Below are 72,089 nucleotides of genomic sequence, written 5' to 3' on the forward strand. Positions count from 1 at the left end.
CATACAATTAGTATCAAACAGGAAAATAAGGCTCAAATACACAAGACAACACACATTCTAGAGTAAGGTAAGAGTCTTGCCTAGCTTTGGTTTGAGGAAATGTTTCCAAGTTTGATATTGTATGGTACATGTGGGGATGATATATATATATATATATATATATATATATATATATATATATATATATATATATGCAAGGTGAGAATCGTATATGCATGTGAAAAGGTTATTCATGCTCGGAGTAGATTATATGCTTTCTTTGTACCTAGTCAGACTTTGTGATCTTCTTGACTTATATTTCATTTGACTCTATGACTTTATGAGTACAATTATCCATGATAGAAATCATGTTAAAATATATGATATCTTAAATGAGTATGACGGTCTATTCTTGAAGTTCTTGACATAAATGATTTGATTGTAATCAAGCTTTATATTACGAATGCATATCCATACATGTCATTCTTGTGCTACCCGAGCCTTCTTATTTATGTTAAAGATCATGTATAGACTTTGTTGTGATATGTGGACTAGGTAGCTCTTGAGATGTTGGCTTGCCTATTTCCACGATAACTATGATTGTTTCTCACTGATCGTATTATGCTTACTCATCCCTCTAGATTGTATTTATGCATCCTACTTTGCTTGGTATAGATTAACATATGCTCGATGAAGATGAGTGAATTTGTACTAAGGGTGTTTTCGTGCAGTGAGGATGAGTGACTTATGCACGAATATTGTTTCGATTTGATTTGATATGATATTGTCACGAAGAGAGTTTCTATGCACGTAAGGACGAGCGTTCATGGTATGACATGTGTTTCTCTGCAAGTGAGGATGAGAGTTCATGACACAAAGGGTGTTTTCGTGCATGTGAGGACGAGAGACATGCATTTTATTGTGTTATCCTTCCCTCACACACACATTTATGCCTTTTACTTGTTTGTTATTATTTCATATGTGCCTTCTATATTGTTTGATATTGTTACATATATACCTTCTATGTTGTTTGTTATTGTTAAATCTGTCACGACCTAAAATCCGACTAAGTCGTGATGGCACCTAACCCAACCCATTAAGTAAGCCAAATAATATATAACATAACTCGAATGAAAGATCGTCAATAATCAATAAATAAGAGGGCTAAATTCCATACAATATCTCTAGGATTGGTAGTACAAGTCATAAGCGACTAAGATTAAGAATACAACTATGGTACAAAGCATAAATACAATATATGTTCGAAGTTAATTTAAATAGAATTACAAGTTATAAAATACCATAAACAAGTGGTAACTTGAATCTAGATTGCTGGTACAACTACAATGCTAGCTTTCATCATCCACAGCAGCTCAGCTCCAAGATCTTCACGCAAGGTGCAGCAGTGTAGTATGAGTACAAGCGGCCCTATATACTCGGTAAGTATCAAGACTAACTTTGGTGAAGTAGTGACGAGGTTTTCAAGTCTTAAGATACTTAATTTACTTAACAAGTATAACTCAATAACATATACATGTACACACCAACAATATAGAAATCTAAGCCTAAAGTATAGATAAGGCCATCGCTATACATAGAGAAGATATGCACAAGCATTGTAACCAAATTAACACTTCAGCATATATAGATGATATGCACGGGTTGCGCACCAGTTTAACACCTCAGCATACAGAAAAGATATGCGCCTAACATCAATAAATCATCAATAGATGCATATAGAGAAGATATGCATAAAAGGCATGTATGCTTTTCGTAGCTAGCTTATAGAGAAGATATGCAGTAAATATTATGCATACATTCAAAGAGTTTGCATAGAGAGAAAATATGCAAAGTATAACCACTGATTAGTTTTCCATATTCCATGTGTACTCTATCAAGAGAGAAGCATAAGAGGGTGACCCTAGGGGGATGGATTCTTATCCACATATTGCACGGACAACTCACATTCCATAACAACTCAACCCGCACGGACCACTCACGAACAGTCAATCCAGTCCGTCACACAGAAGATATATACAAGAATACATGTATATAATCAGCAAATATCAAATCACATGCTCATGGACTGAGGAAAATATAATGCTAAAGTGTATGCATGTGCAAAGTGTACGACTACAGCTCAGACTAGGCGAGTACGTCATACGTCAACGATAGGAAATCAAGACTTACACATGATCTCTAGCATGATCCAAGAATTATACATAGTCATACAAACATATAAAGCATGATAGCACGAAGCACAATATCCAAAATAAGTCATAATACATCCTGAAGACTACTCCAATCCCGAATCATACATAGCAACCATATATACACTAGTCTCCTCACATATGTCACTTTTCACACATTCTAATTAGACAAATAAGGTCATATCCTAAGGTTTATTCCCTCACAAAAAGATGAGGCAAGATACCTACCTCATCTGGGATAGCCTTCAACCTCAAATCGCGTAAAACTTTGCTCTAGCCCTCCAATCACACAATTCCAAGCCAGTCATCAACCAAGGAAGTCAAACAATACTATAGAAGGCGATCCCAATCCCTGAAGATTCGATCTTTAATGACTTCGCAAAAGTTAGCAAAATTCAACCTGAACCCCATGTTCAAAACCTAAGTCTAAGAACAAATTCTAATGATCCATAACCTCATGAATCCAAATATATAATTAGCTTCTATATCCGAAGTTGAAGACAAAAAACCCAAATTTTCTTGTTCAAATCCATATTTTGATGTTAAATATCGTAATAAATTCACGTGTAAACAAAATATTTAGGTTAGAATCACTTACCTCAAGGTTGTAGGTGAAACCCTAGCCTCAAATCTCTCAAAATGAGCTCCAAAAGTTAGGAAATGAAATAAAAATCACAAAACTCGGCCTTAAATAGCTCCCGAAAGTAGCTGTCAAAAATGTGCTCAGGGGTCCGCACAATAGCTTTGTGGGCCGCACAATTGATTCTTTGGCTGCACAATCCATCGCAAAACCAAACAGTCAAGAAATCTGCATTGATACCCTTCTAGTAAAATGGCCATAACTCCATGTACAAAAGTCGGAATGACGAATGGTTTGAACCAATGGAAATTAAACTTAAAGGGATAACATCGCATCAAAACCCCAACCAAAAACTCGTTATAGATTGGGAGAAATTCTGTTTTAAAATCAGGTCATCTGCAGAAAAGCCCTATTTTAGCATCTCAATTCTTTTGGAACTTGTTCCAAATGCGCGAAACTCACCCGAGCCCCTCGGGACCCTATCAAACCATTCCTACAAGTCCAAATACCCCATATGAACTTGTCTAAATTCTCAAATCTCCCACGGGAACATCATGAGAACGAATCAAGTCTCAAACCTAATAGGATTTCTCTTAAGTTCTTAAATTTTCATTCTTTCAAAAGAGTCTCTGAATCACACTTAGACACTCCGGATCACAACAAAACTTTGCACACAAGTTTATTTTAACTATATAGAATTATCCCAAGTTTCGTAACACCAATCAAATTCCATAATATCAAAGTCAATTCTAGGTCAAACTTATAAACTCTTAAGTTCTTCAAATTTCCAACTTTCGAATGGTGTTGAATTCTTCTACGGACCTCCAACACCAAATATGATCGTACGTACAAGTACAAATCATCATACAAACCTAACGGAACCATCAAACCCCGATTTTGATTCGGTTTATCCAAAATTCAAATATCAGTTAACTCTCCAAACTTAAAGCTTTCATTTAGGAACTAAGTATTCGAAAATCACTTCCAAACCTCTTGCGACCAAATCACTCATACCCTCAAGTCATAAAACATCAAAAGGACCAACAAGAAGGCTCAAATTACTGAACGAGATGCTAGAACTCAAAACGACCGATCAGGTTGTTATATTCTCCCTCACTTAAATATATGTTTGTCCTCGAACATACCAATAGTTGTTCCAAAGTCATCAAATCACTGCGTAAATGCATCATACACATACCCATGGGTCATCTCACATTACCTCAATCCATATAAGCCCATTAACACAACTTATGATTGAAGATTCTTCTTTCAACCTTGGCCCATAAGCCCTTGAACCAACATTCACTATCCAGAACTCTCTCCAAGATCGGATTCTTGTAAATATGCATTGTATCCATATCAACAATATGTATCCAACCATAATTATACCTACAAGATGTAACCACACGACATACCCTATAACTCATACACTCACAACAATATCTTCATACTACAATAGTTACTACTGATACAGGTAATATACATCATATCAAATAAAACCTTGTTCCAAACCTTTGAAATACTGCCAATGATAAATGAAATGTGTAGAAACTCATCACCACCTATCAAATCAACTAGTCATGGAGTTCTCACCCAACCATAATCTTTACCAAGTTCTGAGCTGACTAATGATATTCTTCTTTCAAACATACCTTATCCATATCCAATTGCACTAATTCCAGGTCCAATAATCTCATCTCACCTAGAACCAGCTACTCGACTAACATGCCACATCATATGCCACCTAGAACTACGCACAATGCAATTTGTGCACCAAACAAGAAACAACTTGAATGTGACCAATAATGGAAAGACAACCAAATAGGACAACTATCCGACAAGGTTAATAAATAAAACCTCATAAGAATTGTGCTATGAATCCATCCCATGAGGTAGAAACAAGACATATGAATAAGCAAAAGGAATCGTATCGAAATGTAACTTCGTTGCGGCATGCAACCCAATCCAATATCATACCAATCCATATAGGAATACTCACTGACCCAAAATCCTCTTACTTACTAAACATATGTAAATCAAGAACAAGCATGCAAAGTATATAAACATAACCTTGAGGAGGCGGATAGCATGTTGCGCTACGAATAAAGCAAGCACAACTATGGTGCAATAAGCAAATCAACATCCCAAGAGCTATCTCGCTCATATATCGCCACAAGACCTAAACAGGACCACAACATGCGTATGAATAATCAAGTAGCCTCATAACCCATCATAGCATAAGAGAGTAACACATAAAATAGATCTGGACACAAATAATATCCATTCTTCCCGATGACACACCCACAGTAAATGCTACACAAGAGTAAGCAAATCCAGTCCACTGTAAAATACATATTCACATAGGTCTACCAATAGGTCTCCAAACCATTTCAAACCATTCTAAAATAGGTGAATAACTTCTCAAAGGTCCATAGTGACCCTATTTATGATACATACAATTAGCTGTCTAGTCCTCAATACACTTTCACAGTCCGCAACCAAAGGAATGTATGCCTCTAATAAACCCTAATCTCTAAACCTCAAGAGTACAAGAGTCTCCATACCTAATCTCAAAATATCCCACTTAAATGACTGACACATCATACATACACTATCACCTCATGAGAAATACTTACATAAATCCCCTGCGTCAAGTAGTAAACCAGAACATCAACGGTTACCGACCATGCAATCTCTATAGTACGAGTCAAGCATCTGCAAATCAATGCACAGTGAATCTTCTACAACACACACCCTTCTCATGCGATACAAGATAGTGCTAGCATTCTTGTAGATATATGAAATCACTCATAGTATCAAAATCGCATGACCTTCCTTTCGAAACTGAACTGCAACTTTGTCCATTCAATCCTAGTCTCACATAGATCACAGTATCTATCATGCTATAATATGAAATACAAGAACCCCCTTATCAACTCTGAATCACAAGTAGAATGGTCCTCCTCAAAAACACTCCATCGACCAAAAGCCTTCCGCTTAACTCAATTTTGGGGAGAATCACAACACGTAACGAACTTTCCTTGCCCGTAGAAGACATCAGCCTCAACTCATGGTCAATACCATCGTGAACTCTTCGAAACCCCTTTCCGCATAATAGAGCCATCAGAACAGAATCCCTCTAAATCAACCAAACCTCGTAAGTAGGTAAACCCAACAGTACTTCCAACTGAATGCTCGCCCTAAGAGACCTTCGATTAATCTGAAGTTTTTCCTTTCATCTCTCTAATATTACAATGTAGAATAAATAATGATATAGAAATACTGCAGGTCTCGGCACCGTCCAATGCAAATTCAAATCTTTAGCCATACAACAAAATCTGACAAATCCTTAAGTACCACCTCCTAGAACTTAAACCCACTTGAATTATTCTTGAGAATCATCCAATCTGCTCTAATCCAGAATAGATATCTAAACATGCCGAATGAGTAGTGCCTCAACATCACCTGAATACTCCAAAAAGAAACAACCGAGCTAATCATTTCTCTTGCGCACCATACCGATGAAGAATATCACACCTGAGCCATTCCTTAGTCTCCATATATAAAGTATAGTAAAACATGCACCCAGCAAATTACTTGCTCAAATCATCTTCGATGTCACCCTTCTCAAACCATATCCAATTCAACAAGTATATCCAAGTCTAGAAACTACAACAATACTTGCCCGTATGACCTGATCATCGATGGTAGACTCCCTCACTTGGATTAAAGCCACAAAACACATCATCTGATAATCTAGAATATTCTTATTTGCCTTGTTGTGGCACTGTTATCCAACTGAATCTCCTCATATGCTCATGTAGCACTACTTTTCACACCTTCCAAATCATCTGTTGTGTGCATACTCATCCTCATGACAGTCGTGCGAAATTCCTCAAGAAATTTGAACTCTAATTGTAGTACATACATTCCATTGGATAGAATAAAAGCACTTCATAGAGACATCATAAGAATCAGACAACCACAAACCTTCTCGCAGGAGATAACCCACCTACTAGCCTCCAATTGACATCTTTCTATGACCCTACCATAGTTACAACCCATATGTAATCAATTCATCTTCACGAGTTTACTCTCTCAACAATATACAAGCACCCACTACATTCCATAGATGAACAACTGAAAGGTCCATCAACACCCTCACAACTCAAGACTGTATTGTACAATAAAATGATAATCAACATCCATATTCTCTTATGCATCTCAAGCAAATCCTTCTTGTCACATCCAAACCATTTAATCATATTCCTCAGTCACACAATACTCATCACATAGCTATCTAGCTACTCACTGAGCTATCAATTCCACTCATAGGGACATTATATGACATGAGAGCCCGAAATCACCTACTCATACAACTTAATCTGCCGAACTAAGCTGCGGTCAAAACTTTGCCTCATGTCCTCCAAACTAGCCTACCTCGTAACACAAGAAAACATCTCACATTCCATCCATGATGTCACAAGTTGTCGGTCCACAATTGGTGCTGAGCTCAATATCACATACGAATCGAGGAGAAAGAAACTGAAGATTTAGACTTCAAGCTGAAACAAATTTGCACGATAGGGATGAGAAAGAAAGAGAAGTTTTACTAGATTCCCTATATCCTCTCAAAGATAAGTATGGACGTCATCATATCGATTCACAAGACTATACTAGACACTTGTTCATGACTCGTAGAACCTATAAACCTAGGTCTCTGATAACAACTGTCACGAACCAAAATACCACAAAGTCGTGATGGCACCTAACCCAAACTGTTAGTTAAGCCAAATACAAAATAACACAACTTGAATGAAAGATCATCAATAATCAATAAATAAGATGGCTGAATTCCATATGATATCCCAAGGATTAGTAGTACAAGTCATGAGCGACTAAGATTTAGTATACAACTTCGACAATATCAGTTTAAAGTTTACATAAACAAAATTACAAGTACTAAACTATAATAAATAAGTGGCAGCATCAATCTAGATCTCTAGTATAACTTCAATGCTAGCCTTCGCCATTCACAGCTGCTCAGCTCCAAGATCTGCACTGAAGGTACAGAAGTGTAGTATAAGTATAACCGATTCTATGTACTTAGTAAGTATCACGACTAACCACGGTAAAGTAGTGACAAGGTTTTCAAGTCTTAAGATACTCACTTAACTTAGCATATACATCTCAATAACATATACATGCACATAACAACAGTATAAAAATATAAGCATAAAGTACATATAAGTCCATCGATGCACATATAGAAGATATGCATAACCATTGTAACCAAACTAACAATTCAACACATATAAAAGATATGCACATGTTTCGTACCAGTTTAGCAGCTCAACATATAGAAAATATATGTGCCTTACATCATTAAATCATCAACAATTGCATATAGAGAAGATACACACAAATAAGCAAGCCAAGTTACCGAGGTTGATATACAAAGAAGATATGTACCGTGAATCAATTCTTCAAGTAAAGCAGCACATAGAGAAGATATACATAAAAGGTATGTATACATTCCGTTGCTAGCATATAGAGAAGATATGCGCTAAAAATCATGTATACATCCAACGAGTTTGCATATAAAGAAGATACTCAAACTCCAACCACTGATCGGTTTTCCATAATCCCCGTGTATTCTATCAAGAAAGAAACATGAGAGGGTGACTCTAGGGGGATGGATCCTTATCCACATGCTGCATGGACAACTCACGTGCCATAATCATAATCATTGCACGGACAAATCATGTGCCATACTCATAATCACTGCACGAAAAACTCATGTGCCATAATCATAACACCACATGGACAATTCACATGCCATAGTCATAACAGCGCACAGACAACTCATGTGCCATAACTAGTCAACTCGCACGGACCACTCACGTGCAGTCAATCCAATCTATCACACTGAAAGCATATATAAGAATACATGTATACAATCAAAGAATATCAAATCACATACATATGGAATTAAAAAATAGCATGCTAAGGTGTATGCAAGTACAAGTGTACGACTACATCTCAGATTAGAAGAGTACGTCATACATCAACGAGTATCATGTTCAAACAGGAAATCAAGACTTACACATGATCTCTAGCATGATTCAAGAAGTTTTCGTAGTCATACAAATATATAAATCATGATAGCAGGAAGCACAGTATAAAATATAAGGCATAATACACCCTAAAGAATAATCCAGTTATGAATCATACATAGCACCCGCATATACATCGCTTTTCACATTCTGATTAGACAAATAAGGTCATATTCTAAGGGTTATTCCCTCACAATAAGATAAGACAAGCTACTTGCATCATCTGGGCTAGACTTCAACCTCAAATCGCGTAGAAACCTCGCCATAGCCCTCCAATACACAAATCTAAGCCAATCATCAACCAAAAAAGTCAAACAATGCTATAGGAAGCTATCCCAATCCATAAAGCTTATATCTTTAAGGAATTTCCAAAAAGTAAATAAAAGTAAACATGAGCTCACATGGTCAAAATCCGAGTCCAAGACCAAATCCTAATGACACATAACCACACGAGTCCAAATATATAAATAGTTTCTAAATCTAAGTCCAATATGGTATTCAAAACCCCAAAAATACACTCTTTTAAGTTGTAGACAAAAATCCCAAATTTTTCTTGTTGAAATACATATTTTGATGTTGAATATAGTGATAAATTTATGTATAAACCATAGATTTAGGTTAGAATTAGTTATCACAAGCTTGTAGGTGAAACCAGGCCTCCAAAATATCAATATCATCTCCAAAAGTTGAAAAATAAAACAAAAATCACAAAACGCAGCCTTAAATAGCTCCTGAAAGTAGCTGTTAAAAAGTGCCCAGGGATCCGCACAATAGCTTCGTGGTCGCATAAATGATTTGCTGGCTGCACGATCTATCGCAAAACTGAACAGTCTAGAGATCTATGATGATACCCTTTTAGTAAAATGATCATAACTCCCTGTACCCACATCGGATTTATAAACAATTTGAACCTCCAGAAACTAGACTCAAAAGAATACAATCTCATCGAAACCGCATCCTAAAATTCTTTATATATTGGGAGAAATGTTCTTTTGAAGTTAGGTCATCAGCAGAAAAGTCCTGTTTCAACAGCTCAATTCTTCCGAAACTTGTTTCCAGTAATGACCCGACCGGTAGTTTGATCATTTATAGTTCTGTTTGATGGTTTGATCACGTCCAATTCACACCCAAATTAAGGGAATATAAAATGGTCGTTACAATAATAAACCCAACGTAAGTCGGGGTCGAATCCATAAGGAGTTTAAATTGGGTGTTAAGGTAAATACACAATTGAGAAACCCGAAATAACTAGATTTGACTTCCAAACAAATTTGTGTACCAATTTTGCTAAATTAAACTACTATTGTTTTTTAATAGGCTAGTAAACAAGTAATAATTGAAATATTTTTGATGTTTTGTCAAATAAAGAAAATCCTATGGTTGTAACCTTAACCTAGGTATAAACCTAATGGGTAGAGTAAATCTATGCTTACTTGGTAGATCGAGGTTTGTTATGACTCTCAATAAACAAATACTCACTTAATACCCTCGGTTAAAGAGTGATTATGCCCAAATTGATGCTCTCAAGTCCAAATGGGTAGCAATCAAAGCAATTGAATATGAGTCCGAGTTAGATTATCCCTATCTCTAGTTCAAACCATTTAATTAAACTAATTTATACTTCACCTAGTTTAATTTTGTTGTTAGCCAAGTTTTCTAAGACTAAATTCCTTCTTCTCAAGTGAGAACAAAGTGAATCAAGGTTTGCAACCATTAATTCTAACTTTAAAGCATAAACAAGGCTAAATTATATTAACTCAATCAATAGCAAGCATTAATATTAAACACCCATAAGTTTTACACACTAAGGTTGGATCAAAGCCCTAGATAAAATCTAGCTGCTCATAGCAATAGACATGGATAAATGAAAATAAGAAGAAATTAAAGACATAAAGCTAAATTAAAATGAAAATGTAATTGATCCTCTCTAATTGTAGCTCAATGTTTCCCAAAATAGCTAAGAATAACTACCAGCTATAAACCAAAAAGATGCCCTAAAAAGGTGTTTCACGCTTATTTATAGTACTCTGAAAATTCTGGAAAAAATACCCTTCAGAGGGTTCTGCGGCCGCACTTTAACATCTATGGTCCGCACTTTGTTGCGTTACTGTTGTGGGTGCTTTCGGTTAGAGGAGTTCTGCGGCCGTACTTTAGCCTATGCGGCCGCATTTCAGCTTCTGTAACCGCACTTGTATTGTTGTGGGACGCACTTTGAGGAGGCTTCAGACTAGTTCGATTGCAATTTCTCTGATCTTTCAGGCTTTGTCAGTGCGAACTTGTTTTGCAGATCAAGTGCGACCGCACTTTTTATATGCGGAACGCACCTCTTCCAAAATTCCCTGAAGCTCCAGTTCTTCTTGTGCGGACGCATCTCATCTTCTGTGGACCGGACTTACCTTTGCGGTCGATGATGGAATTCTGCGGACCGCACTGTTCTACGCTTTTTTCCTCTTGTTGATCTTGGCTGGAACATATCCTCTTTGAGTTATATTTTTTCATTGAGCTCACATTTATTTGGCGTACAGCAATTCAACCATCATTATTAGATTTTGAAACAAAAGTCATCACTTTTCGACTAAAACTATAACAAGAAGGTACTTATAACTGGTAAAAATACACACTTATCAACTCCCCCAAACATAAGTCTTTGCTTGTCCTCAAGCAACTAGATTATCTCCCTCCTTCCCTCATTGTATGATCATTTCAAGGAGTCACCTACAAGTTATTTATACTCGGTTGAGACCAAAAATTACCCATAATACTCATGCATTCTAAATAAGATGTCAAATGTTTCAAAAAGGTGCCACTTACTTATCTCATGTAATATTTGTGTAACATTTGAGACTGAAGAGTTGACTCCATTCATCAAGGATTCTTGTTCTTTCATTAAAATCATGGTGGACTCCAAACTCTTCCTCTTCTTCCTTCAATTTGCAATGCTCACTTTCAAATTTTAACACTCAATTCCTAGAGCAATAAAGGTTTCACTCTTCTCTCACAAACGAATCTCACAAGTTAAGTTTCAAGTACCATAGGCTTAACCCTCATGTAAATCTCCACTAATGTAATAATAGTCGGTTCACAATCAAATATGACTTCTTTCGGGTTGTAATGAAGTCTTTTGGTCTGGGGTAGGATACTATATGGGATATTTTTAATACCTTGGTACCTCTTTTAGATTTCTCAAACCCCCCCCCCCCCCCCCCAAAATAAAAAACTCAGGCTTAGAGCCACTTACTACATATTAGTGCTTAGGAGAGTTAGGGTGCCAAGAGGAGATCATGTTCAAAACGGGTAAAGGTTGTAGCATGGTTATCAAAAATAAAAGGCTAATGGATCAAATAGGATTGACTAGGGATAATGATCGTGGCAGTTGAAAGCTCAAACAGTCTAAGGAAAGCCTACAATCATCTTTCAAACCAAGCAAACTTAAAATTTCCCCTTGAAGCATATTCGGGGAAAGTTCTAGACTATTCACTCAATCACTTGGACTAGCAACAAAATTTCATCTCACCTCATGCAAATAGACCGTATAAGAGGATAAAGTCTAAAACCCACAACAACCACAATCAAGTTAAAGATCTCTGTGGTCTACTCAACCACTTAATGCTTATCGAAGACAACTCAAGAGCCTCAAAGTCACTTTTACTAGAGTTACTTCTTTCAAAAATGATTCACAACAACCTTGTCTCAAACCATAAGCATGCAGTTAAGTATGTTGGTACCACATGTCGCATAAATAACTCGTTTTCATTTACTAACTTTATTTGGTCTTTTATTCATTACTACTTACTACTACTATTACCTAAACATAAAATAGACTCATTCCCTTAGAAATTTGTCACACTACCCATCCTCGGGAAGAGTTACCCGATTCACACAAGAACTACATTTGGAAAGAACTGTGGTATCAAGAAAACCAAAGGCTTATTATTAATACAAGAAGAAAAAGCATAATATTTACACTACCAAAACAAGCAAAATTATAGATTACTACTAAATGTATTAAACTACTAAAAATAAACAAAAACAAGTCATCCAATTATTACATCCCAGTGTCATCAAATGTATCAATCCATCAAATTTTCCACCACCCCCCAACCCACCCACCCCCCCACAAATAAAAGTAAGCATTGTCCCAAATGCTTCACAAAACAAGCTTAAAGACTAGATAAGGGTGAAGAAACTCCTTAAGGATCCTCAATCATCATTGTATCACCAGTGGGGTTAGTCCGATCCGGATCAACTATATAGATGGTATCATCATCATCCGTGGGAGATTCCTGAGATGTGAACATGTCACGTACAACAGCAACAGTACTAGATGCCAGGCAGGGCTCCTCAGGCGGAGCAGCAGGAGTGTCCTGAGAAGTCTGAGCTGGGTGAGGTCAATCAGCATGTCTAACGGCAAGTTGTCAGCCTTAGCTTTCCTCGTCACCTCAGCTCGAAGTGAGTCAACTGACTTATTGCTGACATGTGTCTTTTTCTTCTTCTTCACCTTCTTGGTCAACCGCTCCATCACTGCACCATGTTGTACAAATGTGTCCATAATCACCTTCTGGTTGTCCAAAACCTTGGTGAGCTTCATGTCAATGATAGAAGGGTCCAACTGTGTAGAAGGTTGCCTCGCAATTGTAATAAATATCTTGGATAGCTTTTATATAGTTGTATGCATCCAGTTGTTGAGACTCACAGTGTCTGAGAAATCCTTAAAGCAGGCTGTTGGCCAATAGGCAAAGTCACCGACCATAAAGCTGGTGTAGGATCTGAGAGGGACAGTATCTCTATCACTGGTAAAAGGATCATCTGAAGTGTAAGGGATCTGAGAGGGACCAGGAGCTACTACTATAGGCTCATCGGACTGGCTAGTAGAAGTGGAAGTTTGACTACTCTTCTTCGGGTTCTTGTGATCTTGCAACTTGTACAGATCAAAGGGGACACTTGGCTTAATCTTCGTATCAGATGTCCTGGACTCCACCTTGGAATCTATAAAGTACTCTGTGATGGTACTGGGGTGGGGGTAGGAGGTGTTACCATGTTGTGCTACCAAAGTGATATTGGCCGACATCAGAGCACCCATATTGATTGGGTACCCGACCATGATAGAATCTACTAGCACTGCTCTCGCTAGAGGCAAGTTATTCTCATTTAAGAACGGATCAAGTATTATACACACAAAAGGCTTCCACCCCTTTGCCTCGAAACTCAGAGTCTGGCAGAGGATCGGCACTCCGGCACCTATCATCGGGGAAGTAGGCCCAGGTGCAAGAATCTCTGCGAGCCATGGTCGGACCTTCTCTTTCTCAGCCAATTTAGCCAAATACTCCTTCTGCTCCACATCCTCAAGTCTGAGGTAGGCATTCAAAGTACGTTGATCAAATTTCACTTTTATATTGCGCACTTTGGTAATCTTTGTCCTTTCAATAAGATGCGTTGTGTAAGTATAGAATTACTACACAAGGTGTTCCTTGACATCCATTATCTCATCAGTGAATTTCATCCACCTTTTTCTCTTTGTAAACTGCTCCAAGATTGCCAGATTGTACTTGTCTAAGTCCTTGGTGAGGAATTGTCTATCGTAAGTGAGGGAAATTTCCTTCCACCACCTTCGGAAGTCTAAATAAGAATTGAGGCTCAAAAACCGGTCTTCCCAGACCACCTTCTTCTTTGTTCTTACTATTTCATTTCTTGAAACTGTTCCCCCTTTTTCGTCATCATGGGCATCATCAAAATTAGAGTCTTGAGCAGCTGCATTTGGCTCATGACTAGTGCTAGTTGTGCCCTGGGAGGTGCTCTGAGATTTGGAAGGCACAGATTGGGGCTCGAACTGCCCCTGTGGTTGAGACTGTTCCTTGTTGTGCTCTTCATATAAAGACACTGAATTGCCTTCGGAGGCTTCCCTAGACGGGACATAAGAATCTGACTCTAAGAGGTCTTCTACCTCTCCCCTGACCAGCAGTTATTTTCTTGGTGATTACCTTTTTTGCACTCTGGTGCATAGCACCTCTGCCTCTCCCTTTACCTTTGGCACCCCTTCCTTTGGATGTCTCTCTTTTTCCTCTTGATTGCACCATTATCTGTGTATGCACAAAGAGAGTTATCAGTTGATATGCAGGTTGCAAAGAAGTTAAGAGTCATATTAGCAGTAGAGGGCAACTTAGAAGCAATGGATTGTTCAGTGTGTTGTATGCATAAGAAAGAGTTCAAGTACATTACGCACAATTCCAAGTGACGTCCGCAAAGAGGAAGTGTGGTCCACAAAAATCCAAGTGTTGTCCGTAAAGAAGAAGTGCGGTCTACAAAAATCCAAGTGCATTCGCACTCCTGCATAGATGTTTCAAGGAAGAACAAGGAAGAAGGGAACTCTGAGGCCTGCGGACGCGGGCAGGTGTACCTTGAAGTCTCCAAAAGCAAACAACTCGGCGCGCTAATACCAAGGGTGATAGGATGTACCTAGATATGCACAAAACATGTGCAAAAGCGTAGTATGAGTTCACCACAATGGTACCCAGAAGTGCCAAGCCTAAACTCAGTAGAGTAGTGACGAGGTCAGGTCAGGGGCCTACTGAAGATAATAAGAAACAAGACAAAAGATATAATTATATAATGATAATTACAAGGAAATGAAACAACAAAGAATTTACGGAAAGATAACAACACGAAATCAAGGCAACAAATACAACCCAAAAGGAAAACGAGGATTTCACATTTTAAGGAAAACAATAACCAAACAAAATATAGCAAATATAGAAAGATCAACAGGGGCACTCCCGAGTTACCGCCTCGTAGTCCCAATTCATAAAAGTAAATCACAGTCTTTCCTTATATCACAGCGGGGGCCTTTACATTTAGTTCTGAAAATCATTTTCTCGAAATAGCACCAAATAATCCTATACATCACTATCTATAAAAAATGTAAAGAAACAAGGAAGAACATGGCAGAAGGAAACTCTGAGGCCTGCGGATGCGGGCAGGTGTACCTTGAAGTCTTCAAAAGCAAGCAACTCCGGGCGCTAATACCAGGGCTGATAGGATGTACCTGGATCTGCACAAAACATGTGCAAATGCGTAGTATGAGTACATCACAATGGTACCCAGTAAGTGCCAAACCTAACCTCAGTAGAGTAGTGACGAGGTCAGGTCAAGGCCCTACTGGAGATAATAAGAAACAAGACAAAAGATATAATTATATAATTATAATTACAAGGAAATGAAACAACAAAGAATTTATGGGAAGATAACAACACGGAATCAAGGCAGCTAATACAACCCGAAAGGAAAACAAGGATTTCACATTTTAAGGAAAACAACAACTAAACAAAATATAGCAAATAGAGAAAGATCAACAGGGGCACTCCCGAGGTACCGCTTCGTAGTCCCAAATCATAAAAGTAAATCATAGTCTTTCCTTATATCACAAAGGGGGCCTTTACATTTAGTTTTGAAAATTATTTTTCCGAAATAGCACCCCACATTCTAGCCCACTTTATCACACCACATGGCTTCTAGTAGTTCCCCTACTAGCCACGCGTATCAAGCCCACCTTATCTCACCGCATGTGTTTCAACACATATACCTTATACCACCGCATGCGTATCAATAATCACAATGGCATGACTGAAACCTCGTGCAAATAGTAACAACAGCGTGGCAGAAACCTCGTGCAAACAACCACACAATCCTCTCAACAATAACAAAAATGCCAAGACATAACAACTCAATAAGATGATATTTCACAACTTACACTTTGTCTCAATAGAAACCACGGCCTTTGCAATTCAACACCAAACTCAACAGGAAGGTATTTCAAGGATAGCAAATTTCAAGTAAAGAATCCCACAGTTTAAATAATAAATACGGAATTTAAGAAAGCAAGTAATTCAACTAAACATGTAGTACAATTTGCACATAAGCGATAAGAAAACTAGAACCGATGCGAGAGGGAGAAGTGGGGATTGATAGCTTTCAAGAACCAGTGGAAAGGAAAGACTTCTTCCCTGCATTCCTTCCTTACATGTGAATTTAGACTAGGTACGATGACTACAACATGTTAAAGCAACTCAATAAAAACAGGAAAGGAAAAAAATAGGAAAAGAAACTACCTAGCTAAAAATTGGAAATTTCACATTTTGCCCGTGTACGCACTTGTCACCTTGCGTACACGGCTTTCAAATATCATAATTATCACAATAATACCAAATCCTAAGAGGAATTTCCCCCACACAAGGTTCGACAAGTCACTTACCTCAAACCGCGCTAAATCAATCAACTAGAAGGCCTTTTCCTCAATTTTCCAACTCCGAACGACTCAAATCTAACCAAAATGATTTCATACTATAAATATTACTATAGGAAACTAATTTAAATAATGAAATTATGATTTTAGCAAAGAATTGAAAAATTGCTCCACAAAGTCACCCCGGGCCCACGTCTCGAAACTCCATTAACATTACAAAAAACCGAACACCTATTCGATATCAAGTCCAACCATACAAAAATTATTCAAATCCAACCTCATTTATACTTTCAAAACTCAAAACTTTAGTCTAAGAACTTCCACACTTTTCCTTATTTTTCCAAACCAAATCTCTAATTACATGATAAATTCAGTGATAGATTTGTGAAATTTAATCAAAATCGAGTTAAGAACTCTTACCCCAACAATCCGTCTAAAAATCCCTCAAAAGTTTGCCTTAAACCGAGCTCTCTAAGTCCAAATTGTGAAATATGAAATAAACCCTTGATTTTGAACTTAAGTCTGCTGCCCAGCGATTCCTTCTTCACGAATGCGGAAGTTGCCTCGCGTTCGCGAAGCAAAAATGTTACTACCCAATATTTCCTCTTACGCGAATGCGGGGACCAAGGTCCTCCAGCTTCGTGATCGCGATTCCCTTCTCGCGAACACGTAAGGTCCCCCCAACCTACCTCTCTTCTTCGTGAACGTGTGGCCTTCTTCGCGAATGCGAAGAACACAAATTACATGCCTCCCAGGTACCCTTCACGAACACGAGACTTCTCTCGTGAACCCGATGAAGGAAAGCAAACATTAGCAAATTGAGCAGCTTCATCAATTCTTCAAAGTTCCGAAATGCCCCGAACATGGTCCGAATCACACCCGAGGCCCCTGGGACCTCAACCATGCTTACAAACAAGTCCTAAAACATCATACAAACACGCTCGAAGCATCAAATCACATCAAATAACACTAGAATCATGAATCGCACATCGATTCAAGCCTAAGAACTTATGAACTTTCGAATTCCAAAACCAACGCTGATTCATACCAAAACAACTCTGATTAACCCCAAATTTTGCACACAAGTCATAATTGACATTACAGACCTATTCCAACTTTCTGAATTGAAATCCAACCATGATATCAAAAGTCCACTCTAGGTCAAACTTTTCAAAAATCTTCCAATTTTCCAACTTTCACCAATTTATGCCGAAATGAGCTACGGATCTCCAAATCAACATTCGAACATGCTCCTAAGACCAAACTCACTCTACAGAGCTATTGGAACCATCAAAATTCCATTTCGGTGTTGTCTTCATACAAGTCAACCTACGGTCAACTTCTACGACTTAAACTTCCAACTTAGGGACTATGTGTCCCATATCAATCCGAAACTCTCCCAAAACCAAAACCAAAACCAAACACACCGGCGAGTCATGTAACAATATAGCATAGAGGAGGCAATAAATAGGGGATCGGGGCTAATACACTCAAAACGACCTGCCGGGTCGTTATATCCTCCCCCTCTTAAAATAAACATTCGTCCTCGAACGAGTATAGAGACATACCTGAAGTGGTAAAAAGATGAGGATAACGGCTACACATATCATGCTCAGTCTCCCAAGTCTCCTCCTCGACTGGATGACCCCTCTACTGAACCTTCACTGAAGCAATATTCTTCAACCTTATCTTTCGAACCCGCCTGTCCAAAATGGCCACCGGCTCTTCAACATAAGAGAAATTCTTATCCAACTGGACTGAGCTGAAGTCTAACACATGAGACAGATCGACGTGATACTTTCAGAGCATAGAAACATTGAACACTGGATAAACTGTAGCTAGACTAGATGGTAGTGCAAGTTTGTACTCCTCCTCTCCAACTGTCTCAAGAATCTCAATAGGTCCGATATACCTAGAGCTTAGCTTGCCCTTCTTCCCGAACCTCATAACACCCTTCATGGGCGAAACACAGAGCAAGACCCACTCCCCAACCATGAATACAACGTCGCGAACCTTCCGATTCCCATAACTCTTTTGTCTGGATTGGGCTGTACGAAGTCAATCCTGAATCAATTTAACCTTTTCCAAAGCATCCTGAACCAAGTCTGTACCCAATAGCCTAGCCTCACCCGGCTCAAACCAACCCACCGGGGACCGGCACCAACTACCATACAAATCCTCATACGGGTCCATCTGAATGCTCGATTGATAATTGTTGTTGTAGGCAAACTCTGCAAGCGGCAAGAACTGATCCCAAGAACCCCCAAACTCTATCACACACGCACAAAGCATATCCTCCAATATCTAAATAGTGCTCTCGGACTGCCCATCCGTCTGAGGGTGAAATGTTGTACTCAACTCCACCCGCATGCCCAACTCATGTTGTACGGCACTACAGAACCGTGATGTAAACTATGTACCTCGGTCAGAGATTATATTTACCGGTACGCCATGAAGCCTGACAATCTCGCGAATATAAACCTGATCCAGCTAGAATGAAATAAGTTGACTTGTTGAATCTATCCACAATCACCCAAACTGCATCGAACTTCCTCTGAGTCCATTGGAGCCCAACAACAAATGATCCGCTCCCATTTTTTTTACATTTTTTTATAAATAGTTCGAGCCATCCGGAGGTTGATTCACGCGAGAAGGGATTATTAATGGATTGATTTAGCTTATTTGAGGTAAGTATATTGCCTAACTTTGTGTGGGGGAACTTCGTCGTAGAATTTGGTCTAATTGCACTATTTGTACTATGGGAACGACATGTACATAAGGTGACAAGTGTGTACAATAGCGTATGTGTTGGTTATGACCGAATTTGACCCGAGGTTGATTTTATCGCTTTGTCTTGATTGAAAATTCTTTGTTTTATGTGATTTCACTTAGGTTGTTTACTTGAGTTTATATTCCATGCTAGAGATCATGTTTTAGGATTTTAATTCCTTATTTGGCCAAGTTGGGCATTTGTGAGATTCTTGATAATTTGAATTAGCTTTCATGCTTATATGTTGAATACCTATCCGCATTTCCTTATTAAATTTTCCTTGTGCACTGCGTTGGTAGATTATGAGTTTATGTCTTGATGACAATTGTTGGCATGTTGTATTGTTATGATTTTAGCACATGTGGACTTGTTTGGCGGATTGTTCGGGTGTTTGCACAAGATTTTTGTCGTGCAATTATTATTGTTGATATTTCACATGCGGCAAGACAAGGCGTCTTATATATATCTAGTCTGCACATGTGGCAAGACAAGGTGGGGTGATTGCTAATACACGTGTGGCAAGACAAGGCTGGCATTTACTTTATTGTTGCTCAGGCAGTGAGATAAGGATGACTATGTGGGTATGATAAGTGATGGCCTGGGGGATTGTTATTGATAATGTTTGTGTGAGGGTTAAAAGGGGTATTCTTTTTGTGCTTATGACTTCCTTATGTGAGTCATGCATTTAATGTGATTTGTGGCATTGTACCCAATGTTCTAATCGGTGTCTGTATTATAACTTGATAATTTTGTTTCCATGACGGATTTACCTACGTGGAGTTGTTATCTCATATTCTGTTGAGTTTTTAGTAAAATAACGGATTGAAGTAGAAAGAAAGTTGTTATCATTTATTACTTTATTTTATTCTTGATAAATTCCTCTTGAACATGTTATTGGCTTGACACGGGTACAATATATGTGGTTGCACGAGGTCTTTCCCATGCTGTTATGGTATATGTTGAGGAACAAGGTCTTTCTCGTGTGAGTGTGACTTATATTATGGCACGAGGCATTGCCGTGCGAGTTTTACTTATATCGTAGCACGAGGTCTTTGTTGTAGCACGAGGTCTTTGTTGTGCAAGTGTGACTTGTATTGTGGCACGGGGACTTTGTCTTGCGAAGGTGATTGATAATGTGGGCATGGGGTGTCATATGTGTACAATTCTATTTGATGACTTGTTGTTGAAACAAAATCTTTACTTCTATTAAATTATTATCATTTGATCTGATGAAATTTCAGCTAGTGCCTCATGTTATTCTTTCAGTTGCTGGTCTTTGATATTATTGCAAATGTTATTTGACTAGTAAGTGTCTTGACTTGAACCTCATCACTACTCCACTGAAGTTAGTCTTGATACTTATTAGATACCGACTGTGGTGTACTCGTACTACACTTCTATACATTTTTGTGCAGACCCGAGTGTTGGAGATAGCAGATCCAGGCAGTGAGAGCTTCTTGATCGAGAGGATTTAAGGTATAGTTGTTTTGAACATCGCAGCCCTTCGGAGTTCTTTCCTTACATTTGTACTGTCAATTATCTATCCGAACAGTATTGTATTTTGAGATATTCCTATGTATTCAGTTACAGTTCGTGACTCTATACTACCTACTCTTGGGGAATTGTTTTGCTTATCACTAGGTTGGCTTGTATCACCTTTATTTCCGCATTTATGTTTAACTCTTTTCAGTATATCATGTCTTTATTGTTTTAAAAATTAATAAGTAATCGTCTTACCTAGTTTTAGAGACTAGTTGTCATCACGATACTCAAGGTGGGATTTTGGGTCGTGGCATTCCCAATGCGCCGAAACTCACACAAGCCCATCGGGATCCTATCCAACAATTCCTAAAGTCTAAAGACCCCATATGAACTTTTCCAAGGGCTCAAACTACTCACAAAAATATCATAACAAAGAATCTTGTTCAAACCAAATAGAAGTTTTCTTAGGTTCTTAAATCTTCATTCTTTCAAAAGAGTGTCTGAATCACACTTAGACACTCTAGATCACAACCAAGCTTTTCACACAAGTTTAATTCAACATGTCACGACCCAAAATCCAACTAGTCATGATGGCAACTAACCCAACCTGCTAGGTAAGCCAATTAGCAACAAACCAACTCAAATGAGATTTACTAAGAGAAATAATGATAATATCTTAACTTTTATACAAAGAATCACCAAGGACTGGTAGTACAAACCATGAGCTTCTAAGATTTAGAGTTTACAAAGCTAGTCTGAAATAAATACATCATCTGTTCGAAATGTACATAAACAGATTATTATAAATCTAAAGCTACCATGAACAAGAGGTAGCTACAACCGGAATGCAGGTTCATCTTCAACGCCAGCTCCTGCAATACACAAAAACATCAGCTCCAAAATTTGCACGCAAGGTGCAGAAGTGTAGTATGAGTACAACCGACCCCATATAATCAATAAGTAACAAACCTAACCTTAGGTTGAAAACAGTGACGAGCTTGGAGAAACAGTCAGACTCCAACACCAATAACCAAGAACAACTCGTAATAATATAACAAAAGCAGTACAAGTAATAACTCAAAGATATGATGCTCAGCTCGTTCATAGTTACGGAAAATAGGCATGCTTCTCAGATATAACAATAAAATGTTTCATTATCAGATAGCATGAGAAAAGTACATCTCTGTGCCTATATGTCAATGTGCATATGAACTCATGAATGTCACAATACCGTACAGCATGAGGAAATGAATCTATATGCCTACATGCCAAGTATGCATGTCAAATGTAATGCATCGCAGTGATGAAATCAGATACTCATGCTCTCGGAGTATTCAACCTCACTCAGCACGCTCAATAACTCAGCACTCCCAATCACTCAACACTCTCAATCACTCAACACTATCAACTACTCGGCACTGGGCATTGGGCACTCAGCACTCGACACTCGGCACTTGGTACATGCGCTCATTGTTGGTATGTCAGATTCCGAAGGGGCCCAAACTTTAATATAAGCCAACATGGCATGTTACGGCGTGCAACCTCATCCCAACATGAATCAATAAACCATGTTGCAACGCGCAGCCCGATCCCATAAATATCACTCACAATCAGGCCCTCGACCTCACTCAGTCATCAATCTCTCCAGTCTCTCGAGCTCACAAATCTCATGCCAATCAGCCCAAAAAATGATACATGATGTAACAATAAATCATAACAGATACTGAAATATGATATGTAAATGAATGAATATGACTGAGTACAAAATTGCAATTTAAGAAAATACCTCAACAGCAGAAATGACCTCAGTGGGTCCCAACAGAATGAGCATATAGCATAAACATGGTTTCTAGCATGGATCACAGCTCAATTACTCTAGCACATAGAAATTTCATGGATAGAAACAATATTAGGTAACTACACAGGACCACAGAATCAACCGGGTCATAATTCACACGGTGCACGTCCACATGCCCGTCACCTAGCATGTGAGTCACCTCAACACCAAACACAACATGTATATGCAGTGATTCATACCCTCAGCACCAAGTTTAGAAGTATTACTTACCTCGAACAAGATCAATTAAATACCGATCAAGCCAAACAATACTCTAGAAATGCCATCCTGCGCGTACCGACCTCTGAATGGCTCAAAACTATCCAAAATAAACTCAAAAACATCAAATAATGCCAAAGGAAACAAACTCAATCGATAAAGGTCGAATCTTTAGTCAACCAAAAAGTCAAACCCGGGACCGTACCTCGAAACCCGACAAAACTCACAAAAGCTGACAACCCATTCAATTATGATTCCAACCATACTAATTTCACTCAAATCCGACTCTGAATCCATGTTCAAAACTCAAAAACTCACTTTATGAAATTTTAGACAAAACCCCCAATTTCTCTTTTGAAATTATCAATCAAATGCCAAAAATGATGATAGAATCACGGAATAAAATCAAGACTGAGTAGAAAACACTTACCCCATTCCATGTGGTGAAAATTGCCTCAATCCGAGCTTCATAACTCCAAATATGTTAAAATGGTCGAAACCCCCGAAAATAGAGTACTTATAATCACTAGACGAATTAATGAATCGCGAAGAAGAAAAATACACTAACCTTGAAATACTCTACGCGATCGCGGAACAAGCTTCACGTATGCAATACACAAAGCTGACAGAACTACGCGAATGCGGGATTATCGTCGCGAACGCGAAGAAGGGACCATCGACTACCCAACTCAGCCAAAACACTACGCAAACGCGTAGAAGTAGATGCAAATGCGATGAAGACCAGCCCTAACTCTATGAAAACACATTCATCCTTACGCGAACGCAAAGAACAAATTCACAGCAGACAAAAACACCCTTCGTGATCGCAGCTGGACCTTCACGATCTCGAAGAATACTAGAAGCAACAGGTAACAACAGAAAACTAGCAATGCAAAACCATTCGAAATGATCTGAACCACGTCCGAAGCTCACCCGAGCCCCTCGGGACCCCGTCTGAACATACCAACAAGTCCCATAACATAACACGGACCTACTCTAGGCCTCAAATCACACATAACATCTTCAAAATGATGAATCACACATCAAATCAAGCTTAATGAACTTTTGAATTTTCCACTTCCAAAACTCGTGTCGAACCATATCAAATCAACTATGAATTACCTCAAATTTAGCACACAAGCCCCAAATGACATAAAAAAAGCTATTCCGATTTCTGAAATCACAATCGGAACCCGATGTAATCAAAGTCAACTCACGGTCAAACTTATGAGCATTCTAAACCTTCAAATTGCCAATTTTCGCCAAATAGTGTTGAAACCTTCTAGAAACATCCAAATGCAAATCCGGGCATATGCCCAAGTCCAAAATCACCATCCGCACCTAACAGAGCCATCAAAACTCCAATCCGGGGTAAAATACACAAAGGTCAAACTTGGTCAACTCTTCAAACTTAATGTTTCAAACATGAATTTAGTCTTCCAAACCAATTCTGAATCACCTGAAAACCAAAATCGGCGATTCACACATGTCATAATACATCATACAAAGCTACTCAAGACTTCAAATAGCTAAATGGAATGCAAATTCTCAAAACGACAAGTCAGGTCGCTACATTCTCCCCCACTTAAACATATGTTCGTCCTTGAACGTGCCCAGGGTCGTTCCAAAGCCATCAAATCGTCGTGTGACCCTACCATGCACATAATCGGGGGTGATTCCATGTCACCCAAATCCAGTAAGCCTGACAACACAACATAACTGAAGATCATTGCTTTAACCTTAGTTCGTTAGCTTTAGAACCCAATTTCCAACATCCGGAATTCCTTTCAAGACCTGAATCTCGCATCTATCCACTGTATAAGTCTGAACAAGTTGTATTAATCCATAACCATAACCCAAGATTTAATCACATGATATGCTACATAACTCGCACACTCGTAGAAATAACTTCTGATCACAGTAGCTGCTCAAAAACAAACCCGGTACAGGTAACAAACCTCATATCAATGAAACCTCGTTCAAACCTTCGTACAATGCCAATGATGAATGAAACACGCAGAAACTCATGCCGCACCAATACAACCTAAAGACACAACCGTGCAATCTATGTACCAATAAGCAACAATTCAAGTGTACTCAAACATGTAAAATTACTCAAATCAGGGAACCGTCCCACAAGCTCAACTAGTACCACCACAATGCAATGCTATGAACCCATCACACATAGTAGGACCAAGACACACGAATCTAACACAAAGGATCATATCCCAACATAACCCCGCTGCAATGCGTAACACATCCAAACACCGGTCCATTTGAAATACCTTAAGCCACAATGCTCAAAATCACAACCAAACTCAATTAGACATCAAGCTCACGAAGTGCATGACCATAACCATGGAGAAACAAATAACACAATATACCATAACCCGGAAAGACCATAACCAAGGCACAATCAACCTTTCCATTCCCCAATCACCATCTCGCTCGAATTCCGGTACAAGGCCCACACAGAACCACACCATGTGTGCATATAACCAAAAAATCATAACCCATCGTAGCATGGAAGAACAACGCATAGAACACCACAGAACACGAACAAGCTTAACTCTTACGGAATGCCACACCCCTCAACATTAATAGTTTTGAGACAACAAATATGACCCAATGTGGAATACATATCCTCCTCGGGCCTACCAATGGCCCTCAAATCAACTCCGGTCATCCCCAAATGGATAAATAGCCCTCCAAAAGTCTACAATGATCTAACCATAACACGTACCACCATCTATCTATCTTTGGCCATATCTTCACAGTCCGCAATGCACGAAACAATTTGCTTCAGAGAAATCCCAGTTTCCAAATCCATAGAACACACGAATCACCATAGTTGATCCCAACTCCACCACCTGAATGTCTAACACATCTCTCGTAGATGATCATCCCACGAGGAATACTTCCATAATTCTTTCGTGCCACAGAGCAAAATTCTGAACATTAGTAGTCGATCAACCAGGCGAGTACCGCAATACCAATGAAGAGTCTGTAACTCAAAACACAGTGCGCCTTCTGAAATGCGCACCTTTCTTAGGCAATGCCAAGTAGTAGCAGCATTCATCTAATCACTTGAAACCATCCATGATATCTAAGAATTCATGACCTTCTCTTCAAAACTAAACCATGACCTTGCACATGCAAATCTAAATCCCACAGGACGCACCACATCTATCGTGCCATTATGTGAAAAGAACGAGAATCTCATAATAACCTCTGAGTCGCAAGAAGAATACATACATGATAAGTCAGAAACCTTCCACTTGATCCCATCTAGGAGAAAATCATCGCACGCCACATACCCCTTATACCTGTAGATAATATCCATCTTAAGTTATGACAGAAATCATCGAGAACACTTCGAAACCCATTTGCACATACCCAAGCCATCAGAACTGAATCACTCTAACTCGACCAAGACACGAAGGTTGAAAAACCAAGAGTATTGAAACAAAACACCTGTAGAGACTTACCATGTCATAAGTACCAAAGAACCCATCATATCCATTACCGTGCTGATCCAACCTACTACCAAGTTGTCCTATTTCTCTGAGTTCCTTCCGAATTAGCCTCAAGTTGACACTTCTCCTTGCCAGTTTACCATGATCCTAACCCAAAGCTCACCACAAGAGATCCTAGCATAAAACAACACCGCCCTAAGGCCCATGAGTCGTTGTATTTCCTCTTAGCACTCCAAAAGCAACATAATCGAGACATCCACTCTGAAGACACCTTATATGAATCTAAAACTATTTCCTTTACCATCCTAACACTGAAATATAGAATCCCATAATGATATAAAAATACCATAAGTCTCGACACCATCCAATGCAAATCCCAGATTCTAGCCAAATACAAATACGAAAAATCCTCAAATGCCACATATGAATCTTAAATTCCGGTAGAACTTCCTCGAGAGTCATCCACCCTATTAAATCTCAAATGAACCGCCCACACGAGCCAAACGATCTATGCTCCGTTAGCACACCAACAACCAAAGAAGTAATCTACACGTTTAAGCAACCGAGAGAATCCCTTTTCTTAGTACATTATATCCATCACGAACAGCAACCCTAAACCATTCCCAAGACTTCCATATGTCCATAAGGTGTAATACATCATGCATTTAGAAATTCCTTACTCAAGTCATCTTCGAAATTAGCCTCTTCAAGTCATAACCGATTCACAAGTATACCTCAAATCGAAACCAATACAACATATAATCTTGCAATCAAATCGCCGATGACAGACTCCCCCAGTTGGCTCAAAGCCATATTACAAACATCTGATAACTCACAATACCCATACTCTATTTACTACCATAATACCACGGTGAGATTAAACTAAATCCTTCGCAAGCTCAGGCAACACAAACCAAGGAATACCTCAAATCATCTGCTAGGCTCGCACTCATTCCCGTGATAGTCAAGTCGACTTTCTCAACCAATCCAAACTCAAATCGCAACACCTATAACCTACTGGTAGAAAATAAAGCCTCCACACAACATCATAAGTATCACACCGCTGTAGACGACCCCGCAGGACATAACCCACCTGCTTAGGCTCAAATTGGAATCTTTCTATACCCTTTCACACCCACAATTACTACGCGATCACTTAACCTTCCTGAGTCTGAACTCATCAACGAGACATGCGAATCTAATTTATTCCACAATTAAATTACATGAAAGTTTCCTCAACACGATCATAACTCGAGACTATATAACACATCCATAAAAATTGAGCATTCAATAGTCCTTTTTACATCCCAAGCAACCCTTCTCGTAACATCAAAGCCATCAGAACACATCCTGAAGTCACATCCTACTCGTCATATAGCCATCCAACCACTCACTGAGCCAACAGTCCTACTCATAGGGACACCACCGGACATAGAAGTCCAAAAGCACATACTCAGATAACTGAAATCATTATGCCCAAGCTGCGGTCAAAACCCGGCCTCAAGTCCTCCAGACTGGCCCATCACCAAAACACATATCGCACTTCATCCATGGGACCACAAGTCGTCAATGCACAGCTGATACCGAGTGCGCACATATGTATACGAGTGAGTGGAAGAAATTCACAGCGGTATGCTTCAAGCTAAATTAGTGTCGCACAATAAGGAATGAGAGATGCGAAGTTTATCCTAAATGCCCTATAGCATCTCGAAGATAGGTATGAACATCATCATATCGGTCTTCAAGACTCTACTAGACACATGCTAATGACTCGTAGAACATATGAACCAAGAGCTCTGATACCAACGTGTCACGACCCAAAATCCAACTAATCCTGAAGGCACCTAACCCAACCTGCTAGGTAAGCCAATTAGTAACAAACCAACTCAAATGAGATTTACTGAGATAAATAATGATAATATAACTAAACTTTTATACAAATAATCACCAAGGACTAGTAGTACAAATCATGAGCTTCTAATATTTAAAGTTTACAAAGCTAGTATAAAAAAGATACATCATCTGTTCAAAATGTACATAAATGGATTTTTAAAAATCTAAAGTTACCATGAACAAGAGGCAGCTACAATGGGAACGCGGGTTCATCTTCAACGCCAGCTTCTTCCATACACAACAATATCAGCTACAAAATCTGAACACAGGGTGTAGAAGTGTAGTATAAGTACAATCGACCATATGTACTCAATAACTAACAAACCTAACCTTAGGTTGAAAACATTGACGAGCTTGGAGAGACGGTCAGAGTCCAACACCAATAACCAAGTACAACTCGAAACAATATAACAAAAGCAGTATAAGTAATAACTCTAGGATGTGATGCTCAACTCATTCACAATTACGGAAAATACCGAATATCCCTATACAACAGTATCTATAAAAAGGGAAAATGAAAGAGAACTAGATAGATGGTGACTTCGAGGCCTGTAGACGCCGCCAAGTACGTCTTGAAGTCTCCGATCCAAGCTCGACTCACTAGTTCCTAGGCTAATATGAAGTACCAGGATCTGCACAAAAAGATGTGCAGAAGCGTAGCATGAGTACACCATAATGGTACCCAGTAAGTATCAAGCCTAACCTCGGTAGAGTAGTGATGAGGTCAAGACCCTACTTGGATAAATAAGAAAACTGAACAAGTATATGACAGTATATAATTAAAAATAATGGAAATGATACAATAAAGAAATATAACAAGAATAGCTACATTGAACTAGGGCAATTAAGACATCATGGAAGAAAACAAAGAATAAAATGCCAAGGAAACAATGCAAACAAAACACAAGTGATGTAATTGAAAGGTATCAAGAAGAATCACTACCGAGGTACTGCCTTGTAGTCTCATTTCACAAATCAAATCACAATCTTTTTTTATATCACCACGGGAGCCTTGCATTTAGTTTTTAAAATCATTTTCCCGAAATAGTTACCCACGTTTTAGCCCACCTTATCACACCACATGGCTTTAAGTAGTTCCCCTACTAGCAACACACGTATCAAGCCCACCTTATCTCACTGCATATATTTCAACCCCAATCCTTATACCACCGCATACGTATCAATATCACACATATCACAAATCTCACCTCAAGTGCCCAATACCACTACTTGCCAAAGAAGTCAACAAAAATAGTGTTTCCACAATAAATAACCCATGGCTCAACCACAATATGTACAAGAGTCTCAACAATAGCAACCGAAAGTGAATAACTCAAAAAGAATGGTATTTCAACAAATTTACAACTTTGCCTCAATGTAAAGCACGGCCTTTATAACTTCAACACCAAATTCAAAAATAAGATATTGCAAGAAATAACAACCTCAAGTAAAGGGACTCAACGGTTAAATAATGAATAACGAATTGAGAGAACAATAACTTCAATTAAACATTTAAAGACAATTAGCAAGTAAGAACAAGACAAGTGTTAGCGATGTCAAGTATGGCATGTGAAGATGGACTAATGTTGATGAATATAACATGTTATGGAAACTCAATTAAAGACATGGAAAGAACCTTCATAGCTAAAATCGGTCAATTACCACATTCAGCCCGTGTACACAATCGCCACCTTGCATACACGACTTTCACACATCACAATTAACACAAAACAACACCAATCATAAGGGGTAATTCCCCCACACAAAGTTAGGCAAGACACTTACCTCAAAACACGCTAACTCAATCCACTAGTGAGCCTTTCTCTCGATTATCCAAACTCCAAACGGCTCGAATCTAGCCAAAACAACTTCATACCATAAATACAAACTATAGGAAGCTATTCCAAACAATAAAGTTGAAATCTTTAAAGATAAACAAAAAGGCAACTCAAAAAGTCAACTCCTGGCCCGCGTCTCAGAACCCGACCAAACTTACAAAATTCGAACATCCATTCGATAACAAGTCCAACCATACAAGAATTACTCAAATCCGACTTCAAATCGCCTTTCAAACCCAAAAAATTTGGTCTAAGAAGTTTCACAATTTTTCCCCAAATTTTCCAACTCAAATCACTAATTAAATGACAAAAATAATGATGGATTTATGTATAATAGCCAAATCCATGTTAGAATCACTTACCCCGATGATTTCCTCCCTCAAAAAATAGCCACAAGCTGAGCTCTCTAGGTCAAAAGATGAAAAATAAAATAAACCATCGTCTCCATCCTTTTATGACCAGCGATATCCGCTTATGCGGTCAAACTGTCGCACCTGCGGAATAATCCACCACAGGTGCGGTTGCCACTCAGGCTAGGCAAGTCTGCTTCTACGGAGAATAGCGTGCACCTGTCTTCTGTATAACCTTGTGAGGGGGAAACTACCCCTAGGTGATATTTATTGTTATGTGCAACTAGTTGTGGGTGTTACGTACGCACGAGGTGACGAGAGTCCGTACGTACCTAAAACATTATTATGTCCTGGTAGACTTAGGACTTTATCATGTAATAATTGAATTATTTGAACTCATTCTGCCAGCTTAATTAATTAAAGTTATAACTGAATTTGATTTAGAAATAAATATATGTATACTAGGCCGAGCCCTAACACTTTGAGTTGTGGGCGAGTTATTTGAGAAATGGTAAAGATTATATTCATTTTGTGCTCATGTACTGTATTGTAAGCACGTATCTCGTAATTCGGTAACTTTTTTACTTTCTTGTGGAGCGGGCCGAATGCCTCGGCAGTATAATAGATGCATCTATGTTTCGTGCCGCTTGACCCTCGGCAGTGTACCCATTATTCTGGATCGGGCCGAACGACCTTGGCAGAATTGTGCGCTATATCGCTAGTAGTCTGAATATTCATGAGATAATCTTTCCATTGATGCCTGGCATTTTATATGGTTTCCTTATTTATTTGATATTGGCACTTGTCATCTTCTGCGTTGTTAAGGTAGAATACAAGATTGAGAAATTCATACTTTGAAGTAAATATTTGAAAGATTATGGAATTTACAGATTTACCCCATTATCGTTGTGCACTTTATATCGGTTATGAATTATTGTATTTCTTTATTAGACCTCTAGTAAGTATCGATGTCGACCTCTCGTCACTACTTCTCAATGGTGAGGCTAGATACTTGCTGGGTACGCGTTGATTTACGTACTCATGCTGCACTTCTGCACTAAATGTGCAGGATATGACAGGTTATTTGCTGATCATCTTGGCGCGTAGGCGCATCTGTGAGGAGACTTTATGTGAGCTGCAATCCAGGCTACACATCGCAGTCCACCGAGTCTCCATCATACTATTTATTTTATTCTGTCTTATTTACATTCTGGACTGATGTTGTGTTATAATTGTATTCCTTAGAAGATGCTCATGCACTTGTAACACCGGATTTTGGGGTTATACTAGTTCATGCTTATGGTTTCGTATATTATTAACGCTTTTCAATTCTTTTATAAACTACAAATGTTGTACATTTCCGTACATTTAGAAGTGTAAAACTAATTCTTATTAAAATTTATTATTTCGAAAATAATAAAATGAGTAATCAAATTGGTAAATCACCGTTGGCTTGTCTGACGGCCGCGTTAGACGCCATCACAACCTATAGTGGATTTTGGATCGTGACACCTCAAGAGAGTGTTTTCCAGAACATATACCACATAAAACACCCCCCCCCCACACACACACACACGAACCGGAACCACACCAAAATCAGCAACCACAAGAAGCACAAGAAACTCAGTAGCACGGCGGGATTTCTAGCGTTTGATTCATGTTTTTACTTTTGGTTTTCACTCTAGAATTATGGAGACTGCTTTGAGATTTTTTTTGGGATAGTGTAGGGTTTGCTTGGGTCAAAAGATGAACCCAAATGATTCTTGCCCCGATTTTTAAAGGTTGGAGAATCATCCACCGCCTAAGTGGGTCTCAATAGGAGTTGCTTGTGCAGTCCCGCAAAAATGCGAATATCCCTCTACTCCGATACCGTATCGACGAACAGTTTAATCAGTTTGAAACTAGACTCGTAGATATTAAAATTGGTAGGTATATAATCCTGTAATTAGAAGTATATTGGGATAAAAGCTCAGCTACATGTGACCCAATTATCAACATGTTTATGAATGTAACTTGTGATGACCTTTGCCAACTTTTGTTCCACAACTCGCTTGACTTCAAAACATAACACACGACTATCATATGACTAAAAAAACTCAAACCATAACCTCCTTATCATGTTGAGCACCCTAGTCTCACTCCAAAAATACATATTATAACATTCCCAACTTGTCGTCTTTCGACGAAACTTATTTTCTTCATATCGCTTAGCTTCTTAGCCTTCCAACCCTCTTGGTACTTGCAGTTCATGATATTAAGTATTTTTAACCTCCAAGGTAAGATGATTATCTTACTTTATATACTTTCAAAGAAGATCTCATTTCTGATCTTACATCAATTGACTTACGACGTACTTTTGCATTCGAAAATATGGGGTGTAACAGCACATCATGCATCCAACAATTCCCTTGCTCAAGTCATCCTCAAAACCAACCTCTTCAAGTTATAACTGATCCAAAAATATGCCTCAGACCGAAACTAATATAACACATAACCATGCAATCTGAACATCGATAGTAGACTCCCCCACTTGGCTCAAAGCCATAGAACACAACAATTGATAACCCACAATAACATTACTTCATAATTGCCATGATCTCGCACTGTAATTCAACTAAATCCTTCATGAATTCGTGTAGCCCTAATCATAAGAAACCTCAAATCATCTGCTAAGCGCATATCCATCTTCGTGACAGTCGTGCGAACTTCCTCAAGCGATCCAAACTCAAATTGCAGCACATACATATCCGGTTAATAGAAAGGAAACTCTTCACAGAAATATTATAGGGATTACACAGCCTTAGAACTTCCCGCATGAGATAACTCACCTGCTTAGCCTCAAGGTGGCATCTCTCTACGTCCTATCATGGTCAAAACCACAATGCAATCACTTAATCTTCCCGAGTCTAACTCTTCAACAAGACGTAAGAATATACATCATTCCACAAATAAGCAACTAATAGAAGGTTTCCTGAAACATATTCTCGGTAATGTCATTGTTAGGATATCACTTCACCATGGTGCTGTAATACTCTCAAACCTTATGTAATAGTTCTTTTAGTTCTTCCTTAAAAGCCAAAATTTTATTTCTCAATGTTGCCAAATGTCCGGTTGAAAAACACTTGGCGAAACATTTTTGCCGCCAACTCATCTAGAGTATGGATAGAGTGATTTGGTAATCACTCCAACCAATCCAAGTCTTCCCCTTTAGTGAGAATGATAACAACCTCAACCTCAAACATCTTCGGACACATTTATTTGCCTACTTCCGCAACAATCATCCTTAAATCCCTTCAAGTGCTTGTAGGCATTTTGATGAGATGCCCCAGTGAAGTAACCTCTTTGCTCGAGCAATGTGAACATGACAATTGTGGTTTGAAAATTTTCTGCCCTAGTGCGAGAAGGGAAAACACTTACATATCCTTCGTTTTGCACGACACGTTGTTACGCCAGTTGTGCTTGTGGTGGAGGTGGAGGAGGCTCATTGTTTTGGCCTCACTCCCTTCTGTTTCCTTGTTGTTCGAGAGCTAATTCATCAATTAGTACCTCCTCACCATCCACCTCTCCCAAGGGTAAATTACCAAGCTCGTTATTAGCCATTGGTAACCTACAACTACACAAAAAAGCGTAGCTAACATGAACGTTAAAGAAGATACTCAACAGACACATCCAAGTATATAGCTAACACCATAAACTCCCGCGCAACAGTGCCAAAATTGATAACGTTTACAACACACCTCAAAAAGAGATATGATACAGTCGTTGCAATATAATTAACCCAACTAAAAATCAAATAGAACCACAAGAACTTTGTATTGATGCAAAGGTAGATACCTAAGCGAGAGACTCATTATATCCCAATTTAGCTTTCAACAAGATTGTAGCAACTAGACTAATAACTATGCTAAGAATTATCTAAGAGGTAAGTTATCAAACACCTAATATGCGAGAAATAAACTAAAGTTGTGTTTAAATTAAGAAAAGCCTAGAGTTGTAGTCCTAACCAGTGTTTAAAAGGCGTTTTCGGGGCAAGCACTAGGGCGAGGAACGCCCAAAATGTCCCGAGACAATGGTGGGGGGCGAAAGTGTCAAGAGGCGTACAACAGTAATTCGAGGCGTATGCCCGAGCATTGAGACATGTTTTTGCAGTGAGGCGTAAGCCTAAAAGACGTTTTCAAATTAAAATAAAATTTGCTCAATAAGTCCTTAATATAATATCCAAATTATCAAAAGTCAGGTTGTAATTAATCAAACGTTTTAAAGAGAAACTGAAATATTAAATTTAAAAGTCAAGACCTTTTTTATTGCTAGAAGCCCTAATTTATGGTGTTTTCCAAAAGCAACAAATAGTTAATGTTTTTCTTGCAAATACAAAGAAAACTCCATTCTCCTCCATAGCAGCAACTTCAAAGTTCAAATTGTAGGTTAGTCATCCTTTTTGTTCCTCCATGTAGAAAACTTTATTTTATTCAACTCAAGCTACATGTGATTATAAGTAGCATATAATGAATTGCTTTGACTAGTTTCTTGTGGGGATAGAGCACATCAATATATATTTTTCACTTATTTATAGTTTTTTAAATTTTTATGCAATTTTATCTATTTATAAATATTTATTTTAATTATATAATTTTATGAAATACTAAAAATCAAATACCCATGTGGATTATGCCTCGTGCCTTGGGGCTTAAGCCTCATTGGGGCATATGTAAAATGTCTCGCCATACGATCACACTTTTTAAATCACTGGTCATAACCTAGGTGTAGATCTAATAGGTAAAATCTAATATGATTGCTTAGTTGATTAGGGTTGTTATGACTCTCAACTTTAACATACTCAATCAATATCTCTCAATTAAGGAGTAATTTGCCCAATTAGCTCTCGCAACTCAAAGAGGGTAGTATTTAGCACAATTGGTTATGAGCCCAAGTGAGATTCTTCCTATTTCTAGTTCAAATCCGTTAATCAAGCTTAATCGACCTCTTAAGTAGCCCAAATCCTTGTTATCCAAGTTAGCCAAGTGTAATTTCTCTTTCTCAAATAGAAACCAAGTCAGTAGGGAATGAATTAATGTTGCAACTACCAATTCACAATATAAGCATGAAAATGGCTAAGTAATAATAAACACAATCTTAAAAAAAGAATTATATTAATAACTCATCAAGTTCACATACTAGGACTGGGTTGCAACCCTAGATAAAATCTAGCTACTCATAGTAAAAGAAAAGATAGTACAAATAACTTATCACGATCCAAAATCTCAACTAAGGGGTCCTGATGGTGCCTAACACCCTGCTAGGCAGGCCAACACTTAACAATAATAAATGAAGCAATACTAACATGTAATTGCATAATATCATAAATAAGGGTAAACGTCGCCCGCTTGGTCAAAATCCGAGGTTCGGGCCAAAATTCTTTTACCCATCCACCCCCGAGCCCGAATATGTAATTAGTTTTGGAATCCGACCTCAAATTGGGGTCTAAATCCTCAAATTTTCGAAATCCCTAGTTTCTACCCTAACCCTTAATTCTTCCATGAAACTCTAGATTTTAGGTTGATAATTCAACAAATGTAATGGGTAATTGAAAGAAAATGGTTTAGAATGACTTACCAACACTTTGGGGAAGAAAATGACTCTTGAAAATTGCCTCTACCCGTTTGGTTCTTGAAAAATGTTAAAGAAATTGCTTAAACCCGTGTTTGGAGTCTGTTTTAAGTCACTGGACAGGCCTTCATCGCGTTCGCGAGAGGCCTGTCACGATCGCGATGCACAGCGGCCTAAGGCCTTCATGTTCGCGAGTCTTTCTATGCGTTTGCATAAGGCAGCTCCCCCCAAGCCTTCGCGTTCGCGACCCGGTGGACGCGTTCGCATAGAAGAACATGACCCCCTCCCCCAGGTCCCTTAAACTATCGCGTTCACGTGAGACAGATCGCGTTCGCGAAGGGTACCACCCCCAACGCATCGCGTTCGCGACCAGTCCTTCACGTTCACGAAGAAGAAATTTTCCCTGCCCTATTTAACCTTTCGCGTTCGCGACACTACCTATGCGAACGCGAAGAAGGGTACACCAGAACAGCTGCTACAACAAAAATCTTAGATTTTCTAAGTGCAAATCACCCCATAGCCTATTCGAAACTCACCCGAGCCCTCGGCGCTCCAAACCAAACATGCACACAAGTCTAAAAACATCATACGGATTTAGCACCTAGAACTCCGAATTTAGCACCAAATCGAAGGAAATTCTCAAGAACACTTTAAAATTACTATTTTCTCAACTGAAGGTCCGAATCACGTCAAATCAACTCCGTTTCTAACTAAATTTCTCAGACAGGTCTTAAATATCATAATGAACCTGTACCGGGCTCCGGATCCAATATACGGACCCGATACTAACAATGCCAAACATCAATCAATTATTAAAAACAATTAATTTTCAGACTTTTAATTTTCATCAAAAATTCATAATTTGAGTTAGGGACCTCCAAATTTGATTCCGGGCATATGCCCAGGTCCCATAATTCGATACGGACCCACCGGGACCATCAAAACTTGGATCCAGGCCCGTTTACCAAAACTATTGACCGAAGTCAACTAAAATCAACTTTTAAGGCAAGAATTCTTATTTTTATTAGTTTTCAACATTAAAGCTTTCTAGAAACCTGCCCGGACTGCGCACGCAAATCGAAGAGGGTAAAAATGAGATTTTAAGGCTTATAAGCGCAGATTCGAGTTCTAAAATATAAGATGACCTTTTGGATCATCACAATCTCCACCTCTAAAACAACCGTTCGTTCTCGAACGGACATAGAAAAGTACATGGGCTGGTGAAAAGGTGGGGATATCTACTCCGCATATCAGACTCGGACTCCCAAGTAGCTGCCTCAATAGGCTGACCTCTCCACTGCACTCGAACTGAAGGGTAACTCTTTGATCTCAACTGGCGAACTTGCCGGGCTAGAATTGCCACCGGCTCCTCCTCGTAGGTCAATTCCTTGTCCAACTGGACAGAGCTGAAATCTAACACATGGGATGGATCGCCGTGATACTTTTGAAGCATGGACACATGAAATACCGGATGAACAACTGCTAAACTAGGTGGTAATGCAAGCTTGTAGGCTACTCCACCCACCCTTTCAAGAATTTCAAAGGGTCCGATATACCTAGGGTTCAACTTGCCCTTCTTTCTAAACCTCATTACACCTTTCATAGGTGAAACCCGGAGCAATATTCTTTCTCCAACCATGAATGAAACATCACGAACTCTACAGTTGGCATAACTCTTTTGCCTGGGCTGAGCTATGCGAAGTCGATCCTGTATAATCTTGACCTTGTCTAAGGCCTCCTGAACTAAATCTGTACCCAATAACCGAGCCTCTCCCGGTTCAAACCAACCAACTGGCGATTGGCATCGCTTTCCGTATAATGCCTCATATAGAGCCATCTAAATGCTCGACTAGTAGCTATTATTATAAGCAAACTCCGCAAGTGGCAAAAAATAATCCCAAGAACCTCCAAAGTCTATAACAAAAGCGCAGAGCATATCTTCCAATATCTGAATAGTGTGCTCTGATTGTTCGTCTGTCTGTGGATGAAATGTTGTACTCAACTCCACCCGTGTTCCTAACTCACGGTATACAGCCCTCCAGAAATATGAGGTAAAATGCGTACCTCGATCTAAAATTATAGACACGGGCATACCGTGAAGGCGGAAAATCTCACGAATGTAAATTTCAGCTAACCTCTCAGAAGATTAGGTAACTGCCACTGGAATGAAATGCGCTGACTTAGTCAGCCTTTCCACAATTACCCAAACTGTATCGAACTTCCTCTGAGCCCGTGGGAGTCCAACAACAAAATCCATAGTGATACGCTCCCACTTCCACTCATGAATATCTAACCTCTGAAGTAAACCACCAGGTCTCTGATGCTCACACTTTACCTGCTAGCAATTTAGGCACCGAGCTATATAGGCAATTATGTCCTTCTTCATTCACCTCCACCAATAATGTTGCCTCAAGTCCTGATACATCTTGGCGGCGCCCGGATGAATAGAATACCGGGAACTGTGGGACTCCTCAAGGATCAACTCACGAAGTCCATCCACATTAGGCACACAAATACGACCTTGCATCCTCAAAACTCCATCATCTCCAACAGTAACCTGCTTGGCACCACCGTGTCGCACTGTGTCTCTAAGGATAAGTAAATGAGGATCGTCATCCTGCCGATCTCTGATGCGCTCAAACAAAGAAGACTGAGCAACTGTACAAGCTAGAACACGGCTGGGCTCGAAAACATCTAACCTCACAAACTGGTTGGCCAAGGCCTGAACATCCAATACAAGCGGTCTCTCACCAACTGGAATATATGCAAGGCTACCCATACTGACTGACTTTCTACTCAATGCATCGGCCACCACATTGGCCTTCCCGGGATGATACAATATGGTGATATCATAGTCTTTCAATAGCTCTAGCCACCTCCGCTGCCTCAAATTGAGTTCCTTCTGCTTGAAAAAATACTGCAAGCTCCGATGATCAGTGAATACCTCACATGGCACGCCGTAAAGATAGTGCCTCCAAATCTTCAGCGCGTGAAAAATGGCTGCCAGCTCTAGATCATGAACAAGGTAATTCTTCTCGTGAACCTTCAACTGTCGCGACGCATATGCAATTACCTTGCCATCTTACATTAATACTACACCAAGACCAATAGGAGATGCATCACAATATACTGTATAAGATCTTGAACCTGTGGGTAATACCAATACCGGTACCGTAGTCAAAGCTGTCTTGAGCTTCTGAAAGCTCGCTTCATACTCGTCTGACCACCTGAACGAGGCACCCTTCTGGGTCAATCTGGTCAACGGGGCTGCTATGGATGAAAACCCCTCCATAAATCGACGGTAATAGCCCGCCAAACCTAGGAAACTATGAATCTCTGTAGCTGATGTGGGTCTAGGCCAGTTCTGAACTGCCTCAATCTTCTTAGGATCCACTTGAATACCCTCTGCTGATACAACGTGACCCAAGAAAGCAACTGAATTCAACCAAAACTCGCATTTTGAGAACTTAGCATATAACTAGCTATCTTTCAGAGTCTGAAGAACGATCCGAAGGTGCTGCTCATGCTCCTCTCGATTGTGGGAGTAGATCAAGATATCATCAATAAACAAAACCATAAAGGAATCCAAGTAGGGCTTGAACACCAGTTCATCAAATCCATGAATGCTGCTGGGGCATTTGTCATCCCAAATGACATCACTAGAAACTCATAATGCCCATACCGAGTCTGAAAAGCTGTCTTGGGAACATCAGATGATCTAATCCTTAATTGATGGTAGCCAGATCTCAAATCAATCTTTGAAAACACCTTGGCACCCTGAAGCTGATCAAATAAATCATCAATCCTCGGCAATGGATACTTGTTCTTGATGGTGACTTTGTTCAACTATCGATAATCTATACACATCCTCATCGATCCATCTTTCTTCTTCACAAACAACACCGGTGCACCCCAGGACGAGACACTAGGTCTAATGAAGACCTTATCAAGCAAATCTTGCAATTGCTCCTTTAATTCTTTCTACTCTGGCGAGGCCATGCGATATGGCAGAATGGCAATAGGCTGAGTACCTGGAGCCAAATCAACGCAGAAATGAATATCCCTGTCGGGTGGCATCCCCGGCAGGTCTATAGGAAATACCTCTGGAAACTCACGAACAACTGGCACCGAATCTATGGAAGGAACCTCCGCACTAGAATCGCGGACATAAGCCAAATAAGCTAGGCACCCCTTCTCGACCATATGTCGAGCCTTCACATAAGAGATAACACTGCTGGCAGAATGGCCAAGATTCCCTCTCCACTCTAATCGAGGCAACCCCTGCAAGGCTAAGGTCACTGTCTTGTCATGACAATCTATTATAGCATGATAAGGTGACAGCCAATCCATACCCAGTATGACATCAAAATCAACTATGTCAAGAAGTAGAAGATCTACACGAGTCTCAAGACTCCCAATGGTGACCACACACGAACTATAAACATGATCTACAACAATAGCATCTCCCACTGATGTGGACACATACATAAGAGCACTCAAAGAATCACGGGGCACAACCAAATAGGAAGCAAAATAGGATGACACATAGGAGTAAGTAGATCCCGGATCAAATAGATTTGAAGCATCTCTACTGCAAACTGAAACCGTACATGTGATAACAGCGTCAGATGACTCAGCCTCAGGCCTAACTGGGAAAGCATAACACCGAGGCTGGGCCCCACCACCCTAAACTACGTCCCTGGGACGGCCTCTAGCTAGCTGGTCTCCACCTCTAACGGCCTGACCTCCACCTCTAACTGGCTGTCCCCTACCTCTGGCTGCCTGACCCCAGCCTCTGGCTGGCTGAGCAGGTGGTGCAGCAACTGGTGCCAGAACCATGGCACGAGAACTCTGATGCTGTGAGCTGCCCATTGCCCGAGGGCAAAATCTAGCAATATGCCTCGGATCACCACAAGTATAACATAACCTCGGCTGCTGTGACTGCTGACCCTGAAACTGACCCTGTCGACCTGAATAACCACCCTGGTAACTCTGGAGTGGAGGTGCACTAATAAGAGCTGATGGTCACTGTAGGCTAGCTTGTCAGAATAATGATCTGAGGGCCACGACCACCTGAGGCACCGTGGGATGCCTGGAGCGCTGAATGAAACGGCCTGGGAGGATGGCCTCTACCAAATGTACTCCTGCCTCTAGATGAGGCACCGCTGAACTCACCGGAATGACGAGGCCTCTTGTTAGACCCCTGACCTCCCTGAGTAAGAACTATTTCGACTTGTCTGGCGACATTAGCAGCCGCCTGAAAAGCAATCTCACTCCCAGTCTCCTTAGCCATCTGCAATCTGATTGGCTGAGCAAGTCCATCAATAAACCTCCTCACCCTCTCTCTCGGTGGGAAGCAAAAGAATGGCATGACGGGCCAAATCCAAAAAACGGGTCTCATACTGATTAACAGTCATACTGCCTTATTGGAGACGCTCAAACTGACAACGATGCTCCTCTCTCAATGTGATAGGCAGAAACTTCTCTATGAAGAGCTGAGAGAACTGGTCCCAAGTAAGATCAGGTGACCCAGCTGGTCTGGTCAAAAAGTAATCTCTCCACCATTTCTTAGCGGAACCAGTCATCTGAAATGCAGCAAAATTGACCCAATTGGTCTCCACTATACCCATGTTTCGTAGAACCTCGTGACAACTGTCAAGATATTCCTGGGGGTCCTCTGAAGGAGCACCACTGAAGTGAACAGGAAAGAGCTTGGTAAACTTGTCCAATCTCCATAAAGCCTCAGAAGACATAGCTGGCCCATCTCCGACCTGTGCCGCAATAATCGGCCGAACTAATCCGACTGGCTGAGCTGTTAGAGCCTGATACTGGGGAGCTATCTGCTCCAGAGCGGGAGTGGTAGGAGTCTGGGCTCCTCCTCCAGCCTGAGAGACTGCTGGTGCCATGAAAAATGCGCCAGTCTGGGCCACACTCTCCATAAGGCCCACCAAATGGACCAAAGCGTCCTAAAGTACTAGGGTAGCAATGAACTCATCCGGAACCTGAGCTGGTCCGGCAGGAACAGTCTGGGCTGGAACCTCCTCGTCAAGCTCTATCTGAGGCTCCACTGCTGGGGCTGCTGCTCGGGCTCTAGGCTGAGCCCTGCCTCGGCCTCTGGCATGGCCTTGGCCTCGACCTCTGCCCCGCGTAGGAGCTGTCACTGGAGGCTCTGGCTGCTGCTCAACTGAGGAAGCGGTACGTGTTCTCTCCATCTGCGAGAGAATAAGAGTAGAAAAGTTCAGTAAGTATTGAGAAAGCATAATCGCACGACAGAGAAGAATAGAAGTGAAACTTGTTCTTAAACTTCATAGCCTCTGGAAGATAAGCACAGACGTCTCTGTACCGATCCTCCCGACTCTACTAAGCTTGCTCGTAAATCGTGAGACCTAGGCAACCTAGGGCTCTGATACCAATTGTCATGACCCGCAATTTTCCACCAACGGGACCGTGATGGCGCCTAACATTTCACTTGCTAGGCAAGCCAACGTTAGAGAATCATTAAACCAATTCCTTATTCCCATCCAGTAATTAACAATAATTAACAAAGATGAAATATAATAAGTACGAAATATCATAAATCTGTATTAATTACTACCACCCGGATCTGGAGTCACAATTCACGAGCATTCTAGAATTTGCTACAAGTAATAGTCAGAAAGAAATACAACTGTCTAAATGAAAGAAACAGTAGAACAGAAAATATAGACGGGGACCTCAAGGTCTGTGAACGCCGACAGATCTACCTTGAGTCTCCGGACAGCGAACCAATAGCAAAATCTTGATCAACCCGAGTCGGTATCAAAATCTGCACAGAAAGTGCATAGTGCAGTATCAGTACAACCGACCCCATGTACTGATAAGTGTCGAGCCTAACCTCGACGAAGTAGTGACGAGGCTAAGGCAAGGCACCTACAAATCAACCTGTACAATTTAACAGTGTATATGCAAATAACATAAATAAAGAACTAAACAGGAAATGTCGAGAGGGGAACATACTGAGGGGAATACAATATAAAGAACTACAACAGAATAATCACCGGAGCAGTCAATATTCCATAAATCAACAGGAATAGTGAATACAGTAAGGAAAAATGTACGGCATCACCATTCATACTTTTACTCTCAATTTCACCATAAAATTAATAGAAACGACACGGCATCACCCTTCGTGCATTAACTCTCATATCATGGCACGGCATCACCCTTCATGCATTAACACTCACAATATGGCACGGCATCACACTTCATGCATTAACACTCATAATATGGCACGGTATCACCCTTCGTGCATTAACACTCTCCCTTACCATAATGCAATGCATAAATAACAACAGAGAGATAGAATAACAAGTACAAACCTTACTTCAATATTTGGTTCCATAATATCAATCTCAACTTTGAAATAAAAACTCAATTATCACCAGAAAATCCGTAAACATGATAAGAACGATAAATTGAACAACATTAGTATAACACGTAGCAATTTGGCATAGGAATGAGACAATATAAGAAAAATAGAGAAACATGGAAAATAGGAAAATTGGCGGCGCATAAGTACTCGTCACCTCACATATACGCCGCTCACATGAATTTCACTTAGCAAGTAATCTAAGGTTCCTAATTCCCTCAAGTCAGGGTTAGACACAACACTTACCTCGCTCTGAAGGCCACTTAATTCTCAATCACAGCTTTTCCTTTGGAATTCACCTCCAAACCACTCGTATCTAGTCAAAAATGACTCAATAATATCAAATATTGCTAAAGGAATCAATTATATTGCATAAATTAAATTTTCCAAATTTTCCTCCAAAAAGTCGAAAAATTGACCCCGTGCCCGCTTGGTCAAAACCCGAGGTTCGGGCCAAAATGGTTTTATCCATCCACCCCCGAGCCCGAATATGTAATTATTTTTGGAATCCGACCTCAAATTGGGGTCTAAATCCTCAAATTTTCGAAATCACTAATTTCTACCCTAACCCTTAATTCTACCATGAAACTCTAGATTTTAGGTTGATAATTCAACAAATGTAATGGGTAATTGAAAGAAAATGGTTTAGAATCACTTAGGAACACTTTGGGGAAGAAAATGACTCTTGAAAATCGCCTCTACCCGTTTGGTTCTTGAAAAATGTTGAAGAAATGGCTTAAACCCGTGTTTGGAGTTTGTTTTAAGTCATTGGACAGGCCTTCATCACGTTCGCGAGAGGCTTGTCACGATCGGGATGCACAGCGGCCTAAGGCTTTCACGTTCGTGAGTCTTTCTACGCGTTCGCATAAGGCATCTCCCCCCAAGCCTTCGCGTTCGCGACCCAGTGGACGCGTTCGCGTAGAAGAATAAGACCCCCTCCCTCAGGTCCCTTAAACTATCGCCTTCGCGTGAGACAAATCGCGTTCGCAAAGGGTACCACCCCCAACGCTTCGCGTTCGCGAAGAAGAAATTTCCCCTGCCCCATTTTACCTTTCGCATTCGCGACACTACCTACGCGAACGCGAAGAAAGGCACACCAGAACAGCTACTGCACCAAAAATCTTAGATTTTCTAAGTGCAAATCACCCCGTAGCCTATTCGAAGCTCACCCGAGCCCTCGGGGCTCCAAACCAAACAAGCACACAAGTATTAAAACATCATACGGACCTGCTCGCACTATCAAATCGCCAAAATAACACCTAGAACTCCGAATTTAGCACCAAATCGAAGGAAATTCTCAAGAACACTTTAAAATTACTATTTTGTCAACCGAAGGTCCGAATCACGTCAAATCAACTCCGTTTCTCACCAAATTTCTCAGACAGGTCTTAAATATCATAATGAACCTGTACCGGGCTTCGGAACCAAAATACGGACCCGTTACTAACAATGCCAAACATCAATCAATTCTTAAAAATAATTAATTTTCAGACTTTTAATTTTCATCAAAAATTCATAACTTGAGCTAGAGACTTTAGAATTCGATTCCAGGCATACACCTAGGTCCCATAATTCAATACATACTCACCAAGATCGTGAAAATACGGATCCGAGCCCGTTTACCAAAAATATTGACCGAAGTTAACTAAAATCAACTTTTAAGGCAAAAATTTTTATTTTCATTAGTTTTCAACATAAAAGCTTTCCGGAAACCTGTCCGGACTGCACACCAAATCAAGGAGGGTAAAAATGAGATTTTTAAGGCTTAAGAGCGCAGATTCGAGTTCTAAAATATAAGATGACCTTTTGGGTCATCACAATATGTAACTGGGCATAATTATAGGGCAAAAAAGCAGATATTCATGGTGGAACTGGTTGAACAAGAAGTAGTAAATGAAGTGGATACATGGACAGTAACACAGGATGTCATGGGTGGAATAGATGAATTCATGATAATATCATTACAAGCCTTCACTGAGGTAGCTAGTTATCAGACTATTAGGGTGACTGGTTATCACGAGGAAAGACCTCTGCAGGTTTTAATTGACGTTGGAATCACATATAATTTCATTGATCTAAAAGTAGCCAAGTGGTTGGGGTGGAAATCTAACACTATTATGGAGCAATGCATCAATGTAGATGATAGAAGAAAGGTTCAAACAACATCTATGTGTAGGAATATGCACTGTCTTTTACAAGGTACCACCTTCTCTACAGATTCCCTACTCTTACCTTTAGGGAATTTTGGCATAGTTTTGGGAGTTCAATGGTTAAATAACTTGGGTAGAATCTTGTTTAATTTCAATAACAAAATCATTGAGTTTGTCCATCAGGAAAGGAAGTATATGCTAAGAGGGACCACCAATCAACTTAATTCTGCTAAAGCAAGTTCATTAGCTAAGAAAAGTGGGGAAGATACACAATTCTTCTTGATATCACTAACAAATAATGCAGAGAAGAATAATAGTTTCCACAACATACAAGCTATCCAAGTTCCTGAAATCTTTCCAGCTCTAGTTGTGTTGTTGGAACAGTATTCTAGCATATTTGAATGTCATGACCCAACTCCTACCAGAGCCGCAATGACGCCTAACACTACTTTCTAGGCAAGCCAACAGTCACACAATAACAACGAATTTGAATAAACATGGTTTAATAAACTCAACAGTGAAAATATCATGAAATATCTGATGAAAATAACAACAATACTGCTACAACCATCCCAATGATCTGGTGTCAACGAGTACATGAGAACTACTGAGTATCAAAATACAAGACCAAATCCTCAATACAACTGTCTGAGGTCGATTTGTGATCCGCATAGTAATTATATGGTCACATAATGGACTGCAAAACCTCCCTCAAGAAAATCCTCATGCTGGTTCTACGATGGAAGTGCGGCCCACGAAATGGTTATGCGGTCGCATATTGGAGCACAAAATGGCATTCAAAATTGAGCTTATCTATTCAAATCTGTGATGGTAAATGCCATGTTCTGCAAAACTTTTCCACCAACTCCACAAAGTATTACACAACCCAAAAGGTCTGTACCGCAGAGAGCAAGCTTGCCGCAAAAATTATCTACAACCTTCCAAACACATTATCCTATCTCGGCGCCATGAAACCTCATATTCTTGGCAAAATTTTACGGGGCCTTTCACTCCCAAACTCTTTCAAGAACCTCAAAAAGACCAATATACATGTTTCTCAACTTTCTCTTATTCCCGAATCTCATCACACTCTTCATGGGTGATACTCTGTGTAGAACCTTCGCACCCACCATGTATGCAACATCACAAGCCTTCTTGTCAGAATAACTCTTTTGCCTGGACTATGTTGTATGAAGCCGCTCCTGAATAACCTTCACCTTCTCCAACTTATCACGGACCAAATCAGTGCCCCATAACCTAGCCTCCCCAGGCTCAAACCAACTAACCGAAAAACAACATCTCCTCCCATATAAGGGCTCATAAGGAGCCATCTGGACACTCGATTGAAAGTAGTTGTTGTATGCGAACTTTGCTAATGCAAGAAACCGATCCTATGAACCTACACATGTTCTACCCATTCGTGATAGCATACTCGCGTTCGCGTAGAAGGGGGGTTGGGCCTGGGGAGGCTAGGGCGTTGGTCTTTGCCTTTGCGGAGGGCTGACCGCATTTGCAAAGGGTTGGTCGGGTTGACCTTCGTGATCCCGAAGGCCTGGTTGTGTTCGCGAAGAGGCTTTTCTGAGCGTTGGCAGCTTTTGCCTTCGCTATCGCGAGTGGACTTCTGTGATCGCAAAGAAGGATCACTGGGCAGAAACATTTTAGAATACGAGACTTAGGCTCATTTTCTTCATTTCTCACATCACTTGGCCGATTTTAGAGCTCCTTGGAGAGGGATTTTCACCTAGCATCTCAAGGTAAATAATTTCGACGTAATGTGAGTTTAATACATAGTTTATGGGTAAATATTAACATATAAATTGTAGAAATTAAGGGATTAGGTTGAAAACCTAGGGTTTCGTAAAAATGGGATTTGATCACGAAATTGATTATGAAATTGAGTAGAAATTCTATATTTGAGTTCGTAAGTTCATGGGTAACATTTATGTATGATAATTTTTGGAATCCGAGCACATCGGTCTAGGGTGACTTTTATGAACTTTCCAAATTGGATTGGAAAATTACTCTAATAGTTAAACTTTTGGGAATTTATAGATTAGTTTGTATGATATTTAGCTAGTTTCGGATTGCTCGGCATCGATTTGAGGAAATCAATGAGGTTGGAAGGTAAACTTGGAAGCGAGGTAAGTCTCTTGCCTAATCTTGTAAGAGGGAATTATCCCCGTAGGTGCTTTAATGTTAATTGCTACTTGTTGTGGGTGCCACGTATGCACAAGGTGACGAGAGTCCGTACGTAGCTAAATTCATGTTTATGTCCGAGTAGACTTAGGAATTTTCCATGCAATATTTGTACTACTTGAACTCAACTTGTTAGTTTAATTACTTAAGTTTAAAATTGAAATTTGATCAGGGATTATGTTAGGCCGAGCTTCATTATCTTGAGTTTTGGCAGAATCCTTAGTCGTTGGTGAATATTATGCTTCCTTTATATGCCCATCCTTGTGATGTAGTTGTTTCACCCGTAGTTCGAAGCATTTCTCTATTCCTGTGGATCTGGTCGTACGCCTCGGCAGTATGTTTGAGATGCATCCATGGATTGGGCCATACGGCCACGGTAGTGTATGTACACGGTTATTATGGATCGGGTCGTACAAACTCTCCGCAACTCGTGCGTAATATCGCTAGGAGCTAGAATATACATGATATTTCCCTCTTGCCTTGAGATTTGATATTTACTTGATTGTTCTTATTTATTGATATAGCACATGATAGTTGGGGATTTTCAATTGTCTTTATGTTAAAGTCTCATTTTAATTACCATTTCTTATTCCATTGTTACTGTTGTATTTCATGCCTATATATAATTCTTGTATTTTATTTATTAACCACTAGTAAGTGTCGTTGTCGACCCCTCGTCACTACTTCTTCGAGGTTAGACTAAATACTTACTGGGTACGTATTGATTTACATACTCATGCTACACTTCTTCACCAATTGTGTAGGTACTGAGGCAGGTACATTTGGTGGCCATTCGGGTGCGCATCCCCATTATCCGAAGACTTAGTGGTGAACTGTTCTCCATGCTCCGATCTGCACCACTCGGAGTCTCCTTCTTGTTGTATTTACTATTTCTGTCTATTTCATTTCATACAGTAGTTATAGTGGTTTGTATATTATACTAGACTGCTCGTGCACTTGTGACACCGTGTTTTGGGAATTGCTAGTAGATGTTTATTGTTTTTCCTAATATTGTCACCTTTTTATTTTATTTTTTAATAAAATTTTATATATCTATGATTTTAAAAGTAATAAAATAAATAATTTAATGGATAGTTCCCCGTTGCTTTCCTAACGACGACATTGGACGGTATTATGGGCTATAGTGGGCATTGGGTCATGACAGATTGGTATTAGAGCACTAGCTTCACATAGGTCCCACAAGTCATGAGCATGCCTAGTAGAGTCCTGCTGATCAGTGCGGAGACGTCTGTACTTATCTTCGGGAGGCTATAAGGCGTTAGGAAACTTTTCTTTCTTCATCTCCTATCGTAAAGTTGATGTTGTGCTAAGTATCTCTCTCTCATTCTCTCACAGATTGTGAGAACACACGCTATGGTTGTACCTAGCGGTAGAGGGGCTGCTCCCCTGGTTGTTAGAGGTAGAGGCAGAGGCCGAGGAAGGGCCACAACTCCTGCTAAAGGACAAGAAAGTCATAAAGTTGCTCCTGTTGTGCCACTAGTGGAACTAGCGGAGGATCCTGTCATTGAGGATCAGGATGAGGTGCTTGCAGCTGAGCCGGCCCTGGCGGATTTTGTGACTGCATCGGAATTTCAAGATGTCATGGGCTGTATGTTGCGATTCATGGATTCTATGACTCAGGCGGGGCTATTTCCGGCAGATCCAACCACATCTCAGATGGGAGGGGAGAAAAGACCCCTACCACTCAGGCTCCAAGGCACGATACTACCATTTATCAGACCCTAGGTGCACTACCTGGGGGCGGGGCTCAGTCGGTTGCAGTAGTTAGATGAGAGAGCAGACCGACTGTGACTGTTAAGGATCAGAAGCGGTTGGATAGATGGACTAGGCTTCATCTTCTTGCCTTTGGCGGTGAGCGGTCTGAGGACCCAAAAGATTTCATTGATTGTTGTAGGGAGATGCTCCATAATATAAGAGTAGTGGAGTCCAACGAGGTGGCCTTACCACATTTCAGTTCGAGGGCAAGGACCGTAGATGTTGGTAGTCTTATCTCTATTGCAGGCCAGCAGGTTCACCTCCCTGAAGTTGGGACCAGTTCACATGTCTCTTTTTGAAGAAATATATTCCAGCTTCTCAGAGGGAAGAGTTACGGGGTTAGTTCGAGCGGCTCCAGCAGAGTCAAATGTCTGTGATCGACTGTGAGGCAAGATTCTCTGTGTTGTCTCGCCATGCACTTATGATACTCTCCATAGATGCAGAGAGAGTGTGGAGGTTTGTTGCAGGCTTCCATTAGGGTATCCAGGTTACTATGGCCCAAGAGTTTGAGATGGGGACTCCTTACGATCAGGTTGTGGATATAGCTCGAAGGATCGAGGGTATCAACAACCAGGGTCGATTGTATACGACAGAGGAGAAGCGGCCTCGACATTCTAGCGAATTTAGTGGCCCCCCGTCTGGGGGTAGACGTCATTTGATGATGGGCCAGTCTAGAAGGCCCATGTATTTAGCACCACCGCCTGCTCGGGATGCTCCAGCGTGGCCCTACTTCAACGCCATTCCAGAGAGCACCCACTGACCACCGGCAATTCAGGGTTCCTCTAGTGGGTAATTCAGGTCACCTGAGTCAGACCCAGGGTCAGCAGTCTTCCGCAGCTAGAGGTGGCTACGAGTGCGTGGAGATTGGTCATAGGAGGAGGTTTTTCTTAGGCTTCAGGACAAGGCAGTATAGCAGGTCCATCAGCCCATGATCACCACACCAACTGTCGCACCGTCCATCCGACCTGCAAGAGGCGGGGATGGGTGGGTAGGGGTCGCCTTAAAGGCGGAGGTGGGCCAGGTGGCGCTCCGCTATATTCTATGCCTTTCCAGCCAGACCAGATGTAGTAGCCTCAAACGCCTTGATCATAGGTATTATTTCTATACGCAGTAGGGATGCTTCGGTACTATTCGATCCAAGGTCTACATATTCATATGTATCTTTTCTATTTTCTCCTTATCTGGATGTCTCTCGTGAGTCCTTGGGTATTTCCATGCTAGTGGGAAATTCTGTTGTTGTGGATCGGGTTTACCGGTTCTGTGTAGTGACTTTCTGTGTTTATGAGACCAGAGCTGATCTTTTATTGCTTGATATGACCGACTTTTAGGTCATCCTGAGCATGGACTGGTTGTCTCTGTACCATGCCTGTCACGGCCCCAATTTCCCTCTGTAGGATGCCGTGATGGTACCTAGTCACTAAGACTAGGTAAGCCTAACACTTACTGAACTAAAGACATAATTTAACCAGAAACAACTATTAAGCATGAAACTGATATTTCAATAGTAAACCAATAATCCCGAGTGCATTACAATACCCAAAATCGGTAGTACAAGTCATAAGCTCTACTAAATTTACTAGAAAAATTTGTTTAGTATAACTATTACGAAAAAGAAATAGACAATACAAGTATAATATTAGAAGGTGACTTTGAGGCCTGCGAACGCGACAATAGGTATACCTTGAGACTCCACAGCAAAACCTGAACAGCTAACTAGGGATCAACTAATTCTGAAGTACCTGAATCTGTACAAAAATGTGCAAAAAGCGTAGCATGAGTACACCATAGTAGTACCCAGTAAGTATCAAGACTAATCCCGGTGAAGTAGTGATGAGTGACAGTCAAGACACCTACTAGACTAAATAACATGTACAAGTATAAATTTGAAACTAATAGGAAAACAATTTCAATATAAAGCTAAGCATGGTCAATACAACAAAACAATACTCGCAATAAAATATTAGAAAAAACGATTAGCAACAGGGGACAAACATGTAATAATGTCATAGAGTAAGCTGAACACAGCTTAAGTCCGGTGAAACCAAATAAAGGGAACAAGTAACAACTCAATAAGAGCAACTGCTTTCACACAAGGTTTGCTCAAGGATTTCCCCGAGGTACTTCACCTCATAGTCACATTTCACGGGTCCTAATTCGTGAACCCTAATCACTTGCCATCTCATGCCCACATTACAATTCATAACCGCACGGACGACTCATGTGCCAACAATAACAATGACTCATGACCGCACGGATAACTCACGTGCCAATAGAACATCTCTCACACAAAAGGCAAGTAAACGAGAGTACATGTAAATGGTCAATAATATCAGGACTCATCTTCTTAAACTGATATATGTGATTAATTACACGTATGCTTGTGCAAGTGTTCTATCACAACTCAAGTCAACAAGTAAGAGTAGAGACGATGAATGGCACATAGGAACCAATCACCACAAAATGTACAATGTATAACTCACACAAGGTAGGCACACCAATACACAAATATCACCAATAACAATGCCCCCAGGCCATCACAAGTCATCACAAATCATTCCCCGACATAACCCACCTTGTCTCGCCATGTACGCAATAATAAATTAAATGTCTGATTTGTCTCGCTGCACGCGCTTAATAATATTCCCACCTTGTCTCCCCACATGCGCAAACCCACATATACATATAGCCCGCCTTGTCATGCCGCATGTGCAAATATCAATAATAACAATAGCATGGACAACTCACGTGCCAACACCCCGACAATCCTCTCAACAATACCACGTGTGCAAAAAAAACATAACAACACAATATAGTGACTTTAACCACATGTGCCCATATGCCACAACATTTTCTCAAAACAATATCAATACCACAACCACGCATAGCTCTCAGCTCAACAACAGCAATACATGAGAATATGACAAGTAAATCAACACAAGAACTACAGAACACAAATAGAAACGGAAGAATGAGCTCACAATGAAAGACACCACATGTAATAATGATTTCAACAAGAATAGCTCAACAAGAGGAGAGATAATGTGTAACAATGCTTCATCACAAGTATAACTCGATGATAAGAGAGATAGCATGAATCACAGATTCCAAATAAGGATAAGTCAACAATGAAAGAGATAACAAAACTACAATTAAGGTTAAGCAATTACGGAAAAGACAACCACCACTTCAATTATGTTTAAGAAATTACGGAAAGACAACCATCACTTCAATTAGGGTTAAGCAATTATGGACAAGATGGCATGGCAATAAAAGAGGCAACAACTTCAATTTAAGGCGTATAAGAATTTATTGGCAACAAGGGTAGAACATGAATCAATCAACTCCAAATAAAATGCGTAAGGTTGAACTTAGTAAATGGAGGATTTGATATGATAAAACAACTTAATTTTTAATGAACATAAGAATATAAGAGCCCTAAATGGTCAAATTTCCACAAATAAGCCCGAGTACATACTCATCACCTTGCGTACACGACCTTCACATGACACAATTAGCACAAATAACTCAAATCTTATGGGGTAGTTCCCCCACAGAAAGTTAGGCAACATACTTACCTCAAATAAGCTAGACCGGTAGTCTAAAATGACCTTCTCATATGAAACAACCTACGAACGGCTCAAATATATCCAAAATAACTTAATATCATAAATAAAACTCATAGGAAACCATTCTGGATAATAAAGCTTCGATCTTTAATTAAAACTAAAATGACAACTCAAAAGTCAACCTCGGGCCCGCACCTCGGAACCCGACAAAACTTTTCAAAATCCAAACACCCATTCCGATACGAGTCCAACCATACCAAAATTATCAAATTCCGACAACAAATCGTCCTTCAAATCATCATTTTACATCTTTGAAAGTTTTCACAAATTTTCTAATTTTCTCCCATTCAAATCACTAATTTAATGATAAAAACAATAATGGAATCATGAAATACAATCAATTCCGGGTGAAGAACACTTACCACAATCCAACACGTGAACAACCCCTCAAAGATCGCTCAAATCTGAGGTCTACAACTCCAAAAATGATAAAAATATCAAACCCTCGACACTTAAACATTCTGCTCAGCAGATTCCACATTTGCAGACAAAATTGTTCATCTGCGCTCTCGCTTTTGTGAGCCGTTCACTCTCACATGCGAGTAACCAATGCGGTGTCCCTTCTGTGAGCCAAAAAGCGCACCTGTGAAGACTTGCCACCCAGCTCCCGTCCGCACTTGCGCCTTCATCTTCGCGCCTGCGACCATCGCAGAACGCCATATCCTCCGCAGAAGAGGAACTCACCAACACACCCCTGATTCATAGAAGCAAAATTCCCATCACATAAGTGCGTCCGCACCTGTGGCCACATTTGTGCAGGTGCGAAGAACCAACACCAGAACTGCCAACATGACCAAAAATGATTTGAACCACGTCTGAAACTCACCCGAGCCCCTCGGGACCCCGTCCAAATATACCAACAAGTCCTATAACATAACACGGACCTACTCGAGGCTTCAAACCACACCTAACAACATCAAAATCATGGATCGCACCTCAAATCGAACTTAATGAACTTTGAATCTTTCAACTTCCAAAACTCGTGCTGAAACATATCAAATCAACTCGGAATGAACCCAACTTTTGCACACAAGTCCCAAATGATATAACGAAGCTATTCAAATTCCCGGAACAAAAATCTGAATCCGATATCATCAAAGTCAATTCTCGATCAAACTTATGAACATTCCAAACCTTCAAATTTCCAACTTTCTCCAATTAGTGTCGAAACCTTCTAGGAATATCCAAATATAAATCTAGGTATGCACCCAAGTCCAAAATCATCACCCAGACCTAACAGAACCATCAAAACTCCGTTCCGCGGTCAAATACATAAAAGTCAAACTTGGTAATTTCTGCCAACTTAAAGCTTCAATCATGAAATTAATTCTTCCAACTAATTCTGAATCATCCATAAACCAAACTAGACTACACATGCAATTTATATTACATAATATGGATCACCTCGAGATCTTAATCCACCAAACATGACGCTAATTCTCAAAATGATCGGTCGGGTCATTACAATGTCATTCTTGATTGCTTTGCCAAGATTGTTACCTTTGTGATCCCAGAGTTGCCTAGATTTGAGTGGATAGTCTCATATATCAGTAAATCTAGTCGGGTTATCTCTTTCTTTAAGGCTCGACATATGGTCGAGAAAGGTTATATGGCCTATCTGGATTATGTTCGGGATACTACTGTACTCCTACGATTGATTCAGTGCCCGTGATGCGGGAGTTATTCGATGTATTTCCCTATAATATACTAGGCATGCCACCAGATCATGATATCGATTTCAGTATTGATTTGGCGCCAGGAACCCAGCCTATCGCTAATTCACAGTATTGCATAGTTACGTAGGAGTTGATGGAGTTGAAGGAACAACTTGAGGAGTTGCTCGAGAAGGTGTTCATCAGGTTGAGTGTGACACCTTGGGGTGCGCTAGTATTTTTTGTGAAGAAACAAAGATGGGAGTATGCGGATGTGCATTGATTACCGCCACCTGAACAAAGCCACTATCAAGAATAAGTACTTGTTGCCTCATGTTGATGATTGTTTTGAAAAGTTAAAAGGTGCTAGAGTATTCTCTAAGATCGACTTGAGGTTTGGGCATGATCAGTTGAGGATTTGTGCTTCAGATGTTCCAAAGATAGCCTTCCGAACTTGATATGGGCACTATGTCCTTCCGCTTGACTAACGCCCTAGCGCCATTTATGGATTTGATAAATCGCGTGTTCAGGCCATATCTTGATTCATTTTTCATTGTCTTCATTGATGACATATTAATCTACTCGCATAGTATTGAGGAGCACGAGAAATATTTGAGGATTATGCTTCAGACTTTGTAGGAATAAAAGTTGTATGCTAAGTTCTCCAAGTGCGAGTTCTAGTTAGATTTTGTGCCTTTCTTGAGGCATATAGTATCATGCGAGGGTATTAAGGTAGATCCTAGGAATATCTAGGCGGCTTAGAGTTGGCCTCGTCCCACCACAGTGACTGAGATCAGGAGTTTCTTGGGACTAGCATGTTATTATCGTCGATTTGTGGAGCACTTCTCATCTATTGAAGCTCATTTGACTAGATTGACCCAGGAGGATGCTCCATTCAGATGGTCCACTAATTGTGAGGCGAGCTTTCAAAGCTCAAGACCGCATTGACTACAACACTAGTGTTGGTGCTGCCCTCCGATTTGGGGATGTATACGGTGTATTATGACGCTTCACGCATTGGCTTGGGTTATATATTGATACAAGATGGGTGACTTATTGCATATGCTTCACGCCAGCTGAAGCCCCAGGAGAAGTGTGACCTTGTACATCACTTGGGGTTGGCTGAGATAGTTCATGCTCTCAAGATATGGAGGCATTATCTTTATGGCATGTCGTGCGAGGTTTACACCGATCACCATAGTTTTTAATATTTATTTAAGTAGATGTACTTTAATCTGAGGCAACACAAGTGGCTTGAGTTACTGAAGGATTATGATATTACCATCCTTTATCATTCGGCAAGGCGAGTGTGGTTGTGGATGCCTTGAGCAGAAAGGCCGAGAGTAAAGGTAGTTTGGCAGTCATTTCAGCAGGGGAGAGGCCACTGGCCTTGAGAATTCAGTCCTTAGCTAACAAACTTGTGAGGTTAGATATTGCAGAGCACAGTCGAGTTCTTGCATGTGTTGTCGCTCAATCTTCTTTATTCGAGCGGATAAAGGCTCGTCAATATGATGATCCACACTTGTTGTTTCTTAAAGCGACGGTGCTACGGGATGATGCCAAGGAGGTTACTATCGGTGATGATGGTGTTCTGCGACTCCAGGGTTGCCTATGTGTTGCTAATATTGATGGCATGAGGGATTGTTTTGCCTTCCAACAAGCCCCTGATTTAATATCGCGACACGACGTAAAAAGATTTTTTTGCCTTCACTTCGAACTCATGAATTAGATCCCAAGTTTTGATTCAGGTTTGCGGCTACGGTCTTGGGGTGGTGGCACAAATCCTTGTAAGCCCAAGACAAAATATCTCATTTCACACTTTTTGGCTTCCAAATGAGGAATATTATTTTGCATAGATGGCATTGCAACTCTGAACTCCTTCCTTAGCTTGTTGAGTATTTAAAGCTTCAACCAATTGACTCACTTAAGCCTCTAAATTTCAAATAATAGCCTCTTTCCTTTGTATCTGCAACTGTTTTGCATTATCTTTTTCCATAAGGAACTTTAACATATATGTGATCTCCTTCATGTTAGCATCCCCTGGTTCTTTGTTCCTATTAACTTTACAAGAAAAAGTAGAACTATCATAGTACATGGTCTGGAGAGGATAACAAATATGAGCACGATCATAAAAGTGGTCATCTCGACTACCACACATATCACACACATTTCTCACATAAGTTCAAAAATAAAAATAAAAGTTCAAACATAAAACCAGGCATTATTTAACAAAAGCCTTTATTTTAAATGTAATAAAATGAATAATTGAATGGATAGTTCCCCGTTGACTTGCCTAACGGTGACGTTGGGAAACATCATGACCTATAGTGGGAATTGGGTCGTGACATATTGGGTATTGAGAAAAAATTGAGAATTTGACACCAAAGACATAGTGAGTAGATATTGATTATTGATGATATTGTGTGGAACGGATTTCGCGTCGCAACGATATTATATGTGGATTGAGTTGCACGTTGTAATGGTATTATGATTGTATTGGGTTGCACGCCACAATGTTATTATTTATGGATCGATTTGTATACCACAATGGTGCTTAGATTGGATATATACCTCTGGAGCCAAGTGATTACCCATGTTAATTTGGGCCCTGTGAGCGCAAACACCGAGATTGGTACTAGTTGGATACTTGGCCAGTGTCAGATATATGGACTTGTGCAATGAGGTATTAGTATTGGTTCATGAGAATGCATTGGTAACTTAAACTCATGCAGTGTCTCTTATATAAAGGAATCAATGAAAACAAATATTGTATTCTATCTCTTGTCTAAAAAACATGTCTAAATTCTAGATTTACTGTTTTTCTACTGGAAGATTTAATTGATGATATCATGCCTTATTCCATGTTCTACTATGTTTTCATATGCTTATTGAGCTTCTAGTAAGTGGCAGTGTCGATCCCTCGCCTCTATTTCTTCAAGGCTAGACTTGATACTTACTGAGTGCCATAGTTTTGTACGCATATTATACTTCTACATATTTTGTGCAGGTTTTGAGGCTAGTATTAGTGGTACTCATTGTGCTGAGTAGGAGCCTTTGTATTGGAAACTTTATGGTGAGCTGCCTTACTTGATCCGATCCACAGCACATGGAGTCCCCCTTCCCTATTCTTCTATTTTTGTCTTTGTATTTTTCTTTCCAAGAAATGGTGAGATTTATGAGGATGTCACACATCGTATCGAAGTGGGGTGGATGAAATAGAGGCTAGCATATGGCATATTGTGTGATAATAATATGCCAGTGAAATTTAAAAATAAGTATTACAGAGTGGTGGTTAGACCGACTATGTTGTATGGGGCAGAGTGCTGGCCAATTAAGAATTCTCATATCCAGAAGATGAGAGTAACAAAAATGAGAATGTTGAGATGGATATGTGGGCATATCGGATTGGATAAGATTAGGAATAAAAATATTCGGATAAAGGTGGGTGTGGTTCCCATGGAGGACAAGATGCAGAAAGTGAGATTGAGATAGTTCGGGCACGTAAAGAGGAGAAGCTCAGATGGCCCAGTGAGGAGGTGCGAGCGGTTGGCTTTGATAGGTATGAGTTGAGATAGAAGGAGACCTAAGAAGTATTAGAGAGAGGTGATCGGGCAGGAAATGGCGCGGCTTTAGCTTACCGAGGATATGGCCCTTGATAAGAAGGTGTGGAGGTCGAAAATTAGGGTAAAAAATATAGTAAGTGGTCAAATATATTCACGTTCTGTACTGATGGTTTTAGGGTTAGTCTGATAGTTTTTCTTGTCTTAGATTTCTAGTAGTTCATGTTGTTTTCCTATTATCTTTCGCTTCATTTTCTTAGTGTCTTGTTGTTGTTACAACTTGTTGTTATTATTTCTTCCATCCATTTTCTGGCTCTATGATAGTTGTTACTACTTTCTGGACATATTTGTTGATATTGCTTATTCTTACTATTTCTTTTCATCTTTCTTGAGTCGAGGATCTATTGGAAACAACCTCTCTACCTTCCATAATCGGGGTAAGGTCTGTATACACACGACCCTCCCTGAACTCCACTTGTGGGATTTCACTGGTTATTATTATTGTATTTTTCTTCCCAGACAGATGTTGTATTTGATTGGGATTTCTTACTCTTATACAATTTCATGATGTTATGACACAAGGTTTTGAGCGTATTGTTTAGACAGTTGTGGTTGTGTTTAGACCCCGTCTTGATTTTGTATTTATGATATTGGCTTTCGAGGCATATTCCACACTTTTATTCATTTTAGATATCTACTAAAGGCCTAATAATTGAATTTTTTTATTATTATTGAGTGTTGGATTGCCTAGCAAGCGGTTTAGGTGCCATCACGGCCGTTAGTGAAATTTTGAGTCGTGACATTCAGTGCGTGCAATTAGTTCAGAAGCTCTCCGCCTCCAAAATAATGTCCAACTCCTTTTAAAACGAGTTTATGGGGTATTTATAAGGTGGGGTTGAAGTGTCCAATTAAAAAAAAAAAATAGTTCAGACAAAAGACATTGTCGCCTCATATGGCGCTGACTTTGGCTGCCCGGAGCTTCGCTATGCGCCGTGTAAGGCGTCGAAATTTCTCCGCCTAGTGCCCTATAATTCAAAACATGTTCGCGGCCTTTATTTCATGATTCCTCTCATGCTATACTTTGTTGTTTTTGATATTTTCTTGTCCAACTTTCTTTTCACTTCATTCCCAAATGATCCTACAAACAAAATCAACTCAATTACACACAAATATAGTACGAATCGTCAATATTACAAATACAATATAGGGTAAATGATGATGTAAAGTATAGCATTTTATCCTCACATCAACACCCCACACTTAAACTTTGCTCGCCCTCGAGGCAACCAAAATCAAAATAACTCACGACGTTGCACCTTCTAAGCAAATTACACCCATGACCATGGTTGATGGCAACAATTAAGCTCTAGCATATGCATTCACTACACAGTTCCCATAACTCATGCCAAACTTCAAAATATTCTGAACAAAACGACATGCATCATAACAATCCTAACCACAAAAATTTACTTCATATCACAATGCACTCAAGGCATGAACATTCAACATAATAGAGAAGTCTAATAACGTCACCTTTCCATCATGAAATCACGTGCCCTCATAAAAAATCAAGAAGAGTAAACAGTCCACACATTTAAGTCAAATGCTCGAATGTATTTTAGGGACTCACACATATGTAAGAAACCACTCACTCACACAAATAAGTCACATGCATGAAAAAGGTACTATAGGTTTGGTCAATATGTAAACTTCTACTAATGTAGGCCTGCTCGATCTAAAATCAACTAGGACTTTATTACGGTTATAATATGTGGATAGGATAAAAATATGTAGTAGTGGCTAACTCTCTAATCACTTTAACGCATCAAATAGTCAACTTTAAGTGCAAATTCTTCAACTCAGTTCAAACATCACAAGCAAGATTACCCCAAGCACAAGTTCCCTCTTTCTTTTGCTACATATTTATTCATTTCTTTTGCAAGGACAAGATTTATTCATTTCTTTTGCTACATATTTTTTTTCTTTTTTTTATTTTAAATATATATTTTTCTAACTTAGTTTGCCTTCATATTTTGCCCTCCTCGCTAGTGATGTTTTCTTTAAGATACAAGTGTACCTTCCTTCCTTTCATTGGTTCCACTCAAACTCTATCCCAAATTTCCTCATTATTTCTTTCTAACGCTCTCTTTATAATTCAAGTGCCTTAAGAGGTAAAAGGATTAAAAAAAAATCAATCAAGAACAAAAGGTTGTAGGCTTGTAATGTGGGTGTCAAAGAAAAACTTATAGACCCAAAGGATTTAACTAGGGATGATATTATGTGCAGTAAGCATCACATATTAAAAGATCAAAGAAAGTCTGATCATTTTCAAAAATTTCTTATGTTTTTTATTTTTCTACTTTTTTTCACAACATACCTAAAATAGCACAGATAAAATGGCATAGGAAATCATGCATTATCCTCAATTCATACCATAAATAATAAAAAGGGTAAAATAAACTCTCTGAAAAAATACCAAAGGCCAAAGCGTTAGCAACTCATGGGGGTACTCAAACTTCTCACAAACCTAGTCCTTTGTGCGGACATCCTTAGTATCAACCATCTAGATTACTTTTGCATTCTTCGAATGGATTTAATTCCCATACTCCTTCTCCTATTCCTATAAAATAAAAAATGATACAATAAAAATAACACAATAAAAGATTAAATAAAAAATAAAAAAAGCAGTAAAGTCGGGTTGCGTCCCAACAAGCATCTGATTTAATATCGCGGCACGACATAAACCGATTTTTTTGCCTTCACTTCTAACTCATGAATTAGAACCCAAGTTTTGATTCAAGTTTGCGGCTATAGTCCTGGGGTGGTGGCACAAATCCTTGTAAGCCCAAGACAAAATCAGGTCCAACACACTCAAATACATGAATTTCGAGCTTGTTAACATCCTCAACACTAATGATACTAGAGTCAACTAAATTTATATCTTTAATGTCCATGACTTACTCTAGTATTAGTTCTTTAATATCGGCATCCTCAAACGTTAGTTGGCTAGGTTGTTAGTGTGCTACTCTCAACTCCTTCCTTAGCTTATTGAGTATTTAAAACTTCAACCAGTTGACTCATTTAAGCCTCTAAATTTCAAATAATTGCCTCTTGCATTTGTATCTGCAACTGTTTTGCATTATCTTGTACCATAAGGCACTTTAACATATATGTGATCTCCTTCATATCAGCATCCCCTAGTTCTTTGTTCCTATTAACTTTACAAGAAAAAGTAGAACTATCATAGTACAGAGTCTGGAGAGGATAACAAATATGAGCACGATCATAAAAGTGGTCATCTTGACCACCACACATATCACACACATTTCTCACATAAGTTCAAAAATAAAATAAAAACAAAACAAAATAAAATTTCAAACATGAAACCAGGAAATATTTATAGTTATAAATACACCATTAATTCTCCGGCAACAGTGCTAAAATTTGATCATGCCAACTTTAGTCCTATAGAGGATAAGCGGTCGCTGCAAATATTATCTGTTCTTAAAATCCAGAGTCGAATACCATAGAGAACTAATGTTTAGCTATAACTGTTCAAATATCACTAATAAGACAAGATCAAACGATTCCTAGGTTATAAATATTGTGATTCTTATTCTAAACTAATTAATTAATAACTATTAAAAGAAGCAAAAAATATTAGTTAAGGAGACTAAGGATTGGAAACAAGATTAAGGAGGCTTGGAGTTGTAATTTTCCTAATTATTGTAATCTTTCTCGCAATGTTATCTATAATCTCACATATTTATTCTCTACTAAACGTGAATACTTCATTTATTATAATTGTCTCTCGAGTAACTACAACAACTTACTAGGTGCACTATCTCGAACTACACTAGTTGTACCTTCCTTACCGCTCACTAAGTTCATGTCAAAATTTCGTTATCTCTAAACCTCTCTTTAAACCCATCATATTGATCTCTCATATACATTAATTACTAGAAACGTTGTTCAACAATCACCTAAATATGCACTCTTTCTCAAGTAATACATATTAAATAGGCACAACTAGTTGAGAGCCCTTCAACCAACAGAAATAAACATGTAGTTGAAAAAGTAGAGAAAATGCAACTGCAAAATTATATTAAACGTAACGAAAATCATCCTCCAAGAGATTCCATCAAACCCTAGATAGTAAAATTAGCTACTCATAGTCAAGCTATCTGTCATATTAATAATTGAAAGAATAAAACTACAAACACTAGAAGAAGGAAAGAAAAACTCTTGTGATTCGGTGCTTGCAATTGTTCCAGCGGCTCTCCGCCTCCAAAATAGTGTCTAACTCCTTTTAAAACAATTTTAGGGAGTATTTATTGGATAGGGTTGAAGTTGTTAATTATGAGTTTCAATGATGAAAAATAATATATCACATATGGTGCAGGATCACAAGGAATAAAACAAAGAAATCAAGAAGCAATACCATTCAAGAATAGATTAAGGAAACAATCTATTACTAGAGTAATGCAAAGGAAATAATCAATAATTAGAGATGTAATATGAAAAAATAGTGGAGATACGGAAGAAGAATCAATCAATGATTCAATAAATGATTGACGGAAGTTATTATAGGAAGGTCCCAAATCAAAGGGAAACAAGATCGCAAAGGACTGTACTGGAGATTGTTGAAGCCAGAAATCAAGGGATCTATCGCAAATCACTCAAGTTACGAAAAGATATGCCTAGCGAATGAAAAGCTTGTCAAGACCACAAATCAAGGAAGATCAACGGAAACTTGACTTTATTCTTGGAACGAATCAATCTATGATTCCGTTCAAGGATCAACTCCCTTGGGTTTGCAATCTCTCAAGATTCATATCATTCAAAAGTCAAGAAGGACTCACGAATTATATATATATACATATGTCCCAGACTTGAAGCGAACATACTTTGATCAAACCAACTTCAATCTCTCTATTCTACTTCAAACAAAACATTGTAGTCTGCTCTAGATTTCTAGTGTAACAAAGAAGAGAAGAGAGAGAGATAAGAACACTGGTGAGGCATTGTATCAATTATAGAGAGAAGAATGACTGACAAAAGTTGTTGGTGTATAACAACATCAACTCATATGTACTAAGCCACTTCATACTTGAAAGATATCACCCTTGAAACCCAAGGAGAATGGACGTAGGATTCACTCTGAATTCAAACTAGTATAAAAACATACTGTGTCATTTACTTTCTGCAATTTATCTTTCTCATTTGATTCCTGAAAAGCCCAGTTGACTAGAACTTAAATTAGTTGACTGCTGCGAAGAAGAAAAGAAAAATCACAATTCATCCCTCCCCCCTTCTTGCACTTTCAGAAGTCCGAGTCCAAAATCAACAAAGAAAAAGAACGTAGCTCGGAAAAAGTCGTTGTCGCCCCACGTCAAAAATTGGCTGCCCCGGCCTCTACCTAGCGCCATGTGAGGTGTTGACTTTGGTGTCGTGGACTCCGCTATGCGTCGTGTAAGGCGCAATTTTCTTCGCATGGCTCTCTCTAAGGTGCAACATGTTCGCGGCCTTTCTTCGTGATTCCTCCCATGCTCTACTTCGTCATTTTTTATATCTCTTTGTTCAAGTTTCTTTCCACTTCATTCTCAAATGATCCTATACACAAAATGCACTCAATCAGACACAAACATAGCATGAATCATCAATATTACAACAAAATATAGGGTAAATGATGATATAAAGTATAGCATTTTAGCTTCACATGCCGATTAGCTACATTCATCGCTTGGGCAGCTTAAACCTAATTTCACCCCAAAATAACGTAGATGGCGAAAGAGTTTCACCTAATTGATCCCTCTACACATGAATATAAATTTAGGGATCCGTTAATTGTATTCTATTCTAACCAATTGTTAATACTTATTTCTCACTTGAAACTATAAGGGGTTATCGCTCATATTCAAAAGATGACCGGAATATTGTTTTCAAACTCTTAAAGGTTAAGGAGTAAAGAGAAATTTGTTCTAGATTCTATCTATTAATTATTCAGCACACTGTCGGGCATATGATTACAATTAATTTTCTAACCTGAAAATACATTCCATATTCAATAAAATAGTAATTATAATAAATTGTTAAATTTGATATTTGCAATAATTTGTTTGAAGAATGGACACATATTTTAGGATTTGAAGTATGTATGTTTTGCCACTTCAACTTTCCTACAATTTATGACCTTTCCAATTAATAAGTTTTTTACGTTTTCTTACATAATGATGTCAGGAATCAAGTAAATCTAAATCCTTTCCAAATTTTTAAGCTTTTATTTCAATTTTCAAGTTTTAAACAAGTTAGGGAAGTTCTTATCTATAAAATTCAAGTTTTAAACACATCAGGAAAGTTCTTATTTCCTAAAACTTTTCTATTTATCTTTTATTTAAGTTATGAAAGGTTGTATTCCAGCTTTTGTCTATTCTTCTTTTTATTTTGTTAAATTAATTTAATTATTTTTAGACTAATTTTTTAGTAATAAAATAAATAAACGAGATATGTATATATGACAAGTGAGGCTTGCTCAGTTGGTAAAAGTACCTCCACCCATGACCTTTAGGTTCTGGGTTCGAATCACTCTGGAGGAGAAATGTGAAAATACTATAGATCCTCCAAACTTGGGAGGATTTTAAAAAAATATGTATATACTCCCTCCGTTTTAATTTATGTGAACTCATTTGACTGGGCACAGAGTTTAAGAAAAGGGAAACAAGATCGCAAAGAACTGTACTGGAGATTGTTGAAGCCAGAAATCAAGGGATCTATCGCAAATCACTCAAGTTACGAAAAGATATGCCTAGCGAATGAAAAGCTTGTCAAGACCACAAATCAAGGAAGATCAACGGAAACTTGACTTTATTCTTGGAACGAATCAATCTATGATTCCGTTCAAGGATCAACTCCCTTGGGTTTGCAATCTCTCAAGATTCATATCATTCAAAAGTCAAGAAGGACTCACGAATTATATATATATACATATGTCCCAGACTTGAAGCGAACATACTTTGATCAAACCAACTTCAATCTCTCTATTCTACTTCAAACAAAACATTGTAGTCTGCTCTAGATTTCTAGTGTAACAAAGAAGAGAAGAGAGAGAGATAAGAACACTGGTGAGGCATTGTATCAATTATAGAGAGAAGAATGACTGACAAAAGTTGTTGGTGTATAACAACATCAACTCATATGTACTAAGCCACTTCATACTTGAAAGATATCACCCTTGAAACCCAAGGGGAATGGACGTAGGATTCACTCTGAATTCAAACTAGTATAAAAACATACTGTGTCATTTACTTTCTGCAATTTATCTTTCTCATTTGATTCCTGAAAAGCCCAGTTGACTAGAACTTAAATTAGTTGACTGCTGCGAAGAAGAAAAGAAAAATCACAATTCATCCCCTCCTCCCCCCTGCACTTTCAATTGGTACAAGAGCTAGTCTCACACTTTTCACTTAACAGCTTGTGAGAAAGGATCATGGCAAATCAAGTTATTATTGGAGCACTCTTTCAAGAAGGAATATCGCAAATTAGGCCACCATATTTCATTGGACAACACTTTTCTCACTGAAAAGTACGTATAGAAACATATGCAAAATCTTATAATGTCAAAGTATGGCGCGTTATCAAAAAGTGGAACTATCCACTATCAGCAGCAGCTCAACCACCTACTGATCCAGAAGATATAGATGATTATACAGACGAGCAAATAGCAGTTGTTCAGGTTAATGCTACGACACAAAATTTACTCTATAATGCTATAAGTGGAAAGGAATATGAGAAAATCTCAAGTTGTGATACAGCTAAAGAAATGTGGGATAAACTGAAAGTTATGTATGAAGGAACCAGCAAAGTGAAAGAAACTCACATTAACATGTTGGTTCATGACTATGAACTCTTCTAGATAAAAGAAGGAGAATCCATTGAGAAATTTTTTGCAAGGTTTAGCAAAATCATTAGCGATCTGAAAGCTTTTGGTAAACCATATTCAAATGGTGATCAAGTTCGGAAAATTCCAAGGAGTCTACCTACCACTTGGCAGACAAAAGTAGTTGCACTCGAATCACAAGATCTAAAAAAACTTTCATATGATGAGCTTTGAGGGAATCTTATAGCATTCGAGAAAACTCACCTCAAGAAAATAAACCAGGAAGAAAAGAAGAAAACAGTTGCCTTCAAAGCTACAACTGAAAGACCAGAAAATGATACTGATGACGACCCATAAGCTCTTGAAGAAAAACTGCCATGGTATCAAGAAACATGGATGGCTTAATGAGAAGATACATAAACACAAGAAGAGGTAGGATGCCCCCTAGGCGAACCGGGCAATACAATGAATAATACAAGAATGATGAAAAATGTTATGAGTGTGGAAGATATGGGCATGTTCAAGCTAAATGCCCAGATCTTAAAAGAAAGGTTTTCAGAGGATTTAATAAAAATAAATCTTTCAGAAGCTAGAGTGATGAAGACAGTTCGGAACACGAGAAAATAGCAAATCTATACTTCATGACCATTCTGGAAAATGACATGAACAAATATTCGGGCTGCTGGACTGATGAAGATGCATCATACGATGAAAGCAAAGAAGATAATGAAATTGTTTCATGGCACGAGGTGAAACAAGCGAGGTAAGATATTATAACTGTGATAGATACAATGCATTGCAGGATATTCTTGACCTTACCCTGAAAGAGTCTCAAAAAAAGATGAACGGACTAAGGAGACTAAATAGGGAAAAGAAAGACTGGGAACTCATGCTTGAAGTATGTGAAATTGAAAGAGATGTACTTCAAGATGAAGTTCAGGAATTGCAAATGCAACTTAATGGCATGCGCAAGTCTACCAGTCAAAGTTCTGTCAAGTCTAACTAGATGACTTACAAGTCAATTGGAAAAGGACCGGTTAGAACTGAGTCCACAAGTACTAACACAAGTGGTAGATCAAAAACTGGATTAGCCCCTATGTGTCACTACTGTAATAAAAGTAGACATAAATATTCTTTCTGTCGATTTCGTAAATCTAATATTTCAGGATGGATTTGGAAACCCAAAAACAATCCTGATCTTAGTAGAACTAACCAACAAGGACCCAAGCAAGCTTGGGTACCTAAAAGAAAGTGATAATTCTGTCTTGCAGGAACACCACAGAAAGAGCCGTAAAGGAAAATGGTACTTAGACAGTGCGTGTTCCAGCTACATGACAAGTGACAAAAATCTGTTCAAAGAAGTTACAAAGATAAATGGAGGAAGTGTCAAATTTGGCGATGATTCAAAAGGAAAGATAGTTGGCACTGGCACGGTTCCATTCAACAACAACTGTGATATTACTGAAGTGTATCTTGTAAAAGGACTCAACTACAATCTCCTAAGTATAATTCATCTATGTGATTCAGGGTACGAAGTTAAATTCAAGAAAACAGGCTGTGCTATTGAAGATGAGACAGGTAAAATAATACTCCCAGGAAAAAGGTATGGAAATGTTTACATTCTTGATGGCATTGAAAATCTAGATAGTCACATCTGCTTAGCATCTATATATGATGATCCATGGTTGTGGCATAAGAAACTTGATCATGCAAGCATGCGTCTTATTGAGAAACTCTCCAAGCATGATTTAGTTATTGGTCTCCCTAAACTCAATTTTTCTAAAAATCATGTATATGATGCATGTCAAATTGGCAAACAAATCAGAAACTCCTTCAAAAGCAAAGACATTGTATCTACTACTAAGCCTTTATAATTTCTCCACATGGATTTATTTGGACCCACCAGAACTGCTAGCATAGGAGGAAAACAATATGCTTTTGTTATTGTTGATGACTACTCACATTTTACATGGGTGATTTTCTTATCTCACAAAGATGAAGCTTTGAAATACTTTGAGATTTTTTGTAAGAAAGTTGAAAGAGAAAAGGGGTACCTTATTACAACCATTCAAAGTGATCATGGAGGAGAATTCGAAAGCAGAGCATTTGAAGATTTCTGTAATGATCAAGTATATACTCACAACTTCTCAGCTCCAAGATCACCTCAACAGAATGGAGTAGATGAGCGGAAAAATAGAACTCTACAAGATATGACCAGAATAATGATATTGGAATATTCCCTGCCAAACCATTTTTGGGCAGAAGTAGTAAGCATAGCCTGCCACGTTCTCAACAGATGTCTTATAAGACCTATCCTGAAGAAAACTCCATATGAATTATGGAAAGGTAAACGGCCAAACATAGGTTATTTTCATCCTTTTGGCAGCAAGTGTTTTATCCACAACAATGGTAAGGACAATCTTGGAAATTTTGATCCAAGAAGTGATGAAGGTATTTTTTTAGGTTATTCCATAAACAACAGATCTTTTAGAGTTTAAAATAAACACACTTTATTTGTAGAAGAATCAGTACATGTCATATTTGATAAAAATAACACTCGGCCGAGAAAGAAATTATTGCAGGTGATGAAGATATTAGTCAAGAAATACCACAGTCAAGCAAATCTCAAATGTTGACTGATACGATAGACGATGTCACAGAATCAACTAGTGAGAATGTCACCAGTCAACCAGAATCATAGAAGGAGTCAACTACTCATACGATTGCAATACATCCAAATGAGTGAAGAAGTGAAGCGGAATATCCTCAAAAGTTTATCATAGGAGATACAAGTGAAGGAATGAAACCAGGGAAGCTCTCAAGAAAAAGAAAAATATAGCACTCATCTCTCAGATTGAACCAAAGAAGGTTGAAGAAGCCTTAAAAGACTCCAGCTAGGTACAAGCAATGTAGGAAGAACTCGATCAATTTGATAAAAATCAAATTTGGAAACTGCAACCTAAGCGTGCAAATGCTACCATAGTTGGAACAAAATGGGTTTTCAGAAATAAGCTTAATGAAGATGAAAAGGTCGTGAGAAACAAAGCCAGATTAGTAGCCCAAGGCTAGTCACAACAGGAGGGAGTCGACTACGATGAGACTTTTGCACCAGTAGCTTGACTAGAGTCTATATGGATTCTTCTTGCATATGCATCCTTCAAACGATTTAGACTCTTTCAGATGGATGTCAAACGTGTCTTTTTAAATGGCTTCATTAATGAGGAGGTATATCTAATACAACCTCTCAGTTTTGAAGACTCAAAATTCCCTTACCATGTGTATAAGTTAACTAAAGCTCTGTATGGACTCAAACAAGATCCACGAGCCTGGTACGAAAAGCTTAGTTCATTTCTACTTGATCATGGCTTTACAAGAGGTAAAGTAGATACTACCTTATTTATCAAGAGATCATCAGGAGGTAATCTTATTATTCAAGTTTATGTTGATGATATTATCTTTTGAAGTGCTAACCCTCTTTTGTGCAAGGAATTCGCTAGTCTTATGCAAAGTGAGTTTGAAATGAGCATGATGGGAGAGCTTACATTTTTCCTTAGACTACAATTTCAAGAATCTGAAGAAGGAACGTTCGTGTGCCAGACAAAATATACAAAGGAATTAATTCAAAAGTTTGGCATGAGCAGTGCTAAAGCAATTGGTACACCAATGAGCCCATCAACAAGTCTCGACAAGGACGAAAAAGGAAATCCAGTTGATGAAACTAAATATTGTGGAATGATTGGTTCTTTGCTTTACTTGACTGCCAGTCGAACAGATATTATGTTTATTGTGTGTAAATGTGCCAGATTTCAGTCAGCTCTTAAGGAATCACATCTGACTGCAGTAAAGAGAATAATTCGTTACCTCATCGGAACTATTTCTTATAGATTATGGTATCCACGTTCTAACAAATTTAAGCTGGAAGGTTTTTCTGATGCTTATCTTGTGGGTGATAAGGAAAACAGAAAAAGCACTAGCAGAACATGTCAATTACTGGGAAAGGCATTAATTTCATGGAACGGTAAGAAACAATGCTCAGTTGCATTATCCACAACGGAGGCAAAATATATTTCCATTGGGCAATGCTGCGCACAGTTACTATGGATGTCTCATCAACTGGGTGACTATGAACTATTTTTTAAACATATTCAAATATTTTGTGATAACTCTAGTGTTATATGTCTCTCAAAGAATTATGTGCATCATTCTAGGCCTAAGCATATAGACATCAAGAATCATTTTATTTGAGATTGCGTGCTCAAGGGAGATATAGAATTATCATTTGTTGGCACCACTGATCAATTAGCTGACTTTTTACTAAGCCTTTACTTGAAGATAGATTTTGCTCCCTTACTTGGTATTATTTCGCTTGATCATAAAAATTAGGACCTATGTGTTAGTTTTTAATTCTTATGTGTCTAATGTTTTTAATTTTGTTTTATCTGTAAGTATGCATTAATTTAGCGCCTCCGATTTCCCTCTCTTTTCCCATCAGTCGCAGCTTTCAAGAAAGGAAAATCAATCATCATGACCCTTCCTGACACCTTTTCCTTTCCTGCACTCAACCGTCAAAATCCCTTCCTTTTAATTCCCTGAACCATTCTTCTCTGTCTTCATTGCTCCTACCACTCAGAAACCTTTCCTCAAAATCCTTCAAATCCTTCCTCAAAGTCTCTCAATGACTAAAAACTCCAAGAATTTGTCTGCCTCCACTAGAAAAAGTACTCGTTCCAAGGGAAAACCCTCTTCTCAGCCTCTAGAACAAGTAGACCTAGGGTGTGACCACTCAGAAGGGTTTGCCTTTTCTTAGGCAGAACTATCAGACCACTTTCGCCTAATAGGAGAAAAAGCTCTTGGAAAAAGGCCTATGGAAGATTCCATGAATCTTTTATCCCCAAGAAATCCAAAGTAGACCTCTCGAGTTCTCTATAGTCTGACCTCAATTTATGTTATACCCCAAATAAGGATTTATTTATTGCTCTGAAAGACAAGCCCATTGCCCATGACAGAGTAATCGACCTTGATGATATGGAGGCCCTCAATTGTAAGGTAAAGGATCTGTTTGTTTTTCAAGGATGGTCAAAATTCCTCTCTGTACCACCTCCCAAAGTCTATGAACCTTTAGTGAGAATGTTTTATGCAAATCTTCACTCTAGCAAGCCTGATAAGTTAGAATCCCTAGTTCTAGGAAAACGCATTGTTCTTTATTGTGCCATGTTTGACTCAATTTTTCAGTGTAAGTGCACCGGTTTTCT

The sequence above is a fragment of the Nicotiana tomentosiformis genome, chromosome 10 (genome assembly GCF_000390325.3).
Source record: "Nicotiana tomentosiformis chromosome 10, ASM39032v3, whole genome shotgun sequence".
Lineage (NCBI taxonomy): Eukaryota > Viridiplantae > Streptophyta > Magnoliopsida > Solanales > Solanaceae > Nicotiana > Nicotiana tomentosiformis.